The sequence below is a fragment of the Salvelinus namaycush genome, chromosome 3 (genome assembly GCF_016432855.1).
Source record: "Salvelinus namaycush isolate Seneca chromosome 3, SaNama_1.0, whole genome shotgun sequence".
NCBI classification, from domain to species: Eukaryota; Metazoa; Chordata; class Actinopteri; order Salmoniformes; family Salmonidae; genus Salvelinus; species Salvelinus namaycush.
Window position 1 is genome coordinate 46,679,657 of NC_052309.1, and position 56,233 is coordinate 46,735,889.

Genomic DNA, 56,233 nt, shown 5'->3' on the forward strand with positions numbered 1-56,233 from the left:
GATTTTCCACTTCCTGTCAGGAAGTTTGCTGCAAAATGAGTTCTGTTTTACTCACAGATATAATTCAAACGGTTTTAGAAACTAGAGAGTGTTTTCTATCCAATAGTAATAATAATATGCATATTGTACGAGCAAGAATAGAGTACGAGGCCGTTTAAATTGGGCACGATTTTCCCCCAAAGTGTAAATAGCGCCCTCTCTCCTCAACAGGTTAAAAAAAAAAAGTATCTGTTTTTTACTACTAAACGTCACTGTTCCAGATTTATCATTGCACCTGGATCTTGTTAAAAAATGCTCAAGTTCCTAAAAAATTTAAATAATTACTTTAAATAGTCTGCAAAGGGAAATCAACTTAATCAGATTTTTTTGCTGCCAACCTGTTAGTGCTGGATGTTAGTTTTAAAGGGTGATTGCACTTTCTGATTTGGCCTCATACTGAAAATTGCTCATTAACCTGTTTGGGCTGCAGCCCGACACCGGTACACTTATGACAACATCCAGCTCAAGTGCAGGGCGCGAAATTCAAAAGATATTTTTTTTAAATATTTAACTTTCACACATTAACAAGTCCAATACAGCATATGAAAGGTACACATCTTGTGAATCAAGCCAACATGTCCGATTTTTAAAATGTTTTACAGGGAAGACACAATATGTAAATCTATTAGCTAACCACGTTAGCAAAAGACACCACTTTTCTTACTCCATCAGTTTTTTACTCCATCAGTAGCTATCACAAATTCGACCAAATAAAGATATAAATAGCCACTAACCAAGAAACAACTTCATCAGATGACAGTCTGATAACATATTTATTGTATAGCATATGTTTTGTTAGAAAAATGTGCATATTTCAGGTATAAATCATAGTTTACATTGCAGCTACAGTCAGAAATTGCACCGAAAGCAGACAGAAAAATTACAGACACCAACGCCAAATAACTAAATACTCATCATAAAACATTTCTGAAAAATACATAGTGTACAGCAATTGAAAGACAGGCATCTTGTGATTCCAGACAATATTTCCGATTTATCAAGTGTTTTACAGCGAAAACACAATATAGCGTTATATTAGCGTAGCCACAATAGCCAGAAACACTTGGGCGCCGACGTCCAGTTCACATGCACGACAGATATTAGAAATAGCATCATAAAATGTTTCTTACTTTTGGTGATCTTCCGTCAGAATGTTGGACAAGGTGTCCTTTGTCCAGAACAGTCGTTGTTTGGATCTGGAACGGCAAATTTCCCTCTTGATTTAGCATGGGCACTTGCCAAGTGGCACGGATCTCTCCAACGTCAACAAAGTCAGAGAACGGAACACGGCAAAACTCCCGAAAAAATTTCAATAATCTGATTAAACTATATTGAAAAAACATACTTTACGATGATATGGTCACATGTATCAAATAAAATCTAAACCGGAGATGTTAGTCGTCCATAACGACAGCTAAACAGAAGGCAAATCCATGTCCCCTTTCGCGCGCTCCAGAAACAGGAAATGGACGGTCACGTCATACAAAGAGCTTTAATTCCACCTCAGACCAAGATAAACACGAAATTTCTTCTCTCACCGCCTCTTGACAACCAGGGGAAGATGTATGAAGTGTACGTAGACTCTGACGTATCATGCCCATGTATAGGCAGGAAGTTGAACAGAGCATCGATTTCTGACATTCCACTTCCTGGTCAGGAAATGTGCTGCAGAATGAGTTCTGTTTCACTCAGAGAAATAATTCAAACGGTTTTAGAAACTAGAGAGTGTTTTCTATCCAATAGTAATAATAATATGCATATTGTACGAGCAAGAATTGAGTACGAGGCCGTTTGAAATGGGCACGATTTAACTGGCTACTCAATACTGCCCCTTGCAGCCATAAGAAGTTGCTCATTAAGAAATACTATTTTGAGCACGCCAAATTCAAATTATAAAATGGTAATATTAAACATTCATGAACATACAAGTGTCTTACATCATTTAAAAGCTTAACGTCTTGTTAATCTTACCGCGTTGTCAGATTTCAAAAAGGCTTTACGGCAAAAGCCTCCCATGCGATAATATCTGAGGACAACGCCCCACATCAAAATATTTTTTCAACCAGCACCGGTGTCACAAAAATCACCAATATCGATAAAATAAATCACTTACATTTGAAGATCTTCCTCTGTTTGCAATCCCAAGGGGCCCAGCTACACAATGAATGTTCGATAAAGTCCTTCTTTATATCCAAAAAGTCTGTTAAGTTGGTGCCATTGATTTCAGTAATCCACTCTTTTAACATGCATACAAAGGAATCCAAAAAGCTACCGGTAAACTTCATCCAAACAAGTCAAACAATGTTTCTAATCAATCCTCAGGTACCCTAATATGTAAATAAACTATAATATTTCAGACGGAAAGAACGGTGGTCAATAGAAAAGGAAAATAACGAAGAGCGCGCCCTCGTTCACGGGCGAGTGAAAAGTCTACCTTTCCTGATGAGAACACCTTGGATAAACTACAACTACTTGTTTGTTTTTCAAGAACAAGCCTGAAACCCTGTCTAAAGATGTTGACATCTAGTGTAAGCCATAGGAACTGCAATCTGGGAGCAATTTTTTGTATATCCCATAGGCTAGCATTGAAAAGGCCCGTGACCTAAAAAAGAAAAATTCCGGATGGATTTTCATCTGGTTTTTGCCTGCCATATCAGTTCTCTTATATCCACAGACATTATTTTAACAGTTTTAGAAACTTCAGAGTGTTTTCTATCCAATTCTACCAATTATATGCATAACATAGCTTCTGGGCCTGAGTAACAGGCAGTTTACTTTGGGCACATCAGTCATCCGGAAATCAGGATACTGCCCCCTAGCCTTAAGATTTTTAATGAGGAATTTGTGGAGTGGTTGAAAAACAAGTTTTAATGACTCCAACCTAAGTGTATGTAAACTTCCAACTTCAACTGTAGGTATTCCTCTTGTCCAGGTGGGATAGAACAGTGTGCAGTGCGATTGCGATTGCATCGTCTGTGGATCTATTGGTACGGTATGCAAACTGAAGTGGGTCTAGGGTGTCAGGTAAGGTAAGGTAGATGTGATATGATCCTTAACATGCCTCTCAAAACTTCTGCGGGAACGGGGGCTGGGATTTTAAAATGTATAATTAAATAAGATATAAATATAGGACAAAACACACATCACGACGAGAGACAACACAACACTACATAAAGAGAGACCTAAGACAACAACATAGCAAGGCAGCAACACATGACAACACAGCATGGTAGCAACACAACATGGTAGCAGCACAAAACATGGTACAAACATTATTGGGCACAGACAACAGCACAAAGGGCAAGAAGGTAGACCTTAGCACGGGTACTTCCTGTTTGAGTTTCTGCCTATAGGAAGGGAGGAGCAAAATGGAGTTGTGATCTGATTTGCCGAAGGGAGGGCGGAGGGCCTTGTAGGAATCCTGGAAGGGGGAGTGTAGCAGTGGTTGAGCGTTTTCCAGCAGAGTACAGTCAGAGTACAGTCAGTGTGTTGATAGAACTTCGGTAGCCTTTTCCTCAAACTTGCTTTGTTAAAAGCCCCAGCTACAATAAATGCGGCCTCAGGATATGTGGTTTCCAGTTTGCACAAAGTCCAGTGTAGTTCCTTGAGGGCCGTCGTGGTATCGGCTTGAGGGGGAATATTCACGGCTGTGACCATAACCGAAGAGAATTCTCTTTGGAGGTAATACGGTCGGCATTTGATTGTGGGGTATTCTAGGTTGGGTGAATAAAAGGACTTGAGTTTCTGTTTGTTATTACAATCACACCATGAGTAGTTAAAAACCTCTTTGGGCTGAGATCCCGCTAACGGGATCGATATGACAACAGCCAGTGAAAGTGCAGGGAGCCAAATTCAAACAACAGGAATCTCATAATTACAATTCCTCAAACATACAAGTATTTCACACCATTTTAAAGATACACTTCTTGTTAATACCACCACAGTGTCCGATTTCAAATAGCCTTTACGGCGAAAGCACCACAAACGATTATGTTAGGTCAGAGCCAAGTCACATTTTTCCAGCCAAAGAGACGAGTCACAAAAATCAGAAATAGAGATAGAATTAATCACTAACCTTTGATGATCTTCATCAGATGACACTCATAGGACTTCATGTTACACAATACATGTATGTTTTGTTCGATAATGTTCATATTTGTATAAAAAAATCTCAGTATACATTGGCGCGTTATGTTCAGTACTTCCAAAAACATCCGGTGATTTTGCAGAGAGCCACATCAATTTACAGAAATACTCACCATAAATGTTGATGAAAATACAAGTGTTATACATGGAACTTTAGATACACTTCTCCTTAATGCAACCGCTGTGTCAGATTTCAAAAAAACTTTACGGAAAATTCAAACCATGCAATAAGTACGGCGCTCAGAGACCAAAACAACCCAAACAGATATCCGCCATGTTGGAGTCAACAGAAGTCAGAAATAGCATTATAAATATTCACTTACCTTTGATGATCTTCATCAGAATGCACTCCCAGGAATCCCAGTTCCACAATAAATGTTTGATTTGTTCGATAAAGTTCATCTTTATGTCCAAATACCTTCTTTTGTTAGCGCGTTCAGTTCACAAATCCAAATTCATGACGCACAGGCAGACGAAAAGTCAAAAAGTTCCGTTACAGTCCGTAGAAACATGTCAAACAAAGTATAGAATCAATCTTTAGGATGTTTTTAACATAAATCTTCAATAATGTTCCAACCGGAGAATTCCTTTGTCTGTAGAAATGCAATGGAACAGAGCTCGCTCTCACGTGAACGAGCTTCACGAGCTCATGGCACTCTGCCAGACACCTGGCTCAAACAGCCCTTATGAGCCCCCACTTCACAATAGAAGCATCAAACAAGGTTCTAAAGACTGTTGACATCTAGTGGAAGCCTTAGGAAGTGCAACATGACCAATATCCCACTGTATCTTCAATAGGGAATGAGTTGAAAAACGACAAACCTCAGATTTCCCACTTCCTGGTTGGATTCTTTCTCAGGTTTTTGCCTGCCATATGAGTTGTTATACTCACATTCATCATTTCTATCCAAATATACTAATAATATGCATATCTTAGCTTCTGGAACTGAGTAGCAGGCAGTTTACTCTGGGCACCTCTGGGCACCTTGTTCATCCAAGCTACTCAATACTGCCCCCAGCCATAAGAAGTTATTAATCATGAAACATACACCACCGCCTTTCTTCTTCCATTAGAGTTCTTTATTCCTGTCTGTGCGATGTACTGAGAACCCAGCTGCCTGTATGGATGGGGAATGTATATCCGGAGAGAGCCGTGATGGTCTCACCAGTAGGCCTATGGTCTCATGAGTCTTCTCAAGGACACCCTGTGGATAGGCCAAATACTCCCATGAGTCCTTGTACCTTTGGCTGGGAACCACTGGGCTACAGCACTCCTACTGTATGTACAGAATGATATTTCAATGCCCTCTAGTGGTAGGCTCCTCTGCATGATTTCACTGAGGATGTTGGGTTTCCTACTATTGTTAGGCTTGGTGAGCAGTGCAGCAAAATGTTGGTTTGAAAATGTCTCATATCCACGTATTACTCGTAGCTACATGTTAAGTGATTTTAGTCAACCTAAAATTCTCAGTAAACAGGAAGTAGAGCAATGATGTGAAGGTGTCCGGGGAAGGATATGAAAGCCTCAAATGTCATAACTGAAACCATTGTTGTTACAATAGATTTGACACTGTTGCAAAGCATAGTCATAGACAGTTGTCTGCACTAGAACAATCTCATTCATGGCTACACAGTCTTCCATCTCTTTTGCCCATATGTGACTCCAGGCTTGGAAATTGTATTTTGATTTGGGGACAGAAAGTGTGAAATGTTAACTTCCCAATCGGAAAATGCATAGGCCTATATGATAGATACAGGAAGGGTGTGTCTTCATGGAACGGTTTTCATCTGTGCAAAGTACACACTGCATTTATGGAAAGCATGCATGTAAAGTTGTGTAGCATTCAATGCATGTCAGATCTACATGGGAAATAGTAAGATTAACACAATGCATATCTTCAATTATTGTAAAGTATTCATGCTTGCAGAATGTGAAGGGAATTGAATAGCCTCCCTAACATTGCAATACAATGCAGACCAATATGCATGTGTAGATTGAAATGCAGGGCAAATATCACGATTTTCACATAATACATGTGTGAGCTAATACATGACTGATACTGCTACATACATGTTGAATAAAACTGTGCTATAGACTGGAACCGAAAATAAACTACTGTCCTGTAGCATGATAACGTTACTATACTGTACTACTGTAGGCTATCACATGCACACGATTTTACAACTTTACAGACATGTCATAGCATACAACAAAGCACATATTTAAGTGGTAGTATTCATTTAAATAGCTATGATTGTACAAATATTATTGAAAATACAGACACGTGGTGGCTGATTCTACCGGTAGCTAACGATTCTGAAACCAATGCTAGTATGTGCATCAATTGTAAACATTATTATACTGTGTGATCTCTGGTGTCTTTTGATTTAATTTGATTTAACCTTTTTTTAACTAGGCAAGTCACTTAACACACAACACTCTACTCAACAAATTGGATGCAGTCTATCACAGTGCCGTCCGTTTTGTCACTAAAGCCCGCCCTCGCTTCATACTTGTCGCCAAACCCACTGGCTCCAGGTCATCTACAAGTCTCTGCTAGGTTAAGCCCCGCCTTATCTCAGGTCACTGGTCACCATAGCAGCAACCACCCATAGCACGTGCTCCAGCAGGTATATCTCACTGGTCACCCCCAAAGCCAATTCTTACTTTTTCCGCCTCTCCTTCCAGTTCTCTGCTGCCAATGACTGGAACGAACTGCAAAAATCACTAAAGCTGGAGACTCGTACCTCCCTCACTAGCTTTAAGCACCAGCTGTCAGAGCAGCTCACAGATTACTGTACCTGTACATAGCCCATCTGTAAATAGCCCATCCAATCTACCTCATCCCCATACTGTATTTATTTATTTATCTTGCTCCTTTGCACCCCAGTATCTCTACTTGTACATTCATTTTCTGCACATTCTACCATTCCAGTGTTTAATTGCTATATTGTAATTACTTTGCCACCATGGCCTATTTATTGCCTTACCTCCCTTATCATACCTCATTTGCACATGCTGTATATAGATTTTTCTACTATATTATTGATTGTATGTTTGTTTATTCCATGTGTAACTCTGTGTTGTTGTATGTGTTGAACTGCTTTGCTTTATCTTGGCCAGGTCGCAGTTGCAAATGAGAACTTGTTCTCAACTAGCCTACCTGGTTAAATAAAGGTGAAATAAAATAAATAAAAAAACTTAAGAACAAATTATTATTTACAATAACGGCCTAGCAAAAGGCAAAAGGCCTCCTGCGGGGACGGGAGATTAAAAATATAGGACAAAACACACATCATGACAAGAGAGACACCACAACACTACATAAAGAGACCAAAGACAGCAACATAGCATGGCAGCAGCACATGACAACACAGCATGGTAGCAACACAACATGACAACAACATGGTAGCGGCACAAAACATGGTACAAACATTATTGTGCACAGACAACAGCACAAAGGGCAAGAATGTAGAGACAACAATACATCAAGCAAAGCAGCCATGATTGAGCCTTTGAATGAAGAGATGGAGATAAAACTGTTTGAGTGTTTTTTGTAGCTCATTCCAGTCTCTAGCTGCAGCGAACTGAAAAAAAGGAGCGACCCAGGGATGTGTGTGCTTTGGGGACCTTTAACAGAATGTGAGTGTCAGAATGGGTGTTGTATGTGGAGGATGAGGGCTGCAGTAGGTGTCTCAGATAGGGGGGAGTGAGGCCTAAGAGGGTTTTATAAATAAGCATCAACCAGTGGGTCATGCGACGGGTATACAGAGATGACCAGTTTACAGAGGAGTATAGAGGGCAGTGATGTGTCCTATAAGGAACATTGGTGGCAAAACTTATGGCCGAATGGTAAAGAACATGTAGCCGCTCGAGAGCACCCTTATCTGCCGATCTATAAATTACGTGTCTGTAATCTAGCATGGTTAGGATGGTCATCTGAATCATGGTTAGTTTGGCAGCTGGGGTGAAAGAGGAGCGATTACGATAGAGGAAACCAAGTCTATATTTAACCTTAGCCTGCAGGTTTGATATGTCCTGAGAGAAGGACAGTGTACTTTCTAGCCATACTCCCAAGTACTTGTATGAGGTGACTACCTCAAGCTCTTAACCCTCAGAGGTAGTAATCACATCAGAGGGGCATTCTTCTCACCAAACCACATGACCTTTGTTTTGGAGGTGTTCAGAACAAGGTTTAAGGGCAAAGAAAGCTTGTTGGACACTAAGAAAGCTTTGTTGTAGAGCATTTAACACAAAATCCAGGGAGGGGACAGCTGAGTATAAGACTATCATCTGCATATAAATGGATGAGAGATCTTCCTACTGCCTGAGCAATGTTGTTGATGTAAATTGAGAAGAGCGTGGGGCCTAGGATCGAGCCTTGGGGTACTCCCTTGGTGACAGCCAGTGGCTGAGACAGCAGATGTTCTGACTTTATACCATGCAGTCTTTGAGAGAGGTTGTTGCAAACCAGGCCAAAGACCACTCAGAGACACCAATACTATTTTGCCGACCCATAAGAATGGAATGGTCTACCGTATCAAAAGCTTTGGCCAAGTCAATAAAAATAGCAGCACAGCATTGCTTAGAATCAAGGGCAATGGTACATCATTTAGGACGTTTAAGGTTGCAGTGACACATCCATAACTTGAGCGGAAATCAGATTGCATACCAGAGAGAATACTATAGACAGTTGATAAACAGGGCAAAATAGGAATTGGCCCATAACAGTTGGGATCAGCTTGATCTCCCCCTTTAAATTTAGGGCGGCAGGTAGCCTAGTGGTTAGAGCGTTGGGCCAGTAACTGAAAGGTTGCTGGATTGAATCCCTGAGCTAATAAGGTAAAAATCTGTAGTTTTGCCCCTGAACAAGGCAGTTAACCCACTGTTCCCCGATAGGCCGTCATTGTAAATAAGAATTTGTTCTTAACTGACTTGCCTAGTTAAATAAAGGTTAAATAAAATAAAAAATAAAGGACGCACCGTGGCTGCCTTCCAAGCAATGGGAACATCGCCAGAGAGGAGAGACAGGTTAAAAAGGTCAGAGATAAGCTTGGCTATGATAGAGAAAGCAACCTTAAAGAAGAAAGGAGGAATCCTGACTTAATGAAGTGGTGATTAAAGAGCTCAGCCATGTGCTCCTTGTCAGTAACTACCACATCATCAACATTAAGGGACATGAGCAGCTGTGAGGAGGAGTGTTTATTCTCCAGGTCTTTGTCCATTTTCCAGAACTTCTTGGGATTAGACCCACAGAGAACTACTCCTGAAAGTAACTAACTTTGGCCTTCCGGATAGCCTGAGTGCACTTATTTCTCATTTGCCTAAACTAGAGCAGTCAGCCTGAGTATGCGTGTGCCGAGCCTTTTGCCAAATGGAATTCTTGAGGTGGAGTAACTCTGGCAGATCAACGGTTGAACCAGGGGCTGAACCTGTTTTTAATTATAATTTCTTTATGGGGGCGTGTTTGTTAACAATACCATTGAAGACGGCGGACGTAAAGGTAACGTAAAGGTAATGGCGGACTGAACGAAGTTATGTAGAGCACCTCAAGATAAAACATAATATTCGAAATATCTGCTAAATTAGACTATAATATTAGCACTAAATAATCTGGTGGGTGATAACCTTCAATCTGGATAATAACACAAAACAAATCCTAAGACTAGAGACATTTATCGACAAATATTACGAAAACAAGCAACACCCAAACATGACGGAGAGTAAGACAGGGGAACCGATTCAAAAACGAAAACGTGACTCTTCAACAGACACTGATGATTTAATATTCTCACCACCGGGAATGGTAAAGGTCGAAACCGATCTGTTAAAATCAATAAATGACAAACTGGGTATACTTGAATTAGTTATTAAGGATATAAAAGAGTTGAAGGCAAGCCTAGAGATGAGTGATGAAAAAGCTGCGACATTGGAGAAGGAAACACACAAGCTAAAAGGGACAGTCAATAAGATTGAAACCGAAATGAATGAAATTAAAAAGGAGAACACCGTTCTGAAGGAAGCCTTACTGGACATACAAACTAGATCCATGAGAGAGAATTTGGTACTTACAAATATCCAAGAGAAAGAAGGAGAAGTTCCTGAATCTGTAGTTAGAGAGTTCCTTCTTACAGCTCTTCAGATTCCACGCGAAGTTATCGACAAGATCCAACTTGAACGTGTACACCGCTTCGGACAGAGAGGGCAGAGGTACGAACGCCCAATCGTTGCCAAATTTGCTTCATTTAAAGATAAAATAATGGTTAAAAGCCTGGGTAAAAGACTTGCTGGGACCAAAATTGGCATGAATGATCAGTTTCCGAAGGAAATTGCAGAACGGCGCAAAGTTCTGTATCCAATTTTTTTTTTAAATAGATTAAAAGCGAAACGAGTAGCTCTCGTCGTTGATAAACTATATATTGATAACCAGTTGTTCAGAGACACAAAGACTACTCCATGGTTATTTTAAAAATTACAAAGTTCTCATAGATGAGGAAAATAAACACAATTCAAGTCCGGTTATTGATTGTAACAATACAATAAAAAATATAGCTTTTCTATAAATCTTCACATATAACTAATTGAACACACAAGCACTATTTCTACATAGTGAAGATAAAAACTAAGTAAACAGAAGGCACAGTATGTGTGGTGTGTGTTTATTTTATTTGTTATGTTTGGAAAGTTGAGTGAGTGAGTAATGAAATGGTTGCATATCCCAGAGCCAATGTATTGCTGTGAGCCGGGTATGAGAGGGCTTTCAATGTTGTTCAGATGATGGATATACTTTTATAATGAATTATACGCCTTATTTATTTATTGTCCTATCATGGGGAACTACATTTTTAAAATAAATTATATCTAATTATTTATTATCCTATTTTAATGGTACGGTCCATGGCCCTATACCCTAGACACCCACATGAATGGCCCAGATACTAAGGAGAAGTCCCTAACTGTTTTATGTGCATGCTGTAAGCGGTCTGTATGCAGCCAAAATGAGGTCAGAGACCAAGAGCAGCACTGCCCCCTCAAGATTCTGAGCCTGCTTGGCAGGGTTGGTCCTGCAAAGCCAAAGCCCCCTAAAGGGAGAGCATAATAAACAAGGAAATTCTCAAAGCTGCTAATGAGAACCTTGACGACCTTGTACCTAGCCGGTGGGGATTCCGGTGGGGTGCCCCCACCCAGGCAGTGGCAGTGCTGGCAACACTAGCTGCAGTAACCCATGGGGAGAGGGTCACACTCGGACATTCAGAGAGGGGGTATATTATTGTGGCCCTGGTGGCACGAAATCAAAGTCGGACTGCATGGAGATGCTTGGGAACATGGTCATGACGGATGACCGTATTGTGGGTGTTTCAGGAAGAAGGTGTACATTTGACCTCCATCATCTAGGATGTGACAATGGTAAATAAATCTCTACATTTATGCTCATTTTTTGCGCGGTCTTGCAGGCCTTCTCATGCAGCTGCAACTGCAAGTACATTTGTAAATCATGACCTATCTTGAGTTGGGCTCTGGGATGGTGCAATTGTTGAGAAAGTGAGCTTATGGTTGTGTGGGGGTAAGGGCTGAATGTGTGTGGGTGTATGTGTGTATCCCACAACTGTTGCGAAGGAAGAAGTAAAAGATGTTAGGGACTATAGAGGATGATCCACAGCAATATATAATAAAAATCGAGGTGAGGGCGATGGAAATGCATTTGGCAATGGATCTACTTCAATTCGGTAAATGGCACTGTGTGCTCTTTTCAAAGGATGGATCCCAGTCGGTCCAGGGCTATGGGATACAGGGGGTCGAGGGTGGTCTGCCGGGCATTGGGATGACAACCCAACTCGAGATGAGGGCTTTTAGCGTGTGGAATAGTAGGGACCAATTGGAGGTTTACTTAGTAGAAATGCAAATATCATGGTACAACTATATAGACACTCAATCATTATGTTACTTTTTAATAGGACGTTTACAAACATATATTTTGATAAAAATAATTGAAAGGTGTGTCTCATTATGGTAAGTGGTGAAATAAGTATAGCCAGTTACAATTGTAATGGCTTAGCAGATAATAAGAAAAGACGATCAGTATTTACCTGGCTAAAAGAGAAGGATTATAATATCTATTGTTTACAGGAAACCCATTCAACAGTTTTAGATGAAGTTTTGTGGAAAAAGAACTGGGGGGGCGAAATATATTTCTCCCATGGGCAAAGAAATTCAAAAGGGGTGATGGTTTTAATTAACAATAATTTTGATCCAAATGTGCAACTTGTCCAAACAGATCCTCAAGGTAGATGGATTATTTTAAATATGTTATTGGACAATAAACAGATATGGCTTATTAACCTATACGGTCCGAATAATGATGATCCAAGCTTCTTTGACAATATATATAAGAATGTATCAACTCTACAAGCAACACTAGACTCTATTATTATAGTGGGAGATTTTAATACGGTCTTAAATACCTCTATGGAGCGGAAAGGAAATCACACTACAAACTATCACCCTCAGGCACTTAAGGAAATCAGGAATGTCATGGATATATTGGAATTAGTGGATATATGGAGACTTAAATACCCTGACCTAGTGAGATATACATGGCGGAGGCTTAATCAAGCTAGTCGCCTTGACTACTTTCTTATATCATTCTCTCTGGCACCAAAAGTTAAAAAGTGTTTGATAGGGGACAGAATGCGGTCGGACCATCACATAATTGGCATATATATTACTCTTACAGAATTTCCACGTGGGCGAGGATATTGGAAATTTAATCAAAGCCTACTAGATGATAAATTGTTTAGAACTAGGACAGAAGAATTTATAACTGACTTTTTTAGACATAACATAGGTACAGCAGATCCCCATATTGTATGGGACACTTTTAAGTGTGCCTTTAGAGGCCATGCAATTCAGTACTCATCTATAAAACAAAAGCAATTTAGATCAAAAGAGTCCATATTAACAAAGGAAATTGAAGGACTAACAGTACAGTTAGATAACAATAAAAACGGTACCATAGAGGCACAGAATAAGTTAGAGGAAAAACAAAAAGAAATGGAGGAACTTATTCAAGAAAGATCCAGTGTAATATATTATAAAAATAAAGCGAACTGGATGGAATGTGGAGAAAAATGCACCAAATTCTTTTTCAATCTTCAATATAGAAATGCTACCAAAAAAAACGTATTAAAACTTGTTACAAATGATGGAGTCACGCATGATTCACCAAATGATATTTTGAAAGAGGAAGTAAAGTACTTTAAGAATATGTTTTCGTTTCAGGCTCCTCCATCTCCACTAACTGAAACTAATTGTATGGATTTTTTTCCTAATAATAATGTAAAATTAACATCTGTACAGAAAGACTCATGTGAAGGCCTAATTACAGAGGAGGAACTACTTGATGCAATTGGGGCCTTTAAGGATGGGGAAACTCCAGGGCTGGATGGCATACCAGTGGAAGTATACAAAAAAAAAATATATATACTCAAAGGACCATTATTAGCTTGTTTTAACCACTCCTATATAAATGATAGATTATCAGACACGCAACAAGAAGGTGTGATATCATTATTACTGAAACAGGACCCAAGTGGTATATATAAAGATCCAGTCCATTTAAAAAATTGGAGACCTCTTACACTTCAGTGTTGTGATGCAAAAATCCTAGCAAAATGCTTGGCGCATAGAATAAAAAAAGTTTTGTCAGATATTATTCATCCTAATCAGACAGGTTTTTTACATGGACGATACATTGGAGATAATATAAGGCAAGTACTGGAAACAATAGAACACTATGAAATATCGGGGACACCAGGCCTGGTTTTCATAGCTGATTTTGAAAAGGCTTTTGATAAAGTACGACTGGAGTTTATATATAAATGCCTAGAATATTTCAATTTTGGAGAATCTCTTATAAAATGGGTTAAAATTATGTATAGTAACCCTAGGTGTAAAATAGTAAATAATGGCTACATCTCAGAAAGTTTTAAACTATCTAGAGGAGTAAAACAAGGTTGTCCACTATCGGCATATCTATTTATTATTGCCATCGAAATGTTAGCTGTTAAAATTAGATCAAACATTAATATTAAGGGATTAGAAATCCAGGGCCTAAAAACTAAGGTGTCATTGTACGCTGATGATTCATGTTTTCTTTTAAAACCACAACTAGAGTCTCTCCACGGCCTCTTAGAGGATCTAGATACATTTGCTATCCTCTCTGGATTAAAACCAAGTTATGATAAATGTACCATATTACGTATTGGATCACTAAAAAATACACATTTTACATTGCCATGTAGTTTACCAATTAAATGGTCTGACGGAGATGTGGACATACTCGGTATACAAATCCCAAAAGATAGAAATGATCTCACTCCAATACATTTTTATAGAAAGTTAGCAAAAATAGATAAGATCTTGCTACCATGGAAAGGAAAATACCTGTCTATTTGTGGGAAAATCACCCTGATTAACTCTTTAATCATATCACAGTTTACCTATTTGCTTATGGTTTTGCCTACACCTAGTGACCTGCTTTTTAAATTATATGAACAAAAAATATTCAATTTTATTTGGAACGGCAAGCCAGATAAAATTAAAAGGGCCTATTTATATAACGAATATGAATTCGGAGGGCAGAAATTATTAAATATTAAAGCATTAGACCTCTCACTAAAGGCATCAGTCATACAAAAGTTATACTTAAATCCAAACTGGTTCTCTAGTAAATTGGTACGAATGTCTCATCCTATGTTCAAGAAGGGCCTTTTTCCCTTTATTCAGATTACACCTGCTCACTTTCGGTTGTTTGAAAAGGAAATAATTTTTAAACAAGCCTTAGAAAGTTGGTTGCAATTTCAGTTTAATCCACCTGAAAGGACGGAACAAATAGTACAACAAATATTGTGGTTAAATTAAAATATAGTAATTGATAAAAAAAACTGTATTTATCGAAGAAATGTTTAAAAAAGGTATAATTTTTGTGAATGATATCATAAATAGGACTGGTGGAGTAATGTCACACATGCAGCTAACACAGACATATGGAAATGTCTGCTCTACCCAAAATTACAACCAATTAATTGCAGCATTACCACAAAAATGGAAGAGGCAAGTAGAAGGGGAAAAAAGTAAGGAACTTGTATGTCGGCCCTATATTAAAGAACATAAATGGTTAAAGAAAAGTGTGATAAATAAAAACATATACCAATTTAATTTAAGGACCAAAAAACTGACAGCTGTGCCATATAAATTGCAAAATAGTTGGGAAGAGATTTTCGATGTACCCATTCCATGGCACATGGTTTATGAATTGATACGCAAAACAACGCCGGATTCAAAACTTCGAATTTTTCAATTTAAATTACTGTACAAAATTCTTGCAACTAATAGAATGTTATATATATGGGGGATACAATCTTCCCAGCTCTGCAGATTCTGCTGTGAGGAGGCAGAGTCACTAGATCATTTATTTTGGTATTGTCCGTATGTAGCTCGTTTTTGGTCACAGGTCCAGGAATGGCTGAAGAATTGCAACATTTGCGTAGAACTAACGCTACAGATAGCAATACTGGGGGATTTCAAAAGCCATAGTCAATCAATCAATAATATAATAATTATTTTAGCAAAAATGTTTATTTTTAATTTACAATCCGTGGAAGCTATGAGAATAGGAAGATTCAAATATTTTGTGAAGCATCACAGCACAGTTGAAAAATATATGGCAAATAAAAATCTGAAATGGATGATGTTGGAAGATAGATGGGAAGGGTTGAGTGGAGCTGAAGGGTGGGACTAATAACAAGATAAACAATGTAGGGCATACGGGATCTGTGAAATGTGTATAGGTGCGGAGCTTTTGTGAAATAGCACAGTTACAAGTGGAAATCAAACTGGATGGACAACAGAAATAGAGGAAGGACTAAGAACAAACAAGAGAGAACTATTATAAAGTAGACTGTGTCTGTAAAATGTGTATAAGATGTATAAATTGAAGGTAAAAACAGAAATGTTTATCAGTTTACTCCAATTGGGGGATCGGTGGTAGGGTTTGCGGGGAATAATAATAAAGGTATATTCTTTAAAAAAGTATGTATGTCTATATAGGTATGTGTATGTATATATGTGTATATGTATGCATACGTGTATGGATATATATATTTACCCCAAAAAATATGGGGGATTGGAAATGATGCAGACAATTACATTGGAAGCAACATTCTTTCCGCAATATTAAGCTGATCCACCCCTAATTTTTTTTTACAAAATTAAATTTAAAAAAATAAAAAAACATTAAAAAAAAAAACAATACCATTGAAGATATCAAAAAAGAAGGTCCGAGCGACTTCGACAGATGGGATCAAGCTGATTCTATACCAATTTACAGAGGCCAGGTCATGAAGGAAAGCTTGCTCATTCAAGTTTTTTAGCAAGCATCTATGACAATCAGGACAGGTGAGCAACCATTACGAACACAGACTGTAAAACAGTGATCACTAAGGTCATTACAGAAAACACCAGACTGATACCACTCAGGATTATTTGTGAGAATAACGTCAAGGAGAGTAGCCTTTTCTGGGTGTTTGGAGTTATACCTTGTGGGATTGGTAATAATCTGAGAAAGATTTAGGACTTGGTCGGGTAGTTTAAGCATGTCCCAGTTTAGGTCACCTAGCAGGACATATTCAGGCTTAGTTTAAGGGGCCAGGAGAGAGATTAGCGCATTTAGGGTACAGGCTGGTGCTGATGATGGACGATAACACCCAGTAACAGTCAACAAAGAGCTATTTGAAAGTTTAATGCTTAAAACCAGCAAATCAAATTGTTTGGGGAGAGACTTGGTGGAGACAACTGAGCACCGAGGGTGTTCTTTGGTAAAGATTGCCACTCCACCACCTTTGGAAGATCTGTCTTTCCGAAAAATGTTATAACCAGAAAGGTTAACATCAGTGTTCAAAACACTCTTTCTTAACCACAACTCAGTGATGACCAACACGTTTGGATTTGAGCTGTGAACCCACACTTTCAATTGATCAATTTTAGGTAATAAGCGTCTCGTGTTAACGTGCAGAAAACCCAGGCTTTTACACGAGTAGAAATCAGTGAAGCAGAAATCAGAATTGGGGCTAGCAACATTAGATGGGCCAGGGTGTACATGCACATTTCCAGATATCATATATCATCAGCAGTAATACAATCAGGGCATGACAGAGGACAGGGAGAGCTCTGCAGTGTTGATTTATGACATTTGAATGTGCATTAGATGGCAACATGATCATATTGTACAGCAATTTTTGTAGAAAATCTCAGCTAGCTAGCTTACGTAGCTAGCAAGTCTCTGTCCACTGTTTTTTTCCACATGGAAAAGGAGGTCGTTATCTAGCTATATCTCTTCAGTTTTTGCGAATGGTCCTTTACGATGTTCAAAAAAAGTTGTCCTCTGGCTGTTGTATTTTGGAGATTGCGAGGAGTATATCTTCTGATGTGATCAAAGCAACAATATTGTTTCTTATTGGGGTAATTTACAATTGAAGTGTCCTGGCTGTATATCAGTTAATAATAGAGATGAATCCAGGGGGTACTGTATTGTAATGACGTCTGCACCAATGGAGGGGACTTCAAAGGCCTCTGGGTGGGGGACGCTGTGAAACTCTCCTGCCATTGTTGGGCTCAAGGGCTTTGACACCTCTCACTTCACACCTCAGTGCTAATTGATCTGATCTGTTCTATGATCATAGGTAGTGACACCAGGGATCGCACAGTATAATAATGTTTACAATTCACTTTTCCATTGTAACAACTTCACAGATGTAGCAATAACATTACAATCGATTACATGCAAGCTTATAAAATGTACTTACTCTGTAACTATCTCTCCGTGTGACGTAAACAATGATCCGATGTGGGGAAAGTGTTGCCGTTTATATTTTTATTTTATTTGAGTTGGGGCCGGGACTTAAGTCAAAGGGCAAATACGATTGGACCACACGTCAGTGGATTTTCAAAACTGTTGGAAAAGCATTCCAGGTGAAGCTGGTTGAGAGAATGCCAAGAGTGTGAAAAGCTGTCATCAAGGCAAAGGGTGGCTACTTTGAATAATCTCAAATATAACGTTTATTTTTATTCATTTTTTAACACTTTTTTTGGTTACTACATGATTCTATATGTGTTATTTCATAGTTTTGATGTCTTCACTATTATTATACATTGTAGAAAATAGTAAAAAATAAAGAAAACCCTTCAATGAGTCCAAACTTTTACTGGTACTGTATTCATGAATGAAGTTACTGTTATTCCCATCATATTCCCCCATTAATTTAGAATGTTTGGTTATGAAAATGTTTATAATTCATTAAATATAATATACATTCATATCATTCTCACTCCAAGTGGAAATGTTGTTTGGAGAGTTCACCAGTAGTGGTGCATGGGTAAAATCATTAGGGAAGCCAAGCCCCCACCTACCACCAAACCATTTTACAGCCTATGTGTTGTGATAATTGCATTGTCTGCTCTATAACCTGTTGATTCATATGCCTTGTGACCATGATATATAGTCCTAAAGGCCGAGATAATAAGAAGACACAGTGGCAGAATAAACGTTAGCTAGTTAAGATTAGCCTTCTACATCTAGCTACATATTGAACTTCCATCCTCTCAGGCAAGGGGCATAACAATGTATGAATTAATGGTTGGATCAGAATTGGCCAGTACGTTATAGTCATTGGCCAGTACGGAGAATTAAGTAAAACTACAAGTCCAAATCCTTATCTCCATTCATGGCTAATTTAGGAAAGGGCCAATTTTAGCTAGTTAGCGACCTGAGGACAACAACACAATGAGATACAACAATTCAAGTTGTTTCTGTCAATGACGTACTGTATGATCTCAATGCGATTTGTTAGGAGTGACACAAATCCAAGCTGCCTTCCCTTGACCCTTTTTTTTGGTGCGCCAGGACCATTCACAGTTGAGCTCGCTCAGTTTAGCTCAACGCTGATTGGCACATTTTTTAATACTTTTTTTAATCGAGGCCAAATGCTCGCTGGCTTCTCTTGCGTTCATTGGTACAGGCGTCAACAATGTCATACTCGTTTGGACCAGACAGCATCAGATAGATGGCCTACACGTAGAGGGACAGAGGGGCGCTATTTCGCTCGCTTGGATGCTTTCAGCCTCTTGCAAATTGAAGGAAAACTATGAAACACAGAGATGAAAGATATATATTATTTTATGTTAAAAAATATATATATTATAATTTTTTGGGGGGGAAGCCTGGCTTCCCTTGGTATCCATGAATACACGCCACTGGAGTTCACAAACTGCGCAACACTTGTGATAAAGAACATTTGTCTTATCTAATTACATTTAACTAGTTTACTGTCAATTTCTTCCTTGTCTTTGTTTGGAGAGCATGTGTTCGGCTTTTGACATCCCTCTTTTTCAGGGGTGTCAAACTCATTCAATGGAGGGCCTATTGTCTGCTGGTTTTTGTTTTTTCCTTTCAATTATGACCTAGACCACCAGCTGAGGAGAGTTCCTTCCTAATCAGTGACCTTAATTAATCAATCAAGTCCAAGGGAGGAGCAAATCCCGCAGACACTTGGCCCTCCTTGGAATGAGTTTGACACGTGCTATATGTGCAAACTTTTTTTCTTCAAAATATTTAATTTGATATCAGTGTTGCTGACTTTATTAAAAACTCTTCATCTGATGGATTTTGGATGTCTTTGGTCTCATTTATTATTTGTTCGAGGTCCTATTCACCTTATTTAACCTCTACGAGATCGGTGTCCCCCCACGGGACGGTTGAGCTAACGTGCGCTAATGTGATTAGCATGACGTTGTAAGTAATAAGAACATTTCACAGGACATAGACATGTCTTATATGGGCAGAAAGCTTAAATTCTTGTTAATCTAACTGCACTGTCCCAATTTACAGTAGCTATTACAGTGACAAAATACCATGCTGTTGTTTGAGGAGATTGCACAACAACAAACTTTTATCACGGCAACTGGTTTGATACATTCACCTCTGAAGGTAAATAATGTGCTTATATTCAGTAATCTTGCTCTGATTTGTCATCCTGAGGGTCCCAAAGATAAAATGTAGCATAGTTTTCTTTGATAAAATCAATTTTTATATTCAAATGTAAGAACTGGGTTCTATAGTTTGAACCCCTGCAATACTATGGAAGGTAGATAGCTCGCTGGCTTTTTGTTTATCATAACTTGCCCTTTCTATGACTGATACGTTTGATGTTAACTAGCTCGCTAATTGTGATGATACCATATCACTGACCAGAACTGATAACGATAACTATTACAACATGCACACCCGGTTCTTGGTTTCCGTGGCTCATTGTGTAAGTAAATCAGTCTAATCTCAAATGGCAATGAGGTAGGTACAGAATCAAGGTAAGCTTTACAGGAAAAAAATAGGAAATTACCAACAACCCAAACCTATTAGTTAAAAGGGAACTATGTAAACTAGTCAACTGTGAACACCATGTAAAGTAGTGTGCTGTACTGTAATTTACTATTCTAACAGTAGGTTTTGGTTGAAGGTGCAGAATGCTGTGTATGGAGGTTTGACAGGGGTGTCCTGTACAGATGAGCAATGCCAGTGGAACTCGGGGACACAGCGGTATTTAGCTCCAAAAAGGTTGACCAAGATCTGTTTCAAATGTCACAAACTAAGTGATGAGTTCTCTGACAGCACCCTGGCCGCTTCTACATCTCTACCTCCAACTCCTGCGTACCACTCCCACAACACACTTAAGAAGAGTTTGAAAGGGGGCAATGTTCTAGTGGGGAGCCTTCTGCACAAGTGCATCAAAGCTAAACCAAACAGTCATCAAGTTTCAGAAGCAATCACACAGCTACAGCAGCCTCATGGTGAACATGGCATCAACATGCAGTGTCATAAATGCTTGTCATTTTATGATGTTTAGGGAGGAGTGTAAATGTGCCAGCTTGGAGGAGGTCACTAATGCACAGAGTGCCTCCCATGCGTGGTATGACGCACGTAAACTTCAGATCACTGCTAGCTCCGCAAAGAAGGTTCCTGTGCGCCCCTCAACCAATCCCGACAAATTTGTGCGGGAGCATCTCTTCCCCAGGTCCCATGGGAACTCAGAAACCACATATGGTAAGGAGAATGAGCAGGTGGCCTACACATGGATGGAGAGCTGTGGGTTTAGTCTGGAGAGTAGAGGCACAGTAGTGAGCGTCAAGGAGCCATGGCTTTCTGCAAGCCCAGATAGTGTTAATAAACTCTCAAGAACATCTAGACATCAAATGCCCTGTTCTGAGTAAGAAGTGTCAGTCTCTGACTGAACTGTTCTATGACAAACTCACTGATAACAATGTAAAGCTGATGGATGGGGTTCCTCAGCTGCAACCTAATGGAGCCCGTGGGTACTACATGCAGGTGCAAATGGGCATGTTCTGCACAGGACTGGAGAGATGCAAACTGCTGTCTGGGCTCCATCCGAGCAGGTTGTTATTGATGTGCCGTTTGATCTAGAATGGCGTCAACAATTTATAGATGGTTACCGTTTTACGTGCTCCTAACCAATTGTGCTATTTTCCGTGTTTGTTTGCATTGTTTGTAACTTATTTTGTACATAATGTTTCTGACACAGTCTCTTATGACTGAAAAGTGCTTCTGGATATCAGAAAAGCATTTACTCACCTTGAACTGGACAAATATTTTTTCTTTAACGAGTCGGACGCAAAGGATTTACTGCTAATACCGGACCAGGCCCAAATCCCCGACATTCTCATGAAGAAGAGACGCCGATACAAGGGACGCAGGTCCAGGGGCCCTGTGAGAATTTGTTGGTGAGTGGGTAACCCGCCTCTACCATTTGTCCTATTGGTCAACGTGCAATCAATGGAGAATGAACTGGATGAGCTCCGTTCAAGACTATCCTACCAACGGGACATTAAAAACTAATATCTTACGTTTCACCAAGCTGTGGCTGAACGACAGTGGTGGAAAAAGCACATAACTGTTATACTTGAGTAAAAGTAAAAATACCTTAATAGAAAATGACTCAAGTAAAAGTGAAAGTCACCCAGTAGTTCCTACTTGAGTAAAAGTAAAAAAAAGTATTTGTTTTTTGTATACTTAAGTATCAAAAGTAAATGTAATTGCTCAAATTGACTTAAGTATTAAATGTAAAAGTATGAATAATTTCAAATTCCTTATATTAATTCAAATCAAATTGTATTTGTCACTTGCGCCGAATACAACAGGTGTAGGTAGACCTTACAGTGAAATGTGTACTTACAAGCCCTTAACCGACAATGCAGTTTTAAGAAAATATCTAAAAAAGTAAGAGATAAAAGTAACAAATAATTAAAGAGCAGCAGTAATATAACAATAGTGAGGCTATTACAGGGGGCACCGGTACAGAGTCAATTTGCGGGGACAGCGGTGTCATGGTAATTGAGGTAATATGTACATGTAGGTAGAGTTATTAAAGTAACTATGCATAGATAATAACAGAGAGTAGCAGCATTGTAGAAGGGGGGGGGGGGGGGGGCAATGCAAATAGTCTGGGTAGCCATTTGATTAGATTAAGCAAACCAGACAGCATGATTTTCTTGTTTTTTTTTTCATTTACAGATAGCCAGCCACTCCAACACTCAGACATAATTTACAAACAAAGTATTTGTGTTTAGTGAGTCCGCCAGATCAGAGACAGTAGGGATGACCTGGGATGACTACTTATATTGATAAGTGCGTGAATTGGACCATTTTCCTGTCCTGCTAAGCATAAAACAGTACTTTTGGGTGTCAGGGAAAATGTATGGAGTAAAAAGTACATTATTTTCTTTAGGAATGTAGTGTAGTAAAATGTTGTCAAAAAATATAAATAGTAAAGTACAAATACCCAAAAAACTGTTGGAAGTAGTAGGCCTACTTTAAAGTATATTTGAAGGTGTAGAATGTGTCCCATATGGTCTAGCGGTTAGGATTCCTGGTTTTCACCCAGGCAGCCTGGGTTCGACTCCTGGTATGGGAACGAGGGTTTTGGGCTCCCGAGTGGCGCAGCGGTCTAAGGCACTGCAAGAGGCGACACTACAGTCCCTTGTTCGAATCTATGGCTGAATCACATCCGGTCGTGATTAGGAGTCCCATAGTTCAGCGCACAATTGACCCAGCGTCGTCTGTGTTTGGCCGGGGTAGGCCGTCGTTGTAAATAAGAATTTGTTCTTAACTTACTTAAAAAATATATATATTTCATAAGTACTTTACACCACTTCCTGAAAATCACTGACGTCATGATTTGATCTCGATTTTTTCCGAGTTCCCCGTTATCTTGAAAGCACCAACAATTCTGTTCAACCTCCTCCTCCCTTGAACCAGGAAATTGTCGTGGTGTGCCGGTGTCTATTTCGCCTATTTGTGCAGTCATATTAGGGTGTCTAGATTGATATATGTGTGTATCACATTTTTACCATCGTTGTATCTTATGTCTTCTATTTTCTACTCCGGCTACTCATCCAAAACCACATATCTAGCTTGGGAGAGAGGATTTGCAGTCTCGCCAAACAATGAGGTAAATTAAGTCCGTGGAAAATCTGTTTTGTGTAATTGCCTGTTTTTGTTTCAATATGCTACGTTACAATGTCGCGCTTTAAACATTGGTGTTAATTGTCCTGATTCTTTATTTAAATTCGAACAAGGGTAGATTAACGTTTGTCATAGTTTTTTTTTCTCTCAAATTGACGAAATTCACGACAAAGAGCCTACGGACATGATTTATGGTTGGGCTATGCACTTGTGTGTAAAATAGTGCGAACGTAGACTACCGGTGTTTTTATAGCTGTCGATAAAACATGGCCATACTCAGATGTATTTACAATATTCAGATTACTAGTTTTTGAACGTAGACATGGAATAACATTTCGTTTATATGTAAGTAGATTTCTCCGAACTTTTTTAATAATTTAGTTTATTCTACTGGCTAGGAAATAACTGCTCTGCTGTTCTCAAAATTCAAATACACTACAATTGCCAATACCCGATTGTTCAGACTATTTATAGACCTATAGAGTAGCGTAGCAATATTGGCAGATTCAGAGGTTTCGAGTAAACATTTTCCAACACCAATTAGCTACAGTAGACCCATGCAGTTTAGTTTTAATTGCAAAATAGTAGTCTACATTCCCTCTTCCAGGTTAGGTGTAATTGCTTTTCTTATTTTTTATTTGTTTAATATATTTAACCTTTATTTATTAACTAGGCAAGTCAGTTAAGAACAAATTCTTATTTATAATGACTGCCTACCAAAAGGTCTCCTGTGGGGACAGGGGCTGGGATAAAAAATAATAATATATAATAATATATATATATATACATACATCACTCTACCGGTCAAAAGTTTTAAAACACCTACTCATTCAAGGGTTTTTCTTTATTTGTACTATTTTCTACATTGTAGAATAATAGTGAAAACATAAACAATGAAATAACACATATGGAATCATGTAGTAACCAAAAAAGTTTAAAAACAAATATATTCTTCAAATAGCCACCCTTTGCCTTGATGACAGCTTTGCACACTCTTGGCATTCTCTCAACCGGCTTCACCTGGAATGCTTTTCCAACAGTCTTGAAGGAGTTCCCACATATGTTGGCTGCTTTTCCTTCACTCTGCGGTCCAACTCATCCCAAACCATCTCAATTGGGTTGAGGTCGGGGGATTGTGGAGGACAGGTCATCTGATGCAGCACTCCATCACTGTCCTTCCTCGTCAATTAGCCCTTACACAGCCTGGAGGTGTGTTGGGTCATTGTCCTGTTGAAAAACAAATGATAGGCCTCCCGGGTGGCGCAGTGGTCTAGGGAGACTCTGGGTTCGCGCCCAGGCTCTGTCGCAGCCGGCCACGACCGGGAGGTCCGTGGGGCGACGCACAATTGGCCTAGCGTCGCCCGGGTTAGGGAGGGTTTGGCCGGTAGGGATATCCTTGTCTCATCGCGCACCAGCAACTCCTGTGGTGGGCCGGGCGCAGTGCTCGCTAACCAAGGTTGCCAGGTGCACAGTGTTTCCTCCGACACATTGGTGCGGCTGGCTTCCGGGTTGGATGTGGGCTGTGTTAAGAAGCAGTGCGGCTTGGATGGGTTGTGTTTCGGAGGACGCATGGCTTTCGAGCTTCGTCTCTCCTGAGCCCGTACGGGAGTTGAGACAAGATAGTAACTACTAACAATTGGATACCATGAAATTGGGGAGAAAAAGGGGGTAAAATAAAAAATATAAAAATTGATGGGGGCCAAGTTTCAGCTCTTTCCATAGATGTTCGATAGGATTCAGATCAGGAGCCTAGAAGGCCACTTCAGAATAGTCAAATGTTTTGCTCTTATCCATTCTTGGGTGCTTTTAGCTGTGTGTTTTGGGTCATTATCCTGTTGGAGGACCTGTGACTGAGACAGGGGGGGTGGGGCTTTGGATCACCACTGGCTGTATGCGAACGAGTGATACGTGTTTGGACCAATTCTGGCTATATCCAAGGCTCAGCCAATCGTTCATGAAACAACAGAATGCAGCACGCGACTGAAGAGAGAAGAGACAACCAATTTTCTAGTTACGGCATCAGCGCGTGCTCTGGAAAGACAGCGGGAGAGTAGAAAGTCAGTTTGCACAACCCCTGAACGATAACGAAGAGGTAGGTGAGAAGCCTGACCAAGGAGACGGGTGAGAAGGTGATGTAGCGTACTTCATGAGCAACTGGCATTTGGAAAGTTTGAGGTGAGGGAGAAACTGTGGTGGAACAAGTTGTTAAGTATCTTTCTAGCTGGATCGAAGTATCCGTTAGCTAGCCAGAGAAATGTTGAGCAACATTAGCCAACTTAACTGATCAAATAATTGAGTTTATGGTGTGAAAATTAGCTGACTAATAAAGTCAGACGGCTAACGTTAGTAACCTAACCAATTGGCTATAGTATTGACTTGTATACGACTCCTTGCCGTTCCTCAAGTTATAACGCAACACGTTAGTTGTTTACTGGACCCTGGCAATCTGTGTGAAATGTTTACTAGCTAACGAACGGATGTTTTCCCTAAGGTATGTGGTTAATTTTCAGAATGAGAGAATTAGGTGAAAAAGAGCCGTTGCTTGTTAAGCAAGTGGATTCAGGGATGAAGTGTAGCTGGAGCTGATCCTGGTTTAAGCTGGATGCCACCAGAGGTGAAATGAACACCACACACTTTCCCTCTTTCTCACTTTTTCAATACAGAGCAGTGGATAAAAATGGGTATGTCAGGTGTACTTAGCATTTAGCTCAAATTTTTGCATCACAACACTGAAGTATAAGAGGCCTCCAATTTATTTAATGGACTGGATCTTTATACATACCACTTGGATCCTGTTTCAGTAATAATGAAATCAGACTTTCTTGTTACGTGTCCGATAATCTACCATTTATATAGGAGTGGTTAAAACATGCTAATAATGGTCCTCTGAGTATATAAAAAAAGGCTTAAAGACTTAAAGGCTTTCATTGAATCAAGAAGTTCCTGGCCATCACATAAGTCTTTCTGTACAGATATTAATTTTACATTATTAATAGGGAAAAAATCCATATAATTAGCTTCGGTTAGTGGAGATGGAGGAGACTGAAACGAAAACATGCTTAAACTACTTTACTTCCTCTTTCAAAGTATCGTTCGGTGAATAATGAGTGACTCCATCATTTGTAACAAGTTTCAGTAAAACATTTTTGATAGCATTTCTATGTTGAAGATTGAAAAAGAATTTGGTGCATTTTTCCCCATAATATATTACACTGGTTCTTTCTTGAAAAAGTTCCTCCATTTCTTTTTGTTTTTCCTCTAACTTACTCTGAACCTCTATGGTACAGTTTTTATTGCCATCTATTTGTACTGTTAGTCCTTTGTTAATATGGACTCTTTTGACCTAAATTGCTTTTGTTTTATAGATGAGTACTGAATTGCGTGGCCTCTAAAGGCACATTTAAAAGTGTCCCATACAATAAGGGGATCTGCTGTACCTATGTTATGTCGGGAAAAGTCAGTTATAAATTCTTCTGTCCTAGTTAAAAACAAGTTATCATCCAGTAGGCTTTGATTAAATTTCCAATATCCTCGCCCACGTGGAAATTATGTAAGAGTACTATAAACTCAGCAACAAAAAGCAGCGTCCTCTCACTGTCAACTGCATTTATTTTCAGCAAACTTAACATGTATACGAACATAACAAGATTCAACAACTGAAACATAAACTGAGCAAGTTCCACAGACATGTGACTAACAGAAATGGAATAATGTGTCCCTGAACAAAGGGGGGGGGGTCAAAATCAAAAGTAACAGTCATTATCTGGTGTGGCCACCAGGTGCATTAAGTACTGCACTGCATCTCCTCATGGACTGCACCAGATTTGCCAGTTCTTGCTGTGAGATGTTACCCCACTCTTCCACCAAAGCACCTGCAAGTTCCCGGACATTTCTGGGGGGAATGGCCCTAGTCCTCACCCTCCGATCTAACAGGTCCCAGACGTGCTCAATGGGAATGAGATGTGGGCTCTTCGATGGCCATGGCAGAACACTGACATTCCTGCCTTGCAGGAAATCTCACACAGAACGAGTAGTATGGCTGGTGGTATTGTCATGCTGGAGAGTCATGTTAAGATGAGCCTGCAGGAAGGGTACCACATGAGGGAGGAGGATGTCTTCCCTGTTACGCACAGCGTTGAGATTGCCTGCAATGACAACAAGCTCAGTCCGATGATGCTGGGACACACTGCCCCAGATCATGACGGACCCTCCACCTCCAAATCGATCCCGCTCCAGAGTACAGGCCTCGGTGTAACACTCATTCCTTCGACAATAAACGCAAAACCTACCATCACCCCTGGTGAGACAAAACCGTGACTCGTCAGTGAATAGCACTTTTGCCAGTCCTTTCTGGTCCAGCGACGGTGGGTTTGTGCCCATAGGCGACGTTGTTGCCGGTGATGTCTGGTGAGGACCTGCCTTACAACAGGCCTACAAGGCCTCAGTCCAGCCTATTGCGGACAGTCTGAGCACTGATGGAGGGATTGTGCGTTCCTGGTGTAACTCGAGCAGTTGTTGTTGCCATCCTGTACCTGTCCCGCAGGTGTGATGTTCGGATGTACCAATCCTGTGCAGGTGTTGTTACACGTGGTCTGCCACTGCGAGGACGGACAGCTGATCGGCCGTCTCCCTGTAGCGCTGTCTTAGGCGTCTCACAGTACGGACATTGCAATTTATTGCCCTGGCCACATCTGCAGTCCTCATGTCTCCTTGCAACATACCTAAGGCAAGAAAGGCCTCTTTAGTGTCCTAAGTTTTCATAATTTTGACCTTAATTGCTGACTGTCTGTAAGCTGTTAGTGTCTTTAATGACTGTTCCACAGGTGCATGTTCATTAATTGTTTATGGTTCATTAAACAAGCATGGGAAACAGTGTTTAAACCCTTTACAATGAAGATCTGTGAAGTTATTTTACGAATTATCTTTGAAAGACAGGATCCTGAAAAGGGGTCTTTTCCCCAGGCTTTTAACCCTTATTTCATCGTTAAAGCAAGCAAATTTGGCAGCGATTGGGCGTTCATACCTCTGCCCTCTCTGTCCGAAACGGTGTACACGTTCAAGTTATTTTTTAACGACAGCTTCACGTGGGATCTGAAGCGCTGTAAGGAGGAACTCTCTAACTACACCTTGAGGAACTTTTCCTTATTTCTCTTGGATACCTGTAAGTACCAGATTCTCTATCATGGATCTAGTCTGTATGTCAAGTAAGTCTTCTCTCAGAACGATGTTCTCCTTTTTAAGTTCATTAACTTCGGTTTCAATCTTATTGACTGTCCCTTTTAACTTGTTTGTGTCTTTCTCCAATGTCGCAGCTTTTTCGTCACTCATCTCGAGGCTTGCCTTAAACTCATTTATATCTTTGCTGACTAGTTCAAGTATGCCCAGTTTGTCATTTATTGATTTTAACAGATCGGTTTTGACCTCTACCATTCCCGGTGGTGAAAAGATTAAATTGTGTCTGCAGAAGAGTCAAAAGGAAAGAAGTACAAAGGGGAAACGAAGGTTGAGAGACGTATGACTTGAAACGATCACTTTACCGTTTTAATAAAGGCTTCATAAACTGAAGTAGCTGTATGTGTGGAGAACAGAGAGATGTGGAAGGATCAGGAATGTGAGGCTGATTGTGAGAGATGTCAGCACATTAACGTTACTTATAGCTGTCTTTCAGTATGTGGCTGTCAAAGAGCGGTGACAGAGTCCAGCTGTCTTTCAGTATGTGACGGTGGTTATTAAGCATTGTTGTCACTCATGCCTCCTCAGGACTGGTGTCTCTCTCATACACACCAGCAGTACTACAGACAGACGGTCACTAATGCCACTATACAGTATTATGGACACACATTTACATTGACATTTTATGTTATTTAGCAGACGCTCTTATCCAGAGTGACTTACAGTTAGTGCATCCATCTTAAGGTCAGACAACCACATATCAGTCATAGTAAGTACAGTTCCCACAAAGTAGCTTTCAGCAAAGTCAGTGCTAGTGCAATGAAGGTATAGTTTTTTGTGGGGTGGGGGTTCAGGTACTAATCAAGGTACTCTTTGAAGAGGTAGGTTTTCAGATGTTTTTTGTGATCTATTAAGGGACTCAGCTGTCACACACCCGACCGCAAGGGGACATCTTTGTTTACACCCAAGTTTCCTGTAGACATTAGCCAGGGCATGATGGTGTGAGGCGCTTGCATTCACAGAAAGTCTATTTTTAAACTTGCCTTTGTTCTATGCTTCTGCTTATTTTGATGCCTTCACTTTGAGTGTGTCTGTGCAATTGCACCGTGTTAGCCACTGACCTGTAGGGCAAGACTATCACAAATAGTTCTCGTCTGTATCAGGGTTCATTAGCTCTGAGAGCCACCTGCAGTAGACAGGTCTTGGTCGCCTTCCCCTGCTCAGACATCAACCAATGATTGCGTGCCACGTCAATTGCGTGTGGTTATTGTTTTTATAGCGATAGTCTTTAAACTGGTAGCTAGCAAGGTGCGCTAGCAACTAGCAACTGTATTACTCGCTATACGTTTATAGTTGTATACAGAAAGCATGTCTTGGTTGTAGGTGGGAGTTTTTTTATTACGCTCTGCATGTATTTGTGTCTGTTTTCAAAGTGAGTGAGAGTCTGTGGCTGGAACATTGTCACCCAGGTCACATTCATGGTTGACTATAGGAGTTGGATATGCAGCACAAACCGTTCAGGGACCTGTCTAGAGTGAGTCAGGGTGTGAGTCGGCTAATTCAATGCCTTTTTCTGGGGTGAGCCTCAATAATTTAAAGTGGCTTCATTTCCTCGTCTCCTTTCCATCAGCACTGAAAGTATTGGAGAGGCGTAAACGCGATATGATGGATGCCCTACGAGGGTCAACTTGTTAATTAGAGTACGCAACGGAATACATTGTAAAATGTCTTGCAGCAGATAACTAAAATGAGCATTTCTTATTGGATATAGTAGTCCCTCCCTGTTTCAGTCCATTCTCTTCCGTTTTAGTGCATAACAAACACAAACCAGGTATTTCTAGTCCAGCTTTCTGAAATGTAAATGAAAGGAAGGAGATAATGAAAGGAAACCTTCAGGCTAATGAAAAACACCACTGGGAACCTCTACAAAGGGTCATGTCCATGTAAAAAGACCCATGAGCACCAACATGAAGTTTATAGGATCATATCAAATTTGGTGTACATTTTCTTTTGTTGAGTTGACTGAGAACACATTCTCATTTACAGCAACAACCTGGGGAATAGTTACAGGGAAGAGGAATGAGCCAATTGGAAGCTGGGGATGATTAGGTGGCCATGATGGTCAGATTGGGAATTTAGCCAGGACACCGGGGTTAACACTCCTACTCTTACGATAAGTGCCATTGGATCTTTAGTGGCCACAGAGCGTCAGGACACCCGTTTAACGTCCCATCCAAAAGATGGAACCCTACACAGGGCAATGGGATATAATTTTTTTAGACCAGAGGAAAGAGTGCCTCCTACACCACTTCCAGCAACATCTGGTCTCCTATCTAGGGACCAACCAGGACCAACCCTGCTTAGCTTCAGAGGCAAGCCAGTCGTGGGATGCAGGGTGGTATGTTGCTGGAGTCTATAACATACTTTAGACTGGGATCAAATGTTTTGTGGCAAAGTAACATTTTCTGTCATTTTACTGTGCACACACAGAGAGAGTCTGGACTGCAGTGAGAGAACACAGTCCGAAGGCACCATGGGTTCTGTAAACAAACTCAGCCCCAGATAAGGCTCAACTCCTAGAAACAAAGAGCGAGAGGGAGAGGGAGCAAAAAGTTGGGAGAGGTGAGAGTGAAAGGAGAGAGGGGGAGGTGTGAACATTTTGAAATGGAGGAGGAAACTGACTGTGGGAGTGGAAAAAATGATAACACCTAAGAACTGAGAGGGACAGGCTGAGGTGGTTACTGTGAAACAATGTAGTATAGACGGATGTGGGGAGGGGTGACAGAAAGATAGCGGGTGCATAAAGCAATTGAAAGTGATAGAAAGCAACAGATGGAGGGATTGTGCTAGAGTAAGAGTTGGTGAAGAGAGGGAAATGGGGTGAGTAGAGGCAGACACACACATTATAGGCAGATCTGAGCATCAAATACTGCTTCTAGTCTTCAACCCTTTCATATCTGACTGTGTGTTACAGTTGCATACTCGTGTCACCTTGTTGTTTTTCGGGTAGCCTTTTAGGGAAAAGGGTGACTTTGAAACAGTTATGCTGTCATGTCATGATTTTTTGTTAAACCCAAATTCTGCCATGTTCTTTATGTCGTGATTTGTTTTTGATCTCTGAACTCACCAAAATGCTCGTCAGATAACGTAGATTAGTAGACGAGAGAAAGGCTCTCCTAATTGAGGTGGATTTAAATGCACACAAGATTAAATCCCAAAATCTCGGGATAACACCTCTTATGTGTGTGCCTGTTTGCATGCTTTTTATGTGCGTGATCTGGGGCGTATGTCCGTGTGTGTGTGTGTCCGTGCGAAGCGTGCATGTTACGCCTGCACCCGTGTGTGTGTAAATTTGCACTTAGCCAGCCATATTAGGCAGCAGTTTGTGAGAGCAGGAAGTGGTCAGGGCTCAGATGCCCCAGTTAAGGAACTTAGATTCTTTCACTTCTCACATCACCGACACCGCAGAGGATGCGGAAGCGGCTGAGACTTACCGTTTCAAGCGTTACCTTGGCAACGCCGCATGCGACCCCTTTGAATCAAATCAAATCCAGGTTTATTGGTTGCGTACACAAATTTGCAGATATCGCAGGTGCAGCGAAAATGCATGTGTTTCTAGCTCCAACATTGCAATAATACCTAGCATTAAAATACAATTTTAAAAAATACACACAATCCAGAAAAATTAAGAAATATCAGAATGAGGAATGTCAGACTAGCATATAAATATATACGTGTGTGTAAATGTATGTATGTATGTATATATATATATATATATATATATATATATATACAAACAGGTATTCAGACCTTTTGCTATGAGACTCGAAATTGAGCTCAGGTGCACCCTGTTTCCATTGATCATCCTTGATGTTTCTACAACTGCATCGGAGTCCACCTGTGGTAAATTCAATTGATTGCACATGATTTGGAAAGGCACACACCTGTCTATATAAGGTCCCACAGTAGACAGTGCATGTCAGAGCAAAAACCAAGCCATGAGGTCAAAAGGAATTGTCCGTAGAGCTCCGAGACAGGATTGTGTCGAGGCACAGATCTGGGGAAGGGTACCAAAACATTTCTGCAGCATTGAAGTTCCCCAAGAACACAGTGGCCTCCATCATTTTTAAATGGAAGAAGTTTGGAACCACCAAGACTTTTCCTAGAGCTGGCCGCCCGGCCAAACTGAGCAATCGGGGGAGAAGAGCCTTGGTCAGGGAGGTGACCAAGAACCCAATGGTCACTCTGACGGAGCTCCAGAGTTCCTCTGTGGAGATGGGAGAAACTTCCAGAAGGACAACCATCTCTGCAGCACTCCACCAATCAGGCCTTTATGGTAGAATGGCCAGACGGAAACCATTCTTCAGTAAAAGGCACATGACAGCCCACTTGGAGTTTGCCAAAAGACTCAGACCATGAGAAGCAAGATTCTCTGGTCTGATGAAACAAGATTCTCTGGCCTGAATTCCAAACGTCACATCTGGAGGAAACCTGGCACCATCCCTACTGTGAAGCATGGTGGCAGCATCATGCTGTGGGGATGTTTTTCAGCAGCAGGGACTGGGAGACAAGTCAGGATCGAGGGAAAGATGAACAGAGCAAACTACAAAGAGATCCTTGATGAAAACCTGCTCCAGAGCGCTCAGGACCTCAGACTTGGGGTGAAGATTCACCTTCCAGCAGAACAACAACCCTAAGCACACAGCCAAGGCAATGCAGGAATGACTTTGGGACAAGTCCTTCAGTGGCCAAGCCAGAGCCTAGATTCGAACCCAATCTAGCATCTGGAGAGACCTGAAAATAACTGTGCAGCGACGCTCCCCATCCAACCTGGCATAGCTTGAGAGGATCTGCAGAGAGAAAAATGGGAGAAACTGACCAAATACTGGTGTGCCAAGCTTGTAGCGTCATACCCAAGAATACTCGAGGCTCTAATCGCTGCCAAAAGTGCTTCAACAAAGTACTGAGTAAAGGCTCTGAATACTTATGTAAATGTGGTATTTCCGTTTTATTTGTAATAAATTTGCAACATTTTCAAAAAACATTGTTTTTGCTTTGTCATTATGGGGTATTGTGTGTGGAAATAGTTGAAGTAACACATTTCTTGTTAACGAACTATAGTTTTGGCAAGTCAGTTAGGACATCTACTTTGTGCATGACACAAGTAATTTTTCCAACAATTGTTTACAGACAAATTATTTCACGTAATTCACTGTATCACAATTCCAGTGGGTCAGAAGTTTACATACACTAAGTTGACTGTGCCTTTAAACAGCTTGGAAAATTCCAGAAAATGTGATGGCTTTAGAAGCTTCTGATAGGCTAATTTACATCATTTGAGTCAATTGGAGGTGTACCAGTGGATGTATTTCAAGGTCTAGCTTCAAACTCAGTGCCTCTAAGCTTGACATCATGGGAGAATCAAAAGAAATCAGCCAAGACCTCAGAAAAAAAAATTGTAGACCTCCACAAGTCTGGTTCATCCTTGGGAGCAGTTTTCAAACGCCTGAAGGTACCACATTCATCTGTACAAACAATAGTACGCAGGTATAAACACCATGGGACCACGCAGCCGTCATACTGCTCAGGAAGGAGACGCGTTCTGTCTCCTATAGATGAACATACTTTGGTGCGAAAAGTGCAAATCAATCCCAGAACAACAGCAAAGGACCTTGTGTAGATGCTGGAGGAAACAGGTACAAAAGTATCTATATCCACAGTAAAGAAGTCCACAAGCTTCCCAACAATTTAACGGCAATGCTACCAAATACTAATTGAGTGTATGTAAACTTCTGACCCACTGGGAATGTGATGAAAGAAATAAAAGCTGACATTAAATTATTCTGACATTTCACATTCTTAAAATAAAGTGGTGATCCTAACTGACCTAAGACGGGGAATTTTTACTAGGATTAAATGTCAGGAATTGTGAAAAACTGAGTTATATTTGGCTAAGGTGTATGTAAACTTCCGACTTCAACTGTAGATGAGGGAAAAATAAAATGTAATCAATTTTAGAACAAGGCTGTAATGTAACAACATTTGGGAAAAGTCAAGTGGTCTGAATACTTTCCAAAGGCACTGTGAAGAAAACAATGCTGGGCTAGGAGTGTAAACATATTTTTCTTCTGGGACCTCTTTGTACAGTTGAACTGACTGGCTTGAACAATTTTAGACTGACTGATCTGAGGGGTCTGAATACTTTCCAAATGTGTTGCCGTGAAAAAGTTTTTGCCTTTTGGACTTCTCTATTTTTGCAAATGTTTGATACTGAAAGTCATTAGATCTCCAACCAAACACTAATGTTTGATAAAGGGAATCTGAGTTTGCAAATAACAGAAAAAAAATTATACTTTGTTGATAGAATTACCAAAGTTACACAACACCCAATTCCCCCTGTGTGAAAAGGTAATTGCCCACTTACACTCTAACTGGTTGTGCCACCTTTTAGCTGCAAAGACTGCAACCAAATGCTTCATGTAGTTGATTATAAGTCCCTCACATCACTGTGTAGGAATGTTGGCCCACTCTTGCATGCAGAACTGCTTTAACTCAGCGACATGTGTGGGTTTTCAAGCATGAACTGCTTAATTCAAGTCCTGCTACAACATCTCAATTGGGATTAGGTCTGGATATTGACTTAACCATTCCAAAACGTAACATTTTTTGCCTTTTTAGACATTTTCATGTAGACTTGATTGTGTGTTTTGGATCATTGTCTTGCTGCATGAACCAGCTGCGCTTCAGCTCACAGACGGACGGCCTGACATTCTCCTGTAGAATTCTCTGATACAGAGCAGAACTCATGGTTCCTTCTATTAAGGCAAGTCATCCAGGTCTTGAGGCAGCAAAGCATCCCCAAACTATCACACTACCACCACCATGCTTGTCCGTTTTGGTATGAGATTTTTACTGTGGATTGCAGTGTTTGGATATTTTTGCCAAACGATTTCCGAGAGAGTGCTCACATGCGGTGTTGAGCTGTTAACAAAGTGATAATTTGAGAGGTCCTCTATGCTTTAATTTAGTTGCAACTTTAGTTGTGATACAAACCTTAGGGTTCTGAGGCTGCATGATGCAACTCGAATGATGATTTGAAAAAAGTTGCATGTAAGGCATGAGCTCTGCTCTGTTTCTTGTGCAGGCTGCACACACTTCATCAGTGTCTCATTCACAATTTGACAAGCACTTGATCATTTTTTCAGAATATTCTCAATTGAATCTGGTCTTTACATATAGCTTAAGATAATACAGTTTGTGTGGAATTTATTTTTCAGTCTGCACTCAAATAGTGAATGGAGGTTACCTGCAGTTACATTTTTAATATGCCAGGTAGGCTGCACCAGTTGGAAAGCAGAATAATGTGGTTAATTGTAAGAATTTAACAAATATAGCAGCACTAGAAAGCTGGGATCCTCTTTTAAATAGTGCCCAGTCAACTCTGTTTTCACACGCGATTGAGCAATGACTCGGCTAATAAGAACAAGTTTCACTCTGTAGGCTATGGGCTCTCGAACCCTGTTTCAGGTGTCCTAGGCCTGTAGATTATGGTTTATAGATTACGCTTAGAATTAATTGGCCACTAGTTTTATTAAAAACCTTATCAAAACATTGAGCTAGGCTACATGATGCATGTGACTATGAGTTGAAAAAGTCGCAAAAAATGGGGGGGGTGGAACAGGGGCAGGGGGGAAAATACATGTCATTCGTATGCACTTGAATAGAGAATGGATGATTATTTTCCTGCGGTTCATTTTCATGCCAGCCAGGCCATCTACTCCGGTTATAACACGAAGCAATGTGCTTAATTTGAGGAAAGTTGAGATTTAAATATAGTAGGCCTAGCCTATAGAAAGCTGATGGGATCCTCTTTTTAATAGAGGTCATCAAAATTGTTTCACGAAATTGCATGGCCTATAGAGGATGTTGCGCAACATGGGGAACCAATGTTGAACATTTTGGTTCCCCCCAGCAATGAGGAGCCGGCTCTCGCTGCGCAGCAGGTGGTCCTATTCCGCTGAAACACCAAATGCCAGGGCTCTCATGAAGTGTTTGATTAGATTTTTGATTCCATTTGCATTGCTGTCAGAGTGATTAGAGGGACAATAGAGCACTGAGTACCAGACCATTAGCGACTGGCCATTTAGCAAGTAGTACTAATGACCATCAGTGGCATCAGCGCAGTTTTGGAGAAGCCTAGTTACGGTGACTCAGCGGTCACGTGAAATTTAACTGCGGCCATGACTGGTGACTGTCGATGTAGGGCTAATACAGTCACTGTAATAGCCCTAGTGGTGTCGAGTTTGACTTGAGCTCATCCCACAACTAATTTCACTCAACTTCAGTTATTTGGGTGACGTGTTACTGCTGGTCACAATTTTTTTCATAGAAAAAAGCGTGCTAAAAAGGCAGAAGTGACCATATATCTATTTTAAAACATTGCTTTGTGTTATGCATATCTGTTTTAGCCATCATGAATTTCCTCATCTTTGTGCCATAAAGCAACATGAACAACAAAGCAATGTCCACAGTTGTGCATTGCACTCCTCATGGGGTAATGGACTATCTTGTTAGTGTTAATTCAGTCATCCCAAACAGGGAAATAACTCTCCTCTGCCTCCTCATCTCTTTTGAACTTCCCGGACTTTCTTCCCCTTCTCACTCTCCATGTTTCTCTCTCAACGCCCTCCCTCTCTTGCTTTCTCAGTGAGTCCAGTATCTGCCAGGTGCGAGCCACGGTCATGCAGTATGATGATGGTAACAAGCGCTGGGTGCCGGCGGGTGAGGGGGGCCAGGCCATCAGCAGGGTCCAGATCTACCACAACCCCGTAGCCAACACATTCCGAGTGGTGGGACGCAAGATGCAGGGTGACCAGCAGGTAACTAGTGTACACACACACAAACACACACACCATGAACAGAGAAATTCCGAAGATGCACTGTCTAATAATCGATAGAGCAAAATATGAACACAACATGTATTGTTGGTCCCATTTTTCATGAGCTGAAATAAAGTATTCCAGAACTTTTCCATACGCACAAAAACCTTATTTCTTTCAAATTTGGTGCACAAATTTGTTTACATCCCTGTTAGTGAGCATTTCTCCTTTGCCAAGATAATCCATCCACCTGACAGATGTGGCATATCAATAAGCTCATTAAACAGTGTGATCATTACAGAGGTGTACCTTGTGATGGGGACAAAAAAAGGCCACTCATAAATGTGCAGTTGTGTCACACAACACAATGCCACAGATGTCTCAAGTTTTGAGGTAGCGTGGAATTGGCATGCTGACTGCAGGAATGTCCACCAGAGCTGTTGCCAGATAATTTAATGTTCATTTCTCTTCCATAAGCCGCCTCAAACGTTGTTTTAGAGAATTTGTCAGTACATCCAACCGGCCTCACAACCGCAGACCACGTGTAACCACGCTTGCAACAACTACGGTGGCTCATCAAGATCAGTCGCGACCCGACCAATATGTTGGCTAATAAAGATCAAACGCATTTTACAGTTCACGTCACAGAAATGGGTAAACGGCAAGTACAGTAAATTCCGATATGATATCAAATGGAAAAATGCAACTGATATCGATATGGACATTCCATATTGGTGACCACCACTAATACAGTGTGTGTGTATATACAGTAGCAGTCAAAAGTTTGGACACACCTACTCATTCCAGAGTTTATTTTTTACTATTTTCTACATTGATTTCTTCACTATTATTCTACAAACTATGAAATAACACATGGAATCATGTAGTAACCCATAAAGTGTTAAACAAATCAAAATATATTTTATATTTTTCAACGCAGCCCCTTTAGCCTTGATGACAGCTTTGCACACGTTTGTCATTCTCTCATCCAGCTTCACCTGGAATGCTTTTCCAACAGTCTTGAAGGAGTTCCCACATATGCTGGGCACTCGTTGGCTGCTTTTCGTTCAATCTGCGGTCCAACTCATCGCAAACCATCTCAATTGGGTTGAGGTCGGGAGATTGTAGAGGCCAGGTCATCTGATGCAGCACTCCATCACTCTCCTTCTTGGTCAAATAGCCCTTACACAGTCTGGAGTTGTTTTGGGTCATTGTCCTCTTGAAAAATGAATGATAGTCCAACTAAGTGCAAACCACATGGGATGGCATATCACTGCAGAATGCTGTGGTAGCAATGCTGGTTAAGTATGCCTTGTATTCTAAATAAATCACTGACTGTGTCACCAGCAAAGCACCATCACACCACCTTCTCCATGCTTCACGGTGGGAACCATACATACAGAAATCATCTTGTCACCTTCTCTGCGTCTCACTAAGACACGGCAGTTGGAACCAAAAATCTCAAATTTGGACTCATCAGACCAAAGGACAGATTTCCACTGGTCTAATGTCCATTGCTCGGGTTTCTTGACCCAAGCAAGTCTCTTCTTATTATTGGTGTCCTTTTAGTATTGGCTTTTTATTGGTGCCTATTTATTTTGGCTGCAATTTCTGAGACTGGTAACGCTAATGAACTTATCCTCTGCAGAAGAGGTAACTCTGGGTCTTCCTTTCCTGTGGCGGTCCTCATGAGTGCCAGTTTCATCATAGTTCTTGAAATTTTCCACATTGACTGACCTTCATGTCTTAAAGTAATGATGGACTGTCGTTTCTCTTTGCTTATTTGAGCTGTTCTTGCCATAATATGGACCTGGTCTTTCACCAAATAGGTCTATCTTCTGTATACCACCCCTACCTTGTCACAACACAACTGATTGGCTCAAATGCATTAAGGAAAGAAATTCCACCAATTAACTTTTAACAAGGAACACCTCTTAATTTAAATGCATTCCAGGTGACTACCTCATGAAGCTGGTTGAGAGAATGCCAAGAGTGTGCAAAGCTGTCAAGGCAAAGGGACTGTACTTGGAAGAATCTCAAATATAAAATATATTTTGATTTGTTTAACACTTTTTGGGTTACTACATGATTCCATATGTGTTATTTCATAGGTTGATGTCTTCACTATTATTCTAACTCTTGAATGAATAGGTTTGTCCAAACTTTTGACTGGTACTATATACCGTGCCTTTGAAAAGTATTCAGAACCCTTGACTGACAGAAATACCTTATTTATATAAGTATTCAGACCCTTTGCTATGAGACTTGAAATTGAGGTCAGGTGCATCCTGTTTTCATTGATCATCATTGAGATTTTTTTACAACTTGATTGGAGTCCACCTGTGGTTAATTCAATTGATTGGACATGATTTGGAAAGGCACACATCTGTCTATATAAGGTTCCATAGTTGACAGTGCATGTCAGAGCAAAACCCAAGCCATGAGGTCAAAAGGAATTGTCCGTAGAGCTCCGAGACAGAATTGTGTCGAGGCACAGATCTGGGGAAGTGTACCAAAACATGTCTGCAGCATTGAGAGGTCCCCAAGAACACAGTGGCCTCCATCATTCTTAAAAGGAAAAAGTTTGGAACCTCCACGACTCCAACTGAGAAACAAGATTCTCTGTTCTGATGAAACCAAGATTAAACTCTTTGGCCTGAATGCCAAGCGTCACATCTTGAGGAAACCAGGCACCATCCCTATAGCGAAGCATGGTGGTGGTGGTGGCAGCATCACGCTGTGGGGATGTTTTTCAGCTGGAGGGACTGGGAGACTCGTCAGGATCGAGGTAAAGATGCACGGAGCAAAGTATAGCGAGATCCCTGATGAAAACCTGCTCCAGAGAGCTCAGGACCTCAGACTGAGGTGAAGGTTAACATTCCAACGGGACAACGACCCTAAGCACACAGCCAAAACAACGCAGGAGTGGCTTCAGGTCAAGGCTCTGAATATCCTTAGTGGCCCAGCCAGTGCCTGGACTTGAACCTGATCGAACATCTCTGGAAAAACATAAATAGCTGTGCAGCGACGCTCCCCATCCAACCTGACAGAGTTTGAGAGGATCTGCAGAGAAGAATGGGAGAAACTCCCCAAATACAGGTGTGCCAAGCTTGTATACCCGAGAAGACTCGTTGCTCTAATCGCTGCCAAAGGTGCTTCAACAAAGGACTGAGTAAAGGGTCTGAATACTTATGTAAATGTGATATTTCAGTTTATGTTTTTAATTATAAATTTGCGAAAATGTCCAATCCTTCGTTATGGGGTATTGTGTTTTAGATTGAGGGACAACAATTTGGAAAAAGTCAAGCGGACGGAATACTTTCCGACGGCACTGTATACTGTGTAGAGAACAATGCTGGGTTAGGAGGGTAAACATTTTCCTTCTGGGACCTCTTTGTACAGTCGAGCTGACTGGTTTGAACAATTTTAGACTGACTCATCTGTAAATCTTGTGAGAGTTAGTACGTGGGTGCTATAACACCATATGGGAACCAGTCCCCTGTGCGTTTCCTTGCTGTCACACTCAGAGATTGTGGGTTAGGCTTTGTCCTTTTTTCTGTTGCTGCAGAATGTCAACATGCAGCCAGCAACCTCTGCTCATCAAGATTAGTCTCATTAGTATTGTTGGGGCTTTATGTGTCAGTAGTCTTCCTCTTTCTTTCAGTCTTCCCTATCTCACTTCTGTTTACTGTGTGACACTACCTCTGCTCTCGAGCTAATGCCTTCCTCTCACACTAGGGTAGTGGAAGACCCACACTAGCACTAGAGAGCCCTAACAAAGCCTAGCCTACGGTGTTGGGAAAAGTACTCCATTGTCATACTTGAGTAAAATTAAAGATTCTTTAATAGGGAAAATGTATTCCAGTAAAAAGTACATTTTGTCTTTAGAAATGTAGAGGAATTAAAGTTGTCAGAAATATAAATTACAGATGCCCCAAAAAACTACTTAAGTAGTACTTCAAATGATTTTTTTTATTCATTACTTTACACCACTGCTAACCTAAAGGCTACTTTAGTTAAACTTATCCTAGCGTAGCATCTTTTTCAAAAGATCTGTTGCTTTGGAAAGGCAATGGAAGGTCCACACTAGTAGCACAAGACTTAGCCTCGCCTACCATAGTAGCTCAGTTTCACTAAAGGCTCTTGTTTTTTTTAAATTCACCACTGCGTCACTGGTTCCACAGAGAGGATTTATACTCATATTGGACCAACATGTATAATCCGATAAATAGCAATAGATGAACATAAAGGGATGTGAGGGGAACGATCTTGAAATTCAAAGGCTATAAAGACTATCTAGGTTCCACACACACACACACACACATTCTCGCAGTGAACGCATAATGTCATTCCACTTGTAGTTTCTCATTGCCTTTTTACTTCCTGTTTGACACTCCTAGGTGGTGATCAACTGCCCAATCGACAAGAGGCTGAAGTACAACCAGGCTACCGCCAACTTCCACCAGTGGCGGGAAGGCCGGCAGGTGTGGGGGATGAACTTTGGCAGCAAGGAGGAAGCTGTTCTCTTTGCCAACGGCATGATGCATGCCCTGGAGGTGCTGAGTGCACTCACTGACTCAGGTAGGATCTATAATATAGGATCAAATATAAAAAACATTTTGCAAAATAAATGGTACTTTTTGTCCTGGTTCCTTTTTTTGTCTTTTGTTTCTCGCTGCAATCACGGATTGGATTGCTTAAAGATTTAATCTGCAGTAGGTGAAACAGCGCCATTGTCCACCCCACCGCTTTTGTCATTGTGTTTGTTTAGTTGACGAAGCGGCGCGTCGATGGTAAAACAAATTGCAGTATATATTCTGCTGTTCTATAGCGCATGCAATGATGTCAGAGAAGAGGAAAAAAGTTGCTGTTTGCAGTAATATCGCAAATGGACTTGGCAGTTTCACCATTAAGGATTCCAGCTTTAATCTATCTAATGGTGTTAGTTATTGCCAGAAGGAGAAGGGAAGGATGCATTTTGTAAAGTATTTTAACAGGACTGCTAAAATACTCACTCACTCACTCAGTCTGTTTCTCTCCTCAGGCTACTCCTCTCTCCCCCGCCCTGTCCAGAATGGACCCTCCCCAGAGGAGCTGGAGCAACAGAGGAGGTACCATTCACATGATTTTAGTTGGAGGTGGGGGGGTGCAGATGATCTGGTTTCTGTCAGCAGAGGGGAGATGAAAGTATTGCAACTGTTGTTTTTTTGTTATTGTTTTACTAAGACCGGTGAAAGGGAACTTGGCTATTGCCTATCTGACTGTTGTTTAGTAGATCATTTGTGTATTTTAAGTATAAGTCTCTATACTTATTTACATTTTGCTAGGGTAAATGGTGTTCACAACGTTTTTACTCTCACAATGCTCAGTATAGATAGACCGTTCTAAAACGCTGCCCCCTAGAATTCCAGCAACAAGTACAGAATATTGGACTAGACCAGTGCTTCTCAATTATTTTCTGTTACGCCCCCCCTAGGAAGAAGTAAACATTTCGCCGCGACTGTAAATAGTATCATTTGTCTATACAATTGTTACAAGTACACCTTTGCATAACATTGTATCCTTATTAACATTAAAGAAAACAAAAAAAGAAAAAAGAAATAAATATAGATCAACTTACAACAAAGAATAACTTTATTAACATTGTTTTTTAGTCTGTAACAGAAAGACTTAAAGTGCATCAATTTGCCTGAAATGTTAAAAAAAATTCAACCTTATTTAAACTGTAAACATTTTTTGACCATTTGATACTGAAAAATAAAATAAAATATAATCAATAAATAATAATAAATTCAAATTGATCAGCAACATTAACTCAGGAGCACAATATATGAAACACTTTGACCTATAAAACCAAAATTACTAAAACAATTTGTGCTGATTTTTTAAAATAAAAATGAGGAAGTCAGGATTAATGGCTACAATGAGCACGTTTTGCAGAGCACAGCTTTTCGAAGCGGGGTTTGAAGCATGATACTGCAACTCTCAGCTCCTGCTCAATGTTTAGCTGGGACCTGTACTTGGTCTTCAGTGCAGCAACAGCAGAGAAGCCAGTCTCACAAAGATAAGATGTTGCAAAAGGAAGAAGAATGCCCATGGCCCTCTGCCCTAAGAGTGGATACTGCCTCTCTACACTCAGCCAGAATTCACTCAGTGTCTGTGATGTGAACCTCAGTCTCAATGTGGAGTCAGACGTCATATCAATGAACTGGTCCTCCTCTGCAGAGCTGAAACCAGTTGGAGCTGGTGCATTGAAAGGATCTCTCACCCAGTCATATTGGGAACTGTTCAGGGAAGTACTTTTTAAAGAATCCCATCAGTGATGAACTATGCTCCTTAATATATGGAATCACTGAGGTGGCATCATAGTCAGTAGTGTTCACAAATTCATGCAGGTTCTCGAATGAATCAGTATTTCCTTCATCAAGTCGCCTGCCCCACATTGCAAGCTTTCGAGTGAAAGAGCTGATCTTGTCTGTGACCTGAGGGAGGTGTTTATCTTTCCCTTGAAGCTGTAGATTTAGTTCATTTAGCTTTCCAAATATGTCACTCAGGTAGGCCAGTTTTGCCAGGAAGTTCTCATCACAAAAAATTTCTGCAAGGTCATACTTGTGCTCCTGCTCCGAAAACATTCTTATCTGCTCTCTGAGCTCAAACTCGGGACAAGACTTTTCCTCGTGACAGCCACCTTGCTTCACTGTGAAACAGCACAGCTTGATGTTCAGCTCCCATCTCCTCACAGATAGCAGAGAAGACTCTTGTTTTTAGTGGTCTGGTCTTTATAAAATTGACTACACCTACAATGTCAGTCATAACCTCCCTTAATTCCGAGGAAAGGTGCCTTGATGCCAGTGCTTCTCTGTGTATAACACAGTGTGTCCACTCAGCATTAGGTGAGGCCTTCTTGATGAGTGCCCGAAGTCCTTTTCTCATCCCTGCCATGGTCTGTGCACCATCACTGCAAACACCAATGCAGTTCTCCCACTTTAGCCCATTCTCAGTCAGGAAGCAGTCCAGCATTTTGAATAGCTCTTCAGCTGTGGCTCTGTCTCTGACATATTACAAATAAGTAGATCCTCACACAGGGAGTTTGTCATGTCAAAACGTACATAAGCGATAAACAAATAGTCTTTGTTGCTGTCAGTTGCTTCATCGAACTGTAAGGCAAAACGTTTGTTTTTGAGTTTATCTACCAGCTGTTCTTTAAGATCGTTAGCAATGTCATTTATACGTCTGGCGACAGTGTCAGTGGACTGAGGGATAGTTTTTATTTTTGCCATGTCTAATGCTGCAGGCAGTATCAGCTCCTCTGCTATGGAGTGGGGTTTTTTGCACTGAGCAATTTGGTACACCACCTTATATGATGCTAACAGTGCTCGCTGGTTTACTGAAGTAGCATTCACAAAGCGGGACGATTGTTGGCAATATTCGGCACGTTTTCGCTGAAAGAACTCAAGCGGCTTATCAGCGTGATTGGGGTGTAATGTCTTTAAGTGACGCCTTAATTTATTTGGCTTCATGCTGTCCACTGCCAACATTTTTAGACACAGTAAACATACCGGTCTTTCCTCGTCTCCCACCGTAGTCACAGTGAAGCCAAGCGCTACATACGCTTCGTCATATTTCCTCGTCTTAGCTTTCGGGAGACTTACGTTTATCTCCGTATCTCTCCGCCTTTCTTTTCATCCCTGTTAAATATTTTTCCATGGTGTCTCTTAAGGGTTTGTTATCTGCACTTCATATCTCCTGCTCTGTGCTGTGTGCTCTTGTTCGGTGCAAAAAAAACTACTCCCTGCGGCAAAAAAAAGCATGTTCCCCGGGGTCACACGCGCCTCCCCTGGCATCGCTCCGAGCCCGAGCGCGCCCCACTATTTGAGAAGGACTGGACTAGACTGTAGACTGAATCATCCCAATCAGTTCACATGCCTACAATTCTGAACATTACAGATGGGAGAGTAATGAACAGAATAAACATGCCTTCAGAAAGTATTCATACCCTTGACTTATTCCACATTTTGTTGTTACACCCTGAATTCAAAATGGATGAAATAAATCAAAAATGCATGCATCTACACACAATACCCCATAATGACGTGAAAACATGCTTTTAGAAATGTTTGCTAATTTATTGAAAATGAAATACAGAAAGATCTTGTTTACATAAATGTTCACACCCCAGCCAATACATTTTAGAATTACCTTTGGTAGCGATTACAGCAGTGCGTCTTTCTGAGTAAGTCTCTAAGAGCTTTGCACACCTAGATTGTACAACATTTGCCCATTTTATTATTTTCAAAATTCGTCAAGCTCTCTCAATTGGTTGTTGATCATTGCTAAACAACCATTTTCAATTATGTCACACATGCGGCTCACAAAAATATATGGAAATGTTTGCTCTATCCAAATTTACAACCAACTAATTGCAGCATTACCGCAAAAATGGGAGAGGCAAGTGGAAGAGGGAGAAAGTAAGAAATTTGTCTGTCGGCCCTGCATTAAAGACCAAAATGGTTAAAGAAAATTGTGATGAATAAAAAAGTATACCAGTTTCATTTAGGGACCAAATGATTTACAGCTCTCCATACAGATTGCAAAATAGTCAGGTAGAGGTTTCCGATGTACCAATTCCATGGCAACTGATACACAAAATGACGCTGGATTCAAAACGTAAGTTTTTCAATTATAATTATTTTACAAAATTCTTGCAACCAATAGAATGTTATATACAGTTCATTCTGAAAGTATTCAGACCCCTTGACTTTTTCCCCATTTTGTTACGTTACAGCTTTATTCTAAAATGTATTAAATTGTTTGAGAATGAGATGGGCAAAAGATCACAGACACTGGACAGAGGAACTCTGCCTAGAAGGCCAGCATCCCGGAGTCGCCTCTTCACTGTTGACGTTGAGACTGGTGTTTTGCGGGTACTATTTAATGAAGCTGCCAGTTGAGGACTTGTGAGGAGTCTGTTTCTCAAACTAGACACTTCACTGTACTTGTCCTCTTGCTCAGTTGTGCACCAGGGCCTCCCACTCCTCTTTCTATTCTGGTTAGAGACAGTTTGCGCTGTTCTGTGAAGGGAGTAGTACATCGTGTTGTACGAGATCTTCAGTTTCTTGGCAATTTCTTGCATGGAATAGCCTTAATTTCTCAGAACAAGAATAGACTGATGAGTTTCAGAAGAAAGGTCTTTGTTTCTGGCCATTTTGAGCCTGTAATCGAACCCACAAATGCTGATGCTCCAGATACTCAACTAGTCTAAAGAAGGCCAGTTTTATTGCTTCTTTAATCAGAACAACAGTTTTCAGCTGTGCTAACATAATTGCAAAAGGGTTTTCTAATGATCAATTAGCCTTTTAAAATGATAAACTTTGATTAGCTAACACAACGTGCCATTGGAACACAGGAGTGATTGTTGCTGATAGTGGGCCTCTGTACGCCTATGTAGATATTCCATTAAAACTCTTCGGTTTCCAGCTACAATAGTCATTAGCTACAATAGTCAATAGTCATCACAACATTAACAATGTCTACACTGTATTTCAGGTTTACTGGGGAGTATCGCCTGGTCATTGATAATGGGATAGAGCAGACTGGTATAAACTGGTGTCTGAACAAACATGTTAGGTGTCACTTAAACCTAATACTGACTCTTACACACTCAGGTCCTGTGGCTCAGTTGGTAGAGCATGGGCGCTTGCAACACCAGGGTAGTGGGCTACATTCCTGCTGATACCATCCATATGAAAATGAATGCAAGCACTACTGTTAGTCACTTTGGAATAAAGTGTTTGCTAAATAACATATTATTCTAATCTACTATACTGTATACACACTAATCTATAGTAACACACTCTAAACTACAATACACTGATCTCACATTGTACACACACCTTTTGTGTGTCCCTGCGTTTATACTTGTGTGTGAACATTATTTTATAAAGAACTCTGTCTCCCTCCTCGTAGACTGGAGCTGCAGAGGCAGGAGCAGCAGGAGAGAGAGCGGCTGGAGAGCGAGAGACAGGCCGCACCCATCCCCCCTGCAGCCCCGCCTGCTCCTCCCTCTGCCCCCGGTGGCCCCCCGGCTCCCCCAGGACCGCCTCCACCCCCAGGCCCCCCACCTGCTGGCCCCCCACCCCCACCTGGCCCCCCACCACCCCCTGGGTCTGGGGCCCCACCTGCCCCACCTCAGTCTGGTGGAGGGGGAGGAGGAGGAGGGGGCGATGGAGGGGGTCTCGGTGGGCCCGGGGGACTAGCTGCAGCCCTAGCAGGAACCAAACTACGCAAATCGGCCAAGGTGAGACATGGCCGTTTTCCAGGTTGCATTTATCGCAGTCATACTGCACCTTTGACCAGATCTTACAAGGCTTGGAGAAGTGTTTAACGCAGGGCACTCCAAACCTGTTCCTGGAGCGCTACCGGCCCGGATGTTTCTCGCTCCAAACCTTGTCTAACACACCTGATTCAAATAATTAGCTGGTTGATAAGCTGAATCAGGTTGGTCATAATCTGAGGTTGGAGCGAAAACCTACAGGAGGGTAGCTCTCCTGGAACAGGGTTGGAGAGCCCTGGTTTAACGTCTCAAGAACCACTCCAATATGATATAGTTGTCTTTTTTTAAAGACGCCTGCACAAACACGCCCCTTTTACTCCATATTCCATTGTTGATGCCTGATTTGATTTGATTTTTATAGTGTCATGCATCTTCAGGGTACCCAGGGAACATGGGTTTATGAGACACTGTATTTGCTGTAGCAGAATAAATAAATAATGTTTACAGTGTCTAGTGAAAGTCTATACACCCTTAGCACAGTCTACACATTAGCTGTCTTACAAATACATCTAATAAGGACTGGATCTTTCCCCCTACAGATCTATAGAACCTGCCCACACTTTTCAAGGTGAATGGAAATGATAGAACATTTTCCAAATGAATAACAAAAAACGAAGATGTCTTGATTGCATATGTCTTCGCACTCCACAGTTGATACAGCTATTACAGCTGTGAAGTTTTTTATTTTTATAAGACTCTACCAACTTTGCACAACTCTTAGGGCAACATATATCTATTGTTTTTGTCAAAATTGCTACATCTAACTACAATTGTTTGGGAATCATTGATGGACAGCAATATTCAAGAAAAAATAAAGACTGTACTGGACCATTCAAGAACACTCCATTCTGGTGTGGCTCACGCATTAAAATGTGTGTAATTGTCCCACTGAAAAATACATCTGTCCCAAGTTTAGCTATTCAGAAGTCTGAGGCAGGTTTTCCTGTAACTTTTTACCTGGACTTCTTTCATATTTTTGATCCTGACATACAGTACTCCCCAGTCCCTGCCTGTGACAAGCATACCCATAACATGATGATGCCACCACAATAATTGGCAATACAGAGTTTCACTCGTGTTGTATTGGATTTGACCCAAACCTCTCGTTTTTAACTCGGGTCAAATTAAATATGAAAGGAGCAAAGTCCAGGTAAAAAGGTTGGCAGAAACCCTGTCATAGTCTTCTGAAACCTAACCCTGCGATAGTTTCATTTTTCAGTGGGACAATTACACAAAAGTTAATGCCAAAGACATACGTGAATGACTTTCCAAGCGGTGTTGAGTGTTCATGAATGGTTTAGTCTCAGCCCTGACTTAAATCTGCTTGAAAATCAGTGACATCAATGATTCCCAACCAAATCTTCTGTACATACAGAAATGAAACACAAAATAAATGCCTTTTTTTCATTTACAACTTTAATTTATAATCATGTCACATCTTCCAAGCTTTGGAGACCAGGAACACTTATTTCCTAAATAGCCGTTCAAGTTTTTCTTAACAGGAACTATTCTGGCTTAATGATTTTCGTTACAACATTGTTGTATATTCAGTGAGTTGGACACCTTTCAAATGCTTCATTCCTTCCTCCCTTGAGGTAATCACTGGTCTGTAAGTGAGTGGATATAGGTGAAGACATAGTTTCCATCTTTCACAAATCTTTGTCATATCAGTGATTTCCTTAAAGAATGAAGGAAAGAAGGGAAGAAAAAAAATTGCATCTTGAAAGAGCCTGTTTATCTCTGTAGGAGGATGGTGGTGCGGCAGCACCTCCTCCATCGGGAGGAGGAGGTGGTGGTGGGGGAGGAAATCTGATGGGGGAGATGAGTGCCATCCTGGCCCGACGGTGAGCCACTGCCTTAGCCTTTGTTACATGTGGGGCTGGACGAGTGTGTGATGAGTGTTTACGTCAAGTGTTTGTGTTTGTCGAGTGTGTGTGTGTGTGTGTGATTACGATCATATGGCTTTGCGTGCGTAAGATTGCAGAGGCTAAGCTGTTGTCTTCTTCATTGTCTTTTTGTACAGGAAGAAAATGTCAGATAATCCAGGCGTAAAGAAGGATGTGCCCAGCAATGTAAGTCTATTGTAAATCATCTTTAGTAGAGACAACAATCCTCTCATAATGAATCCTTAAGAGTGAGTGAGTGAGTGAGTGAGTGAGTGAGTGAGTGAGTGAGTGAGTGAGTGAGTGAGTGAGTGAGTGAGTGAGTGAGTGAGTGAGTGAGTGAGTGAGTGAGTGAGTGAGTGAGTGAGTGAGTGAGTGAGTGAGTGAGTGAGTGAGTGAGTGAGTGAGTGAGTGAGTGAGTGTGTGTGTGTGTGTGTGTGTGTAAGCTGCAAGTCACACTGTGGTAAAGGGATGAAGCAATGTCATTTTATGCTTTTAGGAAGACTCCTCAAAGTCCTCAGGCCAAGGTGGTGAGTAGATCCACTGAAGTCTTCATTCACTACTGTATTTGACTGGGTGTGCACATGGGGGCTGTTCCAGAAAGCATATATTTTCAAGAAATATTCATTAGGCACCACCAAATGAACAAAAACGCACCGAAACGGGGATGGACTAGCTGAACTTGTCCAAAAAGAAACAGCCCCCATGTGCATACTCATTTTTGGTTTCTTTTGCTATTTTTTTTCTTCTGCGGTGTGCACTAATGAATATAACCCAGATCTCTTGTCTCATATGAATTTTCTTCTCTCCTTTGTCTGATTTGAAATGCTGTGAAGCATTTTTTGGCCTTTTTATTGACTAAAATATCATATATATTCTTTGATGTTTCATAATTCTCATGATCTCCTTTTGCCAAGACAGACAGCCTCAGGAGACCGTGGGAGAAATCAGCCACCATTCCAAGGTAGGGAACTCCCTGGTCAGTTGAACATCAACACAATTAACACCACCACACTCTCGTCTCTGGTACCTGTGGTGCAGGAAATTACAGCCCAGTTCACCTCCCCCCTGTTCATTACTTTTCTACAATAATTGTTTTTATGTTTTCTATGGGGGGACAAAACTAGGCAGGCACAAATTCTATCTTTTTCTATCCCACCTCTGTAAAGAGAGCGTGTTTTTAGAGAATCTTGCATGTCTCAAACAGGACTAACTCAACCACCAAGACCCAGCTGCAGGAGAGCAGCCCCACCTCCACCACCCCTGCTCTTCCTCCCGCCCCCTCATCTCCATCCTCTGCCCCATTGCCCAGGTACACCCTATTTGCCCCACCCTACCCTTATCCCTAGACCCTAATGCTGGCGCTCCATGTCTGTCTACAGCTTCTCCGCAGCTACTCCACTGGTGTAGGGTGAAGTTGCCCTTAGACACTGGTCTTGGGTCAGTTTTGCATTTCCCCCCACTAATGGTTAAAGTTAGGATTGGGGAGAGGAAGCTGATATTAGATCTGTACCAAGGGAAAACTTCACCCTGGAGTGTCCCACTAGGGAACTACCAACAGCCCTGTGTGCTGCGTGTGGGCTCTTGTGCCAAGGGATTAAGCAACACAATGCTTTGAACATTTTCGTTTTTGCCCTAGCACTAACACATCTGATTCTATTCAAAGGCTTGATGATGATGATGATGATGATGATTGATTGGTTGAATCCAGTATGTATTTTAGTGCAAGGGCAAAACCTAAAATGTGCACCTCTCCAGGACCAGGATTGAGAAACACTCTGCTTTAGGTCCTAGCAATCCTCAAGGCCTGGTCATGTATTTGGTACTCTCTGTTTTTGTATTTTCGGTCTTGTTAAGGTATAAAAAAGGGTCACAAAACTAGCGCAAGAGATGGTTTCAGTCAACAGTGTCTTTTTGCCGCGGCTTTGCACTAAGCCTGCTGTAAGTGCCTTTACTATGACCTCTGACTAAGCATGTTTGTCCTGCTCCTGCTAATGACAAGGCCCAGCCCAGAAACAACCCTCTATACACCCTAGGCCAGGGGTCGGCAACAGGCGGCCCGCGGGACAACACCGGCCCGCAAGTTATTTATTTAGCCCCCCCACACACACACACACACAAAAAAGTTATATTTATTATTTTGGGGGGGATTTTCATTTTTGGTATAAAAAATAAAATACAAACAAATCACAGGGAGTTTGATTTAGGAAATCTGTTCCCAAGTATTCCCACGATTACAAAAATAGGTGATCGTGTCTCAATGTAATCAAGGTATGAAAATGTTTTTTTTCAAATACAATCTTTTTTTGGCCTTGGTTGTGGTCAATTTGCAATGTACACATTATTTTCCGGCCTCCCAACCATTTACCCAACAAAAATCTAGTTTCCTACACCTGCCCTAGGCATTGGTGTAGATTTGAAGGGATTGGATGGGTATAAGCAATATGGTTAAAAAAAAAAATCCACTTAGCCTATCAGAGGGTAAGGTAGGGAAACTAGCATATTGTTTATAGTACCAGTCCAATTCTTTCATATCTACATCAAGTGCCAAGAGGTTAGGGTCTGTTTCTGGACTGGTGCCTCTCTCAAGTCGAACAATTGTCTCACCCCCTCAGATTTGGAAACAAAATGGATTAACTCAAGATCAGTGGCTATGATAAGTTAAATCTGGTGTACTAGTACATAGTTGAAAAAAAAACTATTGCAAGTAATGTAGCCAAAGTCATGCCACACTGACCATTGAAAATACTTTCTATGTCTGTACAACACCAGCAGAGGGGCATTATCCACTCCTCATTGGTCTGCTATGGCTGTTACCACAGTGACAAGATGGCTGGATAGCAGCCGTGGCAGCGTATTTAACTAGGCAAGTCAGTTAAGAACAAATTCTTATTTACAATGACTGCCTACACCGGCCGAACCTGGGCCAATTGTGCTCCGCCCTATAGGACTGCCAATCAAAGCCGGATGTGATACAGCCTGGATTCGAACTAGGGTGTCTGTAGTGATGCCTCTAGCGCTGAGATACAGTGGCTTAGACCACCGCGCCACACTCGGGAGCGTAACAACCCGCCACTTTTGGCCAAACTGAGCTTCCATATCCTTGGTCTTTGTTGTTGACCTCCCGCTCTCTGCCCATCTTGTCCCACCATTCACTCCTTTTTTTCCCATTCTCTACCTGTTTCTCTCTCCTTCTCCCATCGCTCTTACTCCCGTCTCGCCGCTCTCTCTCTTTCTCCCATCGCTCTCGCTCCTCTCTCCCTTTCTCCTCCTCCCATCGCTCTTACTCCCGTCTCGCCGCTCTCTCTCCTTCTCCCATCGCTCTCACTCCCCTCTCTGTTTATATGTGTTTCTATCAGGATGAAGGCAGTGAACAACACCACGGCCAGCACAGGCAGTGAAGACACAGAGATGGAGAGAATCAAGCAGGTAAGCTCCACCTTTGACCTGTTTATGTTGGGTTTTAAAGGATTACTGTCATGTAGACTAGACATAACAGGAGGCCATTGCTCCTCTACTAATGGTGTCAGATAAAGACAATCTAGTGGCATCATTCTCAGATGATAATACTATTTTGATTTGTGTGTTTTAGGATATCCTTGAGGAAGTGAGAAAAGAGCTCCATAAAGTGAAAGATGAAATTATCGGGGGTGAGTTCCTGATTTGGCCCATCCCATTCAAGAAGCACTCCCTAGCGTTTTCTTATTTTGTTACTAGCAGTACAGTCAATAAGAATCGCAATACATTTTTGCTCCAGCCAATGCAGTATATTTATCTACCTTTTACACACATTATTTATTTGGTTTAATATTATTTTCTCAATTCTCATTATTACAAATCATATCTCAGAATAAGTCATACTGATATATATGATGAGAATTGAGAAAATAATATTAATCCATGAGGTATTTAAAATAAATAATTTGTAGGTTCGGATAATATGTGAGGAATTTTGGAGCCTCTCTCTTTCTCACTAATTCCCCCCTCTTTCTCTTTCAGCATTTATCCAGGAGCTGCAGAAGAGAGGCCCAGTATAGTCTCTCAACATATAGCCACTGGCACCTGGACAGAAGATGGTGGGGAGGGGTGGATGGATCATACATTTCCTGCACTGTTCAGGCTGTTCTCCCTCAATGTTCTACTCACCACACACCTATACGTTTAGGATTGTACCAATCGGCACTCTTCCGAAATTCTGTTCGCCGTTATTTTTCTCGTTTCAAGAGCTTTGCTGTGCCTCTCTTGCTCCGCCATCACTGCCTACCTTACTCTACTCACCTCCCAAGTCAACTCCCAAATCTTACCTGTGTCCATTTCTGGCCTTACTCTTCACTAGAGAAAACAATTCAGGGAATATCATCGACCACACCATCGAAACGCAGTACATTTCCAACAGTTGCACATTTAAAAGTCAACCTAACTTTGGTCGCTGCAGCAGAAGTCATTTTTTTTGTATATTTTTGTAACAAGCTGCAGTAGTTGACCACAGGGGGGCACTGTGAATCAGGAGAATCGCACATGAAGCCTATCTCTGTAGTTTCTGTACTACCCAGGAGCAGTTAGGGAACTACAAATCCCAGCTCGTAACAATAAGGGAGTTCTCCTGGTTAAATGTCTGTCTGTCCGTCTACAGCTATTAAAAGTAAGGTGTTGATCTTGGGTCAGTTTTGCATTTTCCCAACTAGTGGTTTATGTTAGGATTAGAGGCGGGGAACCTGATCCTAGATCTCTACCAAGGGGAAACTTCACCCCGGAGCCACTTGATACTGGTTGTCCTCTGAGCTCTGGCTACACCTCACATCAACTGTTTTTTTTTCACCTCAGGGATTAGCGGATGCATATCAGTTAGGACCGTCTGCACCGGGTCCTATTCCAGTTACCATGCCCACTTTTCCATGTAGCACAGACAACCCCAGCAGACCACCTATAGATGACAAATGGGCCCAATCCCAAATCAACCCCTAGCCCCTGCAACCTCTGCCTCACTAGTAGAGATGTGAGAAGATTGGTGTAAGCAATATGGAAAAATGTCATTCAGCCAATCAGCGCAAGTTGGAGCTATTACCATATTACTTACGCCTGTCTTATCCATTCAGATCTCCACAAGTACATATGGCTAGGGGTCGATATGGGATATGATGACAGTTTGCCACCTGAACACAAGCATAGTTATTAGAATGGGCATTGTCCTCTAAAAGCAATGAACAATTGTTGATTGGATGTTAGGTGAACAATTGTATCTATTTAAGAATGAATAAATCTTTTTTAAGCACTTTAATGCCTGACATTTCCTAGCTCCCTGTGAAGCATGTCCAATAGGTTGCCAACCATATCCATTTCCCAATGACATGGAGAACTATGCCTGTTCTGTCCATTCTATTTCTACGTTCCTAACACTGCCTACTCTTCTAGTCGCCACATAAGAAGAGGGGAGCAGGTTGGGGACTGTACCTGGTATGATTCTGCTGCAGTGCAGGTAACTGCAACGTATCACTGTGCAGTCCAGGGACTTGTACCTGACTGTGTAGGATCTTCTAAAGACACAGTGCCTCCAGAAAGTATTCACACCCCTTGACTTTTTCCACATTTTGTTGTGTTACAGCCTGAATTTAAAATGGATATATGTCACTGATCCACACACAATATCCCATAATGTAAAAGTGGAATTTTGCTTTTAGATTATTTATTTTTTACAAATGAATACAAAATGAAAAACTGAAATGTCTTGAGTCAATAAGCATTCAACTCCTTTGTTATGGCAAGCCTAAATAAGTTCAGGAGAAGAACATTTGCTTAACAAGTCATGTAAGTTGCAGAGACTCACTCTGTGCAATAATAGTGGTTAACATGATTTTTGAATGACTACCCGATCTCTGTACCCTACAGAGCACAGCGGTCTAAGGCACTGCATCTCAGTGGAAGAGGTGTCACTACAGTCCCTGGTTCGAATCCAGGCTGTATCATATCCGGCCGTGATTGGGAGTCCCATAGGGCAGGGCACAATTGGCCCAGCGTCATCCAAGTTTGGCCAGTGTAGGTCGTCATTGTAAATAAGAATTTGTTCTTAACAGACTTGCCTAGTTAAATAAAGGTTAAATATGCTGCCACAGCCACTATCCAGCCATCTTGTCACTCTCTTAACAGCCATAGCACCACGGAAAGTTGCAGACCAATGTAACTGACTTGCCAAGT

General features: G+C 41.1%; 1 protein-coding gene and 1 non-coding gene across 3 annotated transcripts; both read left to right on the forward strand.

The window, feature by feature from the left end:
- Positions 1-23,151: 23,151 nt before the first annotated feature.
- Positions 23,152-23,223, forward strand: trnae-uuc. Its single transcript has one exon. It is a non-coding gene; the product is annotated as a tRNA-Glu (tRNA).
- A 356-nt stretch (positions 23,224-23,579) lies between these two features.
- LOC120031834 (vasodilator-stimulated phosphoprotein-like) lies at positions 23,580-55,669 on the forward strand. 2 transcript variants are annotated; one of them, XM_038977657.1, is made up of 13 exons: positions 23,580-23,760; positions 37,654-37,825; positions 42,226-42,406; positions 42,870-42,936; positions 47,792-48,122; positions 49,905-50,002; positions 50,182-50,230; positions 50,541-50,571; positions 50,963-51,005; positions 51,249-51,353; positions 53,401-53,470; positions 53,634-53,691; positions 54,041-55,669. In XM_038977657.1, exons 1-13 carry the CDS (start codon positions 23,756-23,758, stop codon positions 54,076-54,078), a joined length of 1,248 nt encoding a protein of 415 aa, XP_038833585.1. In that variant the 5' UTR covers positions 23,580-23,755; the 3' UTR covers positions 54,079-55,669. The 2 variants fall into 2 exon arrangements, with proteins under 2 accessions (XP_038833585.1, XP_038833591.1); XM_038977663.1 differs by lacking the exon at positions 23,580-23,760 and adding an exon at positions 31,731-31,826.
- Positions 55,670-56,233: the final 564 nt, after the last annotated feature.

What these genes read in the sequence shown, in the direction of transcription:
- LOC120031834 (XM_038977657.1), top strand. An exon ending in AACTACGCAAATCGGCCAAG is followed by an intron (nt 48,123 to 49,904) that starts GTGAGACATGGC and finishes TTATCTCTGTAG; the next exon opens with GAGGATGGTGGTGCGGCAGC. An exon ending in AGAAGGATGTGCCCAGCAAT is followed by an intron (nt 50,231 to 50,540) that starts GTAAGTCTATTG and finishes TTATGCTTTTAG; the next exon opens with GAAGACTCCTCAAAGTCCTC.